Source organism: Elaeis guineensis, chromosome 8, assembly GCF_000442705.2.
Source record: "Elaeis guineensis isolate ETL-2024a chromosome 8, EG11, whole genome shotgun sequence".
Lineage (NCBI taxonomy): Eukaryota > Viridiplantae > Streptophyta > Magnoliopsida > Arecales > Arecaceae > Elaeis > Elaeis guineensis.
The window spans coordinates 4,389,500-4,448,090 of record NC_026000.2 but is presented as its reverse complement, the minus strand read 5'-3'; the positions used below and the strand labels follow the sequence as shown (position 1 = coordinate 4,448,090).

The 58,591-nt window shown below is 41.6% G+C and overlaps 4 protein-coding genes, 1 long non-coding RNA gene and 1 pseudogene across 5 annotated transcripts; 3 read left to right on the top strand and 3 right to left on the bottom strand.

Annotated features, from left to right (window-relative positions):
- Nucleotides 1–4,056: 4,056 nt before the first annotated feature.
- LOC140859706 (aspartate aminotransferase, chloroplastic-like) lies at nt 4,057–5,422 on the bottom strand (annotated as a pseudogene).
- Nucleotides 5,423–5,759: 337 nt separating this feature from the next.
- Nucleotides 5,760–9,809, top strand: LOC105050695 (uncharacterized). Its single transcript, XM_010930811.3, has 8 exons — nt 5,760–6,169; nt 6,402–6,510; nt 6,675–6,819; nt 7,166–7,217; nt 7,312–7,458; nt 7,567–7,678; nt 8,876–9,002; nt 9,128–9,809. Exons 1-8 carry the CDS (start codon nt 5,915–5,917, stop codon nt 9,594–9,596), a joined length of 1,416 nt encoding a protein of 471 aa, XP_010929113.2. The 5' UTR covers nt 5,760–5,914; the 3' UTR covers nt 9,597–9,809.
- Nucleotides 9,810–11,617: 1,808 nt separating this feature from the next.
- On the top strand, nt 11,618–17,287 carry LOC105050696 (proteasome subunit beta type-3). The gene is made up of 7 exons (XM_010930812.2): nt 11,618–11,709; nt 11,826–12,007; nt 12,149–12,256; nt 12,566–12,655; nt 15,299–15,383; nt 15,962–16,056; nt 16,934–17,287. The coding sequence occupies exons 1-7, from the start codon at nt 11,704–11,706 to the stop codon at nt 16,980–16,982; spliced, it is 615 nt and encodes a 204-aa protein (XP_010929114.1). The 5' UTR covers nt 11,618–11,703; the 3' UTR covers nt 16,983–17,287.
- A 1,047-nt stretch (nt 17,288–18,334) lies between these two features.
- LOC105050697 (plasma membrane ATPase 4) lies at nt 18,335–24,455 on the bottom strand. Its single transcript, XM_010930813.3, is given in 14 exon segments — nt 18,335–18,740; nt 18,865–19,046; nt 19,146–19,328; nt 19,540–19,713; nt 19,819–20,024; nt 20,027–20,332; nt 21,761–22,172; nt 22,258–22,380; nt 22,495–22,614; nt 22,718–23,359; nt 23,475–23,612; nt 23,717–23,815; nt 23,957–24,076; nt 24,201–24,455. Coding segments are annotated over 14 exon segments (2,850 nt in total). The 5' UTR covers nt 24,249–24,455; the 3' UTR covers nt 18,335–18,643.
- Nucleotides 24,456–29,033: 4,578 nt separating this feature from the next.
- Nucleotides 29,034–29,719, bottom strand: LOC105050698 (large ribosomal subunit protein eL39). Its single transcript, XR_833062.4, has 3 exons — nt 29,591–29,719; nt 29,367–29,470; nt 29,034–29,255 (listed from the first exon to the last, which is right to left on the bottom strand). It is a non-coding gene; the product is annotated as a large ribosomal subunit protein eL39 (long non-coding RNA).
- A 10,240-nt stretch (nt 29,720–39,959) lies between these two features.
- LOC105050699 (ethylene-responsive transcription factor ERF003) lies at nt 39,960–40,894 on the top strand. The gene is made up of 2 exons (XM_010930814.4): nt 39,960–40,147; nt 40,292–40,894. The coding sequence occupies exons 1-2, from the start codon at nt 40,065–40,067 to the stop codon at nt 40,770–40,772; spliced, it is 564 nt and encodes a 187-aa protein (XP_010929116.1). The 5' UTR covers nt 39,960–40,064; the 3' UTR covers nt 40,773–40,894.
- The last annotated feature ends 17,697 nt before the right edge of the window (nt 40,895–58,591 follow it).

Genomic DNA, 58,591 nt, shown 5'->3' with positions numbered 1-58,591 from the left:
TTTATCCATATTCATATCTATTTTTTTTTAATGGATATGGATACGGATACAGATACAGATATAAATATTAGTTGGATGCTCAAAAATTTTTATCCACATCTAGATAGATTTGGGTACAAATCTATGTATTCTAGTGGTTCTATTGTCCAAGCAATCATCATTTAATCTTACTAAACGATGGTCTTGATAGTGATTCCATCTATTCTACTATATAACCCAAACCTTCAATGCCTGCATTGTTGAAACACCGTGCTCCCCATCGATTCATATGCATATCTGTTGAGATTTGATGTCTCGAGATTCAATCCATATTTAGCCCACAGTGAGGTCTAAGACGACGAACGGAGTCCAACGAGTCAAGAACAGCTCAAATAGAATCTAGATGGTGAAGATACGTGCGAAAGAAGATCAGAGAAGTGGCATGTGCACGAGACGGCGATGGACCGATGACGGCCGACGGTGGCGCGGTCGGGCCCAATGGAGAAGCGTGCACATGGCCCAACGCACAGGCAGGCCCAACGTAGGCGTGCACACGGGCCGGCCCAGCACACGCAGGCACCCAAGCCCATGTTCCTGCACGGTCCACCATGGACCGTGGGATGTTGGGCGGTCCATGGGGCCGCGTGGACCGAACACGAGGTCCATGCACAGTCCAGGAGAGTTTTTGCATGATCCGACGGTTTAGATCGCAGTCGATCACGATCGGATGGCTGAAACTCAATCCAAACGTGATCAGACATCATCAAAGGTTGTTTTGCATGATCGAACGGCTCTGGTGGAGCCGTTACGATCGAACGGTCACAAATGGTTCTAGGATTAATTGGGACTCTGTATTCCTACTGAAACAGTATTTTTGAGATTCTGAGCCTATATAGCTCCGATTGATGAGCCATTTGTTGCATTGGAGAGTTGGTGACGTCCTAGAGGTGCAGAAAGGCTTCAAGAGAGATTTCAGAGAGCTTTTGTAAGGATTTTAGGATTTTTCAATGAGAAACTTTTATAAAAGATAGAGTGGTGAGTTCTCTTGTATTGATTTTGTTTGATTCTCTCATACTGAAGCTTACACGCCCATAGAGGTAGGCTTGAGGCCGATCCATGTATTTATATTGTATTTCTTATTTTATTTCTTCTTTCTTCCTGCTGCACCATATGATACGGATCCTACACAATAATTGGTATCAGAGTCAGGTTGTGCCAGAGCGTAAGTTGCAGCGATGGTGGTCGAGATAGAAGATGAGAAGACAAGCACAATTGAGATGGAGATCAACAGATTTGATGGAAAAAGCAATTCTATTTATGGCAGGCAAGGATGAAGGACGTGCTCATCTAGCAAGGATTGATAGATGCTCTCTTGTGCGAGGAGAAGCCGACTACTATAAAAGTACAGGATTGGAGGCGGCTCTAGATGCAAGTAGTGAGTACGATCCACTTGTACCTAATGGATGAGGTGGTGATCAATGTACTTGACGAGACTTTCCAACGATGCTGTGGTCGAAGCTCGAGGAGTTGTACATGATGAAGTCTCTCACCAATACCTCTTCCTCTAAAAATAATTCTACCAGCTGTGAATGATTGAAGGACAAAGCGTGCAGGAGCATCTCAGCCACTTTCAGAAGATTCTCACGACCTTCTCAGCATTGACGAAAAAATTGAGGAGAAGACCAGGATGTTGGTTTTGCTAGCATCGCTTCTCCTTCATATGAGTCCTTGGTGACTGCTCTTCTAATGGAGAAGAGCACCATCAAGATGGACGAGGTCACCGTAGTGATTCTCCAGAATGAAGTTCTCAGGAGGGAGAATCCAGCTTCGAGCTCAGGTGGCGGCAGCTCAGCTTTGGTGATTTCTGAAGGAGCAGGAGGCGGCAGACAGAGCGCAGGAGATCGCGACGAGGGCGGTTCAAGTCCAGGATAAGAGACTTGAGCAAGATCAGATGTTATCGGTGTGATGAGTTGGGACATCTAGTCAGAAATTGCCTTAACTTAGAGATCGAACAAGGGCACTGCAGCGATGGTCAGTAGCGAGTTAGAGGATGATGTCCTAGAGATATCTGACCGTTATCTACTTCTTTCTAGTATGAATTTTAGATTCTGCATGCATTTATCATGTATGTTGGAGAGAGGAGCAGTTTGACTTCCTAGAGAGCAGTGAGGGCACTGTTTATCTATCGGATGGATCGAGTTGTGTGATCAAAGGCATCGGGACGGTCAGCAGGAGGAGATATGATGGTGCAGTGAGGAGATTGGAGGAGGTCCGATATATATCCGATTTTAGGTGAAATCTTATCTCACTGAGCAGACTGGATTTGAGAGGCTACAGGACGGTAGTTGATAGAGAAATCCTGAAGGTGTTGCATGGTGATAGGGTTATTCTAGAGGAGAACAAGAGGACGAGAGGAATTACTACCTGATGGGGAGCTTAGTGCGAGGTGGAGCTTCAAGAGCCAGGAGGAGCCCAAAGCGAGGTGGAGCTCCAGGTGGAGGTGGATCAGGCACTAGACGGAAAACTGGGAGAATGAGAAGGGATGTCGCAGAGTGAAGTTCCTATTGCCGCAGGAGACTTTCTGAGCAGATTTTTAGTCAGAGTGAACACAGCCATGACGGAGATGGGATCAAGCAGTCTGGCTCGACTCCCACATTTGTCCATCTATAAGACAGCAGGCATGCCCAGGGCGAGGGGGTGAGATGGATCATAGGCTCTAGAGATAGGTGGAGGCTGAATATTGAGTTGAGGTGGAGATTGTTGAGATTTGATATCTCAAGATTCATCCATATTGAGCCCACAACGAGATTCAAGACAATAAATGGAGTCCAATGAGTCCAAAAATAGTCCAAACGGAGTTAAGACGGTGAAGATACGTGCGAAAGAAGATCAAAAAGGTGGCACGGTGCGCGCGTGCCGACCCAGCGCGCGGGCCCCAGGCCCAGCGCATGCAGGCGCCCAATCCTAGTGCACGCGGGACCTAGGCCCAGCACCCCTGCATGGTCCACCGTGGACCATAGGGTGTTGGGCGGTCCATGGGGCCGTGCGGACCGAACATGCGGTCCATGCGCGATCCAAGGGAGTTTTTGCGCAATCTGACGATCTAGATGTAGCCGATCGCGATCGGATGGCTGGAACTCAATCTGAACATGATCGAGCATGATCAAAAGCTGTTTTGTTCGATCAAATAGCTCTGGTGCGAGCCGATCACGATCAGACGGCTATAGATGGTTCTAGGGTTGATTGGGATTCTGTATTCCTACTGAAACAGTATTTTTGAGATTCTGAAGTCTATATAACTCCAATTGATGAGCCGTTTATTGTATTGGAGAGCTGGTGACGTCCTGGAGGTGTAGAAAGGTTTCAAGAGAGGTTTCAGAGAGTTTTTGTGAGATTTTTGAGATTTTTTAATGAGAGACTCTTGTACAAAGTTGAGTGGTGAGTTCTTCTTGTATTGGTTTTATTTTATTCTCTCATAGTGAAGCCTGCATGCCTGATAGAAATAAGCTTGAGACCGATCTACATATTTATATTATATTTTTTATTTTTTATTTTTTTTACTATATTGTGTGGTACCGGATTCTGTACAAGAATACCATGTGTCACACTCAGTTTCTCTAATATCCACAGATCAGGCACTTGCATAGACATTCATGACTGATGTATTTTGTTAAGATAATTGATAGCATGATTGGTTGAAACTTGCAAGCGTCCATCCCTTTATGTTTCACTGTGCAGTCTTTGGAGTCCTGTGCCAACGCATGTTTGCCGCATGCATCTCTCGCCACATTATCTCAGCCATTTATCCATTTGATCCGACCACACATACATATGGAATCACATCATCTTTTCTTTCCGAGCATTAAAATTCATAAAATCCATAAACCTGTCATCAATAATCCTAAATCTTCTCTAATCAGAAACCGCATATCCATATCTTACAAAGTTTACTATGGAAACTTAGAGACCTTTCATAATTATTCACCAAAAATAAGGCATGGGTAGACTCTCATGGCTATAAGACAAATATGGAATGTGTTTTAATTAATTGGTTGGAATTGAACTATTTTATTCTCATCACAGGCTGCAAATGGATGAACTAATTTTGGCGTACTCAAACTTAGAGAGAGACAATCCAGCCAAAGTATCCTTCCATCCTTGGTCATGTATATGTGTTCGTCATGCGGTCACTCTGGTAAGACAGAAATACATAATATAAGAAAAACTTACAAACGATATGACCCTGCGTATTCTGATCTGCAGTGCCAGGAGAATTTGCAAACTGAAAATGGTACAGAACTCCATTTTTTATAGCCAATCATGCACAAACCATACCTCTCAACCGGAAGTACTAAACATTCACAATGTTATTTAGATATCAGTTCAGTTCAAATCTACCTGTGCTTGGTTTAAGCCAGTGAAAGAGAACATGCCATCTGTTTGAGAATGAAAGACCAATCTCTTCCACCATTATCTTTCTGCAAGTGGTGGTCAAGGAGTCTCTGCCTCACATTACCCAGCCATTATTTCCATCTCTTGTTTCCATTCATTGAAGAGAGTTGAATCTCCAACAACACTGGCAACTAATCTAGCACAGGATGATTTACATCACTTCAGCTAGCCTTTTCGGCTGCTGCTTCACCCTGATCGTGAGAAGAATGCTTAAATATTGCATCAACCAACAACCAAAGTATATAATAAGCCTCGGACAGAACAAACCCAACTCATTGTTATCATGCAAGTTTGATATGTTGTATGTTGCTGCAGCATCTGAGGATGAACAAATAATGTTAATAGGTCCAATTCTTTCTGCATATAATTTTATTGTAGGTCTGAGCAACCAGAAGCTCCAAACCACGTTCAACAAACAACCTAACAGGGTATGCATCTGCATCAAGGCTTCCACTGGCAAAGCCCTGCAGCATACCAATGTCAGGCACAAATTTTCAAAAGAGAACAGTAATTTATATAGAAGCTGCTTTGCCTGGCATGCAACATCAAAGAAAGGAATTATGGTTCTTCTCTTCAATGACACTAGCAATTTCCTTCCACCGTTCAGGAGTTGGGTCGATTCCAACTGGGTTGTGAACACAGCCATGCAATGAAACAAAAGAACCATCTGGTGTAGCCTAGAAAAGCAAATATTAAATAAACTGGGTCTAGAATATTAAGAGCAATAGTTAATTATTTCAACTTTTGGAAGTAAGAATTTTACTTCTAGGATCATAAATTCAGTTTTACAAAGCGATGAAATCACTAAACACAGCTTCTTCTTCTTCTTCTTTTTTTTTCCGGAAAAAGTAAATTAATTTTTGAAAAAAAAATCTTATCAGGCTGCTTCACAACAATTCAGACCTCTTCTCACGGAATTATTACTGAAAACTGGCTGGTACAGATGAAAGTGGAAGGCTGGAACTTGAGAACCAGCACAAACTTGAAACATTCAAAGGTTCCCAAACTTGAGAAAATATGATTCTGAGATACTCCAATTCTATCCCTCAACAGAGAGAGAGAGAGAGAGAGAGAGAGAGAGAGAGACTCCAATTCTAAAATTAAAAAAAAAGGTGAAAATGGCATCTGAGAAGAACTACCTCCAGAGGTATAGCACGTAGACTTAGGAGTTATCAGTGACAAGAAAAATATGGGAAGAAAATGACTGACGAATACAATATCCAAACAATATCAAAGTTTGACATTATGACTTTGGTTTAGCAATAGTATTTATGGTGCATGACACATCGATACCTGAGTGGAACCGACCACCAAGAAACCTTTTCCGTTCGAATCAGCCACGTGAGTTACACATGACTACTATTATCACATCAACTTGGGGAAGGGCGACAGAACCGGGCAACCAGCAGAGGCCAAAGGCTCTCTCATCGGCGCGGGCTCCAGCAGAAAAACAGTCGAACACCTAGTGGGCTTGCCGCTTCTCATGCCGCCGGCGCTCCACCTTCGCCCTGGCCTCCATCGCCTACCAACCGATTTCCCTGACCCCAACTCCACTGGAAGAAGATGCCTCCAAAGAGCTTGGGTTACACAAAGAAGAAGCTACGCGAACGCCTCTTCTCCTCTCCTCTCGTCTTCTTCTCTCCTTCAACGCTCTTCCCATAGAAGCAAGTGTCCTTTGAGGTATGCGGTCCTCGGCGCTGGCTTCGCTGGACTATCGGTGGTTTGGCATCTTCTAAAGGTCCGGTATCTTCTTTTGCTCATGACAAATGGAAAGCCTTAGAATCGGTAGAAGGTTATGCGAATGTCTGTTAACTTTAATAAACTGGCATAGCTGTTAAAAAGTTGCAAAATGGTTACTTACCTTACCTTCTTGAAGCGAGGCCTGGCAAAATTTTGAGGCTACCCCCTCTTCCTAATCCAGAGTATATACGTGCATTTTTCACTTATCAGTTTATGTTGAATGGGCGCAGCATGGTCCGAAGGAGTCTCCTATGCGCATAGATATTTATGACGAAGTTGGGATAGGGGCCGGTGCATCTGGCGTTTCTGGAGGACTCCTTCATCCTTACTCTCCTAAAGGTCTGCCCGAAGTTGGTGATGATGCTTCTCTAAATTTTTATTTTTTTTCTGAAACTCTGTGTTTCTTAATCAGCATCAAGCGTGATTTTTTTAATCTGTCGAGTTTAGGTTGGAGCATTTGAAGCTGATACTGTTTTATTGTATTTTGTTACTGGTAATTGCAGCTAAGCTTCTATGGGGAGGCGCTGAATGCTGGAAAGAGTGTTTGGAACTGTTAGCTGTTGCTGAAAAAACGATGCAAGCAGGAACCTCAAATAGGATAATGCAAGATTCATCATGCACATCTGATGGAACGATGATCTGGAGAAGGTAACGGTCTCTTCTTTAAAGCTTTTCTTTTTGATTTTGGTGAACCATCTGTAGAATTGGGTTTAAGTATGAATGATATATTGGTATTGTATTATAACCAATGTTTGTTCTACCGTGTATTTAGTTGTTCAGAGATGCAAGGATTGGACAAATGTTTAGAAATTTGGCAATACATGGTTTGCATGAAATAGTAGGCGCAGGGTTTAGTGTCCTGATTACTTTAATTTTTGAGCTAATCAGTTATTCTCGATGCTGTTTTTCACCATCTCATAACTTCTACAGATGCTCAAATGCTTTAGCTTCCTAGACCTTTGCAGCCAATGCCTGTTTTATTGTTGCATTTCAGGGGAATATTAAGGCCTGCAACATCAGAGAAGAGTATGAAGATTTTGAAAGAGGTATATTCAGTCAACCTTACAGACAACATCTAGTCTTTTAGCTTTACTATTTGTTCATGCGTTCTGATTATTTGCTTGCCTGTCAAGTGATTAGAATGCCCAAAATTGCCTTGAGGGTTGCAGTCTAGAAGTTCTAGATAGGAATGCTGCTCAGTGTCTTATACCTGATTTATGTGTGCCATTCAACTTTGCTGTTTATATGCCCCTAGCTATGAACATCCATCCCAAGAGATATCTTGAGGTCTGCATATTCTCTCCTTCTTCTGTTCTTTATAAGTTTACAATTTTTTATTCTTATTTTGTTACACATGTTAATATGATTTTTCTTTTTTTTTTTTTGGTAAAATAGGCACTGTTTTTAGCATGCCATCATCTAGCGGATGTGGAGTCTATATCAAGTTCTGAAGAAAGAGAGATAAATCTGTTCAAGGAACCCATCAGTAGTCTCCATGGACTATCAGGTGATTTTCTGCACTACTTTCTGATTTTTTTCTGTGTCAATGTACCTTTCGTCAATATCATGCCATAATTACCACCATATATGTAGGCATGCTTGGTACATCGAAGACACAAGATGCATGAAGGATGATCAGTCAAGTTATATGGTCAATGACCATCGTTCAACATAATGTATTTATGCCCGAAGAATGTTTAGTAACTTCTTTATTACTTATTTAAGCTTAGAACAGTTAAATATGGAAATTCCTTTTGATTTTATGAGTTACTTAATGCAACCAGTACTGGTTTCCCATCAGCATGAGTTGCTTATTTGCTGTGTATGTTGGGGACTGGGGTTCATTCTAGAGTCCAGGTGTGGAAATTTTTTCAGTTGTTCTGTCTTACTTATGACGCATTCTAATATTGCAAAATTTCAGTGACTTAAACCTTAGCTTGAAAATTGGCTTGCAGAAAATGCAACAATCCATGTGTATTTCCCTTCATGCTATAAGTTTTGCAGACTTAAAGGCCCATGGTCTGATTGATGTTGTTTAAAGCCATTTTGATTTCCTTTATATTGGCTAGTCATTGCATAACTTTCGGACCACAAATTTGTGGATCACAGCCAGTTGCATCTTAAAGACAAATGCAGAACATGTGGTAATTCCATTTCTTCAAGGTTTTTCTCATCATCTACGTGAACCTTTTGCATCTGAATTTATTATTATTTATTAGAGTCGTCATTTAAGCAACATATCATAAAATATGCTTTCAATCTCAAACTCCATTTTCAGTCTGCACTTTGACAGATTTCTGATTGTCTTCCAATTTTTGACCTGCATGGAAATTGGTTAGCAGATTTGTTTGGCTATAGTCATCTGCAGCATCTTTCTGTAGGCTATGGAAACAATAATTGGTGATTCTGATGATCTGCATGCACCAAAATTTTTGTTGCTGTGTGTGATACCCTCTCTATGCTTAAAACTCAGATAATTTGTAAAAATCAACTTATATTCAAATGCATTAAGTTGAATGATCATGTAAATAAACTTCTTATCAGATTGTGGTGCCATTGAAGTGTCATTTGAATTTTTCTGGCCTTAATGTCATTTGTGGCTATAAAATTGGTAGAGTCCAGAAAATGCTGTAATTTGTGTGTTAATCAACTATTCAAGGCCTTGTCTCTGAATAAGGTTATGACTGCAAATGAAAATATGCAGAGGAATATGATGCAGTGATCATCTGCCTTGGTGCTAAAGTGGACATGCTTCCAGAGCTCTCAGGAAAGCTCCCTCTGAGGACATGCAGAGGTGTTGTTGCAGAGCTCCAATTGCCTGCTAATATGGGGTATGACCATCTATCTTCATAGATGTACTGGTTTCTACTTACGGTATGTGCCGTATACTGCAGTCAAACTCATCTATTCACTCATTTTTCCTCTTTGGCTTTCCTGTTTCGAAATTCTATTGCAGAGGAGAATATGGTGACAAGAGCCCCTCCATATTATCTGATGCATGGCTTGCCTTTCAAGGGCCACGGCGTGTGTTTATGGGGTCAACATGGGAGTGGAGGTCTAAGAATTATGCATCAAGTGTCTCTGAAGAAGAAGCTTCAAGAGCAATGGAAGAACTTTTCCCGAAGGCTTCTGCTGTGTATCCAGCTTTAAAGAAATGGACATTTGTTGGAGCAAGGGGAGGTCTGAGGGCCATGCCGCCATTGACTCCTCATGGATCACTACCACTTTTGGGTTGCATGGATGACGTCATTGAAACAAGGGGCAGGTGTATGTATTGGGTAGTTGGAGGCCTTGGCTCTAGGGGGCTTCTTTACCATGGTTTGGTAGGGAAATTGACAGCCCAAGCCGTGATCTCTTCCGATGAAAAAGTTCTCCCTCTGGAATTCACTTCATGGAAGAAGATGGCTTCAAAAGTAACTACTTAGTGATGTTTTTGGAATGCACGGGATAACTTAAGAAAGGTCCCTAAATTCCAAGTTTTCTTAGGATGAATCTTTATTGCGTGCATCATCTGATAAATCTTTGCTTTTTTTCCCCCTAAGTGATGGTACTTCAATTAACAATATTTATCTGCAGAGTTGGTTATGCTTAATGTTGATGCGAATGAAGCTTAGAATATACAATTGGTGTTTGAATCAGTTGACCGGCTCAGTTTGGAGCAAAGTTTCAAATGCTTCTAGATTGTGGTATTTTCACTGGATTATTGCAAGGGTTTGATAATTTTGCAAATATACGAAGGTTTATAGTTGGATTTTAGGATTGGGAGGTTCGGTGTCATTATCAGAGCTGTTCTTGATGATTAGCAGGCAATAGTTTGTTGTGGGAGTAATGCCGTGAGGGGAACCTAGTAATTTATGAGGACAGCAATTCATGAGCCCCAGTCCAAAGTGTTAGTTCTGAAGAGGCAACAGGGATATGGGTTTACCAGACTGTCTCTCAACCATGGTGCTTGCTGTGGTTCTCTGTACATTATTGGCCACATAAATTTGAGAAGCAGATTTTTTTTTTAAAGGTCTGTGTAGATGGTTGGACCTAAAATTCTATAAGATTCATGATTTAATCACCAAAAATATAGAATTATAGATTGGACTAAATCTGTTTTACAACCATCAGGGTTATCTTTTGAGTGGGTTGGGCTAAATTCTACAGAGAAAATAAAATTATCTATTAAGGTTATTTTTTCTCCTATGAAATTCGGATCAGTCCACTCAAAATATGCTCCTCAATATTTATAAAATAAGTCTAGTCCAGTGTATAATTTATATTTTTAGTAGTTGAACTACGAATTGTTTAAAATTTTGAATCCATATATCCAAATAGACTTAAAAAGGGTAAAAGAATTGGGGACCAATTTGGTCAATGTCATGGCCCCTGTCAACACTACAATAATATCTCCTCGGATGATTCAGATTGTGTTTGATAATGTGGATTGCTTACACGATGCTAAGCACATCTACTGCGGCAGAAAACATTTTTATGTTTAGCTTGGATTCATTATTTTATATTTTTATTTCCTCAAGGAATGAAGCTTGTGTTTTGCACAAATGTAAATTAGTGATATATAATATAAACATGATGATGGAAATAAAGAATTAGAAATATAATTTTTAATAGTAGTACGTTGTTCCAGAGTAGAACCTCAATAACTCATCCGATATACCATCGCCGGTATCAGGAAGACTGCAAGCTGACAAAGCCCATCCTTTTCTTTCATCCAGATACGAATCATGCAAAATTCTTCGCGCACGCAAGTGCGGGCACAAACAGTATAGAAAATTTTACATAGAATTTAGTGTCTGTAGATCGATTTTTTCGTTTAAAAATTTTGTATGACGAAAATATCTTATTCTTTAAAAAATTATGACATATGTTTATATTATGACATTCTGCATTCATAATATGTACTGATGTCATAAAATTTTTTAAAAAATATGAGTATTTTTATCATTAAAATTTTCAAATAAAAAAATCGATCAGCACATATTAAATACATATTAAAAAATAATTGGATAAAAATGTTCCTTTATATTGTGATAGCTTAAGTCTATTATGACATCATGCACTATATTACGTCATAGGATATTATAATTTTTTTCAAAAAATAAAAATATTTTTATTATATAAATTTTTAAATAAAAAAATTGATTTATAAATATTAAATATATATTAAAAAATAATAATGTATAGATCAATCGATCGAGGTAATGCACTCGACGTTGGATTTTTCGTATTGCCGGCGGCGCACAAAGAATTTCTCGCCTAACACAACAGAAGTCGTTGTGTTATAATTTCGCGGTGCACAAAGAATTCGACATCTGGCCATGAAGTCTTACAGGTTGGCCCGAGCCATTCGACATCCGGCCCAGCCCGGCCTGGTCTAACACAACAGAACTCGTTGTCGCTCTTTTTTTTTTTTTTTTACTCCTTCATTCCTGCTCTCCTCCAAGTGTACCCCCCTTTTTTTTTTATTTTCTATCTGCCCCTGCTCCTCCATCCCGCACATACGTCGCCGGCTTCTTCTTTCCTCGGCCGATGTCGGTACGTCCTGCTTCAAGAAGCCCCAATCTAAGTCTTTTTTCCCTTCTCGCTGCAATCAAATCAAATTTTAGGGCGATTCTTTCTTTGTTCTTCTTTTTTTCCCTTTTAATATATAGATCTTCGAGTACAATGGGAGCGCCCTTGTGGCAATGGTGGGCAAGAACTGCTTCGCGATCGCGAGCGACCGGCGCCTCGGCGTTCAACTCCAGACCATCGCCACCGACTTCCAGAGGATCTTCAAGATCCACGATAAGCTCTATATTGGCCTCTCCGGCCTCGCCACCGACGTCCAAACCCTGTGAGCACCCCCCCCCCCCCCCCCCCCCCTCCCCCACAAAAAAAAAAGGAAAAACCCTAGCCATCACCCCCCTTCTTGGCTTGATTTGAAGATTTAATTTTAGCTCTTCTTCTTGTTTTTCGCTGTTTTCTGGGGTTTCAGGTACCAGCGGCTTGCCTTCCGCCACAAGCTCTATCAGCTGCGAGAGGAGAGGGATATGAAGCCCGAGACCTTCGCCAGCCTCGTCTCCGCTCTTCTTTATGAAAAAAGGTTTCATCTTTCGTTCTTCCCTATTTCTGCCTCACAATTTGAATTATTGATTCGGCAACCTGTCGAGAAACCACCCTCTCATTTTTAAGAAGTTAGACTGATACCTCTGGAATTTTCCTTTATGCTTGATAAATGTTGCCTCAATGATATTATTTGCGTGCCAGCACTTTTTTAAGTACTTGATTGTGCAATGGATTGTTCATATAATTGTTTCAGGAAATCATGGCCCTTATTTGGGTTTTTATTTGTTTTATTATACTTGGTCTTTTAGCTAGATGATATGGCATAATGATTTTGATGTTTTTGTAGGTTTGGTCCATACTTTTGCCAGCCAGTAATCGCTGGATTAGGAGATGACAATGTGCCATTTATTTGTACTATGGATTGCCTCGGTGCCAAGTATGTTTTCTTTTCACCTTTTATATTAGTTAGACATGGGAGTTTTGTGTTATTTCTTCTTTACAATGGCTGCTGATTTAGCTGCATCTCTCAATATTCTGTGTGGAAGTGTTGCATATTTTGCAGATGATCATTGAACTTATAATCACCATATTCATGGGAACAGTAGATGCAAAAGTTCTCAGAAACTTTTTCATAAAAGTGTTTCATGCTTTACATATATCTCATGTATATTGATTTATCTATCTTTATGAGAGTGATAAGGGGCCAATGGTGTATCTCAATTTGCTGATGACTGATGGTCCACTACGTCACAATGAACATGCATATATAGCTTTAACTCATATCCTTCAAAGAGAACCAGAACCTTAGCAGTAATTGAATCATACTATGACAATGTGTTGGACGAAGATCAAAATTTATTTGCTTATATGAGTTTGAAATGAATACAGTTAGCATTTCAGGGAGCGGTAAATATGCTGTCATATGCCCAATCAATATAAGCATGCTTGATGGTTGAAACTTATATTGAGGGACATACCTTATTTTCCACATGATGGTTTAGTCATGAAAATATGCAATTAAGAGTAAGTGCTGTTACATGAATCATCTACTATATCAATAGAAGCGTAGAGCAGTTAGATATAGAAGTTTGGATTTCAACAACATGGGCCCATCAAAGGATCAACATTTTTGTCCTTTAATGACTTGAGCAAATAAATGGATTCAGAGTGTAATACAGTGCAATTAAGCAAACGGCATATGCTTATTTTGGCAGGCAAGCTTATAAGTCCTTTATAAATGATTGGGCAGTCATTCTTAAAGTCATAAATGTAGAAGGTTCTCTAAATGTTTTTGCTGCCAGAGTTGCCAAAGTTTCTTGTTCTCAATCCAACTTGTATTGTGTCCATGTTATCACACATATCCTAAACCTAATGTAGTGCAATATATCAGAAGAAATTTATAGCTAAGAAACTCAAGAACATTGAGTGATAGAACATATAGGCAAAAAATGTGGCTATTCACATTACCTTTGTCATTGTGCATTTGAATTGGGTTATTCCCAATTGATGCGAATTAAGCAATCCTTAAGTGGGAGCATAAGGTCAAAGTATTTAGTATCTATAAATTTTACTATCGCATATCCAAATGTCTTGTGGAAATTTCTTATCTTCTTTCTTTTACCATATGTCTGCTCAGTCTCATTATGACATCTGAAGAATTTGATCCTTTGGAACAAATGATCAGAATAGCATGACTTGTGGATAGATTGAGCTTTATTGGTCAAACCATGCTGACAGTTGCACGCATAAAATATCCAACGTAAAGTGTGGAATACATATAAACTCATGGCATTGCTGGATAGTGAGCATTCAGATTTCAAAGGATGGATTGCATTAGTTGATTTTAAATTGGGGATGTGATTTTGCTTTCACATTGAGGCTGGCTTTGATATTTGCTCACAGAGCATGCCATAGAGAGTGTTGAATTAGTAGTTTAGGATTCTTGGGCTTAGAACATGTAACTGGAATATTCTGGAATGATCAGTTGTGTGACTTGTGTCTGCATCTATTGCTAGGCCTAAATGCGTAAAAGTACAATGTGTACTGCCTGGATTTAGTGGGGAGCATTATGATCATTACTCAAGGTTTTCCAGTCTTGGCAACTCCTGTTCAGCCTGGTCATGTGTGTGCTCATGGTGACTTGTGAATAATTGTTATGGTACTATGAATGTGTGGTTCTTGGGGGCATGGTGACTCTGAAGAAGTTGTGGTGAGACTGGTGGCTACTGCATACATGGACCTGAAGCAACAGTTGTCCTTCGGTGAACTATAATCAGATAATCAGATATTTAACAAGGTTCAGTCATTTATCATTGTGTTGGAAGATGAACATGTGGGAAGACCAACAACTCTTCCAGCAAAGCAGATGGATATCAAAAACTAAAGGTTAATTCGCAACCTCTCATATTTGATACAACTTTTCTTAATGCCAACAAAAAACTACCTGGGTGAACTTACTTTTATTATGAGGAGACTGATAGCATACATGCTGGATACCCTGTGACGAGAAAAGAAGTTTGGTGAATGCAAACTCTTGGGTTTCGAGGATGTTTATTCTGTGTTTTCTTTAAGGGTTTAAATTTAGATTAAACCATATACTTGTCTGACAATATGGTAATTTAAACGAATATGAAAATCTCATCATTTTCTTGGGTAGCTGATACCCTAGGGTGATAATTTTGGTTGAAGCAGGTTAAGGTAGATGGACTTATCTGATTTGAGGAGTATGTATGCTTCTTGACTTTTGTTCAATCATCGCATCATATGCTAGTATGGCTTAGAGGGAAATTCGAGAAAGCTATATGGATGGCTTTTTTTATGATTTGCACAGGCAAATGAATTAAGATCAGCTAGAATGCATTAAGAAGACATCCTATGCACAAGAAGGTAAATTCCATTAGAACTGCACCATATCATCTGCAGGCTGATGTCCCATATCTTGTCATTTGCGAAATCATTTTGAAATTCAATTAATGTTACTAATCTCCAACTGTCTGGCATGTCTTAGCATTTTTTTTGTATACTTCTTGTAATTGTTTTGTGTTCATGCTCATCATGTTATTATTAATCTTGCATGCAGGGAGCTTGCTAAAGACTTTGTTGTTTCTGGTACAGCCTCAGAGTCTCTTTATGGTGCTTGTGAATCCATGTACAAGCCTAACATGGTTAGTATTTTGTAGGGTTTCCTTAGATTGAGTGCGTAATATCACATGCTGTCTTGTCCCTTCCTTGATTTGGTTCCATCTATATAGAAAGTTTCCAGTCAAACATATATGACAGAAAGGATACATATTATGCATCGTGATATCAACGCTTGCAATAATGAGGTTTTGGTGTCTATCCCAATGATGGAAAAGCTCTATCTGCTCACACTTGTGCATTCGCCTTGAGCAACAGTTGGTGCTTGACATTTTGGATGTTGAGCTTCATAGTGAACGAAGTTAAAGTGTGCATGTCCAATCAGTATGAATACTAACTTCAACAAGCTGAAAGCTGGAAAAAAATATGCAAAATGCTAATTTTCATGCTAACTTTACGAGAAACAAACATCAATCATGCAAAGTTGAAAATCAAGACTCTCAAGCCATTTAGTGTGTACTACTGAATTGCATAGGAAGAAACCACATAAGGCGCTGCCTCGTTCTTTTTTCATTTTTGTTCTTTATTGGCAATGACTGCACCTTGTAGGTTACTTTTGCTCCCATATTACCTATGTTAACAAAAGTTTTTTTCTTGTTATTAGGAACCAGAGGAATTATTTGAGACAATCTCACAAGCACTGTTGTCTTCCATTGATCGTGATTGTTTGAGTGGTTGGGGAGGACATGTTTTTGTGGTGTAAGTTCATTTATCTGTTGCTATCTGTTGCAGTTTTTTAACCTCCTGATTTTGGCTAAAGCTATCTTTTTTGTTAAAGATAATATAAATATGTGCAATCAAAAGAGAGAGAGAGTGTGGCTTTAGGCACTGCAGGCATGATCTAAAATTATTTCCTCAACTTTCCTCTATTGCGTACCAGTCTGCTAAGTCAACAGAGGAACCATGAAATACAGTTTTTTCAACCCATTATATCATTAAGAACCACCCTTGCTCCCTCAATACCTTATTTTCCTTTTTCAGGATGCATATGTCTCCAAAATTCTCATATTTCTTCCAACTCCGGGATAAAATTAAGTAAAACTGCACCAGAATTTATTAAGAAATCATCAGTAAGATTTATTACAAATATTTATTGTGTTTTCTGTGTGGGCATCTTCAGTTTACGAGATCCTTATTAACTATTAGAGGTAACATCCATTGCCTATCAAGTGACTGAAATCTTAGAATGCTTGGCTTTTGTTAATCTCCAAATTTTCAGCTTTTATTATCTTGATCAGGATGATTATCAGTGATAAGCTTGTCCTTTTCTATCTCTATGTGACAACATGAATCGCTCCCATTTCTTTCTGCTTCGTAATTCAAAGAAATTAATTTCTTGGAAGAGTGCTGGACAGAAACCTATAGTTAATCTGTCAAGAATTTAAAAATATAATTGTAAATTTCAATATCTTTTCTTGGTAGGCCCTAAATGCCTTTGATACATCTCTTGATGACATATCAGCATCACAAGATGTGCATTTTGTTGGGACAATGATAGAAGTACGGTGTGTTGGGCCAATGATAGAGATCTCAAAGTCATGGTTTACTAAAGTCTGGCATTTCTTCGTTTCTGCAGGACTCCAACCGAAGTGCAAGAACGAACATTGAAGGGTCGAATGGACTAATTCAATGTGAACTGAATACTGGTTATATTTTCTCTCAAAGCTGCTTTTTTAAGCCTCCAATTGCACAACTGACAGTTGATTTCCATCGAGACTGTATTTTATTAGACTGTTTTAGTTAAACTTGAGAATTAATTTTCACCCTTATAGTGTGGTTATATTAGAATTCAGCATGAAATTTGGTTATGGATTGTCCTGAGTCTCGACTTTGATTGGCTCGGTTAGTTCGTGGAGCTTCAGAAACATGTAAAATTCAGGGAGCAGGATTTGTCACATGTTATTTATCAAGTTCCGCATATTCCTCTTTCTTCTCCCTTTTTCACTGGAATGACAGTTGTGTTCCATAACAGATGACCTCTTGACAAGATGCCAAAGAGAGGAAATCAATGACATTCACAAATCACAAAACCTTCAGCTCTGCTTGCAACCCTACTTATCAACTGCCTTTGTCTTCTTGTGGCACGAGCTTGCCGGTGATAAAACCATAATTGATTTCACAATGCAAGATTTGGACAATATAAATGTGGATAAATTGATCATTTTTGAGGTGGACAAGTTGATCGTTTATTGATATGTGTACTCTTCATCAAGACTGCACTAAAAAGGCTTCAGGAGGAATGATCCTGCCGTGCCAGAATGAAATGCAAATCGACACTTTCCATCCAATTCGGATATTCATAACACGTAGGTTTCATGATCAATCTTTAGACTGCTTCCATATATGTTCCTTCAATATGGAAGCACAAATCTTTAACTCTCCCTCGAATTAAAAGCCTTTAACTTGATCAAATGAGATTTGATCATAAAATGTGCAAATAAGATTTTGTTTGATAAATTGATCCGGCTGCACAAATCTTCTGGACAGTTGTATAACGTACCCCTTTTTCTTCAGAAAAACCCAACCATTCTGTTTGCACCAAATTCCCAGCGTACTGCAGAGATAAGCTGATCACCAACCCAATCAAACTTCTGAAGTTTTTCCTCCTCCATCCATTCCATAAATCGTGCAGTGTTGCCGGCCAACCTTTAAACCTCAATTGTAACTCGATGACTGCATACTTTTTGCAGAAAGGTATCTCATGAATAGATGATTAATTGATTAGTTTTTGGCACCACATAAAAGGCAGTCCACACTCACATTCCATCCCATTTTGGTCAGAACATCTCCCGTATGCAGGCTATTTCTAACCAAAGAAAAACTTTCGCCTTCTGCGATGTTGCTGCCTTCCAAATGATATTAGCAATTTAGCATACAGACGTTTAAGACCACCGAATTTGATAAAGTTGAGTGAGAATCAACCGAAAACAAACCACTTTGAGATAGTTCTATCACGGCACATCCGAAAACAAAACTGTAGCCAAAATTTCTTGTATTAGAGCAACAAGTGACAAGAATAGGAAAGGAGACAACGAGGAATGAAGAAGCGGGACAAGCGAAGGCGTATCATAAGAAATACTATTCAATATAAAATTATTTCAGGATAGCCTCGGCAAGTCTCTCTCCGATTGCCTTCTGTTGAGAGATCTAAAGCTAAGTTTGTGTCCATTGAATTATTTAAAAATACCACAATCCTCTCCGCAAAGGTGACGTAGCGAAAAATTGTAATTAAAACATCGTCCCTCCATCCCCGGCCTCTCAATTGGCACATTGCTTTGTTCCTCCTCTAAACCGTGTAGTGTTGCTGGATGGTCTCGATGTCCAGTCCCTTGAGCTTGACAACAGAGTCCACATGCCCCTTGAGCGTGTGCAGCTCCCTGAGCCTGCGACGAACCATTGATTCCATCCATCAATGTCATGCACATAATTGTTTCCAAGAATTTTACCCAAGTAGATATCTCCCGTTACTACCAATTCAATCTAGCGTGCTTGTGCTTATTAATTCACCTGGCAACCTCCGCGCGCCTCTTGGCCTGCTCGGCGATCTCAGACAGCTCCTTGTAGCTGCTCTTGTCGTTGAAGAAGCCCGAGGTGTCCGGGGACTGGAGGCCATGCAGGGTGCGCTGAGCCATGGCCCATTGTGCCTCCCTCTCGCCCTTCCCGTAATCCTTTTTTGAGGTGAAGGCCGTCTGGGAAGCGATTCAACAGCAATGAGGGTTAGTTCCAATGGAGAATACGAGTCAGGAAAAAAAAAAAAAAAAAGGATCGATAGAAGAGAAGAATTCCACTTTGTTCTGGATGACGTTGTCCCAGGCCTTGCCACTCAAAGCATAGCGGGTGATGAACTTGAGGATGTCGAGAGGGATGTAGGTTATAACACTGTAGACCCAGATGAATGCAGCCCATCCCCATCCAATGCCCTGTATCCTGGCAAAGCCCCATGATGCGTAGACGGCGATGACCGTAGCCACCTGATCATAAGAAGGCAAGAATGCGGTCAGTAAGGAACAATGCCGATTTTTGTTTTCTTTTTTCCTTTTTTTTTTTTTGTTTTTCAGCAACTTGTCAACAAATGTCGAGATCATAGTAACATGCAGTAGAATTGAGGAAGAAATGTAATGTTTTATTGCATAAAATTGTTATGAGAGAGTGCTTTTGGTGAGGTAAAGAGATGAAGCTCACCAGCTGGGCAGCAATGAAGGCAATGACTAGTAAGAGACCAGGGCGCTCGACGAAGGACCAGCTCCTGGACCGGGTGACGAAGATGAGAGCCTGGCTGATAATACTCACCTGGAGGTAGAGAGCTGCCGTGAGCTCATCACTGTTGTCCCTGATCGACTTCAATCCGAACGTTTGCTGCATTGACGGAGAACAGAACAGATTAATTATAATCGTTTCGCTGCATGACAAGGATCATAGTCCGGTAGTTTGTGGAATTTGGTCTAAATTGCTGGCACTCACCGGGACAATGTCGTAATCGTGGGCAATCCAGAAGAACACAACAGTCATGACCGCCATGTAGGCACCGAGGACTGCTCCAGTGGCAAAGATCTCCTTGAGCTTCCATGAGTCGGGGACAGGGGAAGGCTTGACACGATCCTTGGAGATGGTCATGATGGTGCCGTCGTTGAGAATGGCAATGACCAGGACCATGAAAGGGGAGAATCGAAGCGCCAGATGAGGGCGATGAGCATGAAGCCGAGCACGATGCGGATGGTGATGGACACGGCGTAGATGGTGTAATTCTTCATGCGCTGGAAGATGGCACGGCTTGTCAGTACGGCGCTCACGATCACACTCAACCCGGGCTCCGTCAGCACAATGTCTGATGCGCTGCGGGCTGCATCGGTCGCATCGGCCACCGCAATACCGATGTCGGCCTTCTTCAGTGCAGGGGCGTCGTTGACACCATCTCCGGTCATACCGCAGATGTGCTTCCTCTCCTGCAGCCTCTTGACAATCTCATACTTGTGCTCTGCATTTTCCCACAAAACGAAAACATCAAATTAGAATCAAAATCATGTTCACTGCGGGGATATGTACCTCAGACCTCGGCTCCAAGCGAACTACGAAAGATGGGTGTTCATGAGATATATGCGTATACGATAAAATGAAGATCATCAGATATACCTGGATTATCCTCGACCGACCTATTTCAGATCATCCGAGATCAACATGCACTTTACAATCTCTATAACCTCGGCTTGGGACGATCTACCATAGTTTATTTACAGTCGAGCTATATTCTCCTCACAGATCCGTCTCTCTTTCTCAAATTGAAAAGTCTAGATAGAATAAAATTCTCCACGATCGATTCTCTCATAAAAGAAAAATATCTTATCCGAATCAATCGTGTGAAAAATTCGAAAGATTATCAGCACTCTAAGAAGGATACAACTCCAATCCTCCTCTATAAATAAAAAGGCTCTGAAAATCTGAAAGTAAGTTCTCCACTCTTCGCTCTCTCCTCTCATTATTCTTCATCTCCTAATTTGAGCGTTGGAGGATTTTATTGGAGAATATCCCAATGAGGACTTCTTGCAGGTGTTCAGACGGTGCTCCAACAGCAAATCCACTTCGGCCATATCAATCTCAGCAATCGACCTCAGACAGGAAGATCAGGAGCAATATTCACTATCACCATCCAAGCCTTCTTCCATTTATAAAGGAATTAGCCACAATGCATGACTCTATGTCAGATGGCCCGATTAAAGGATCGAGAAGACAATCATGATTGTCCATACATAAAGCTCAAGTCAATCCTCCAAAGATTTGCTAGCAGGGTGTTTAATTTGCAACCAAAATCGGAATCCAAATAGAAATCGAAGAGGGTGCTTAGTTGGGGGAATGGATATTTGGAATGGAAATCAAAATAGATGATTCCCATTCTAGCTGCTTGATTAGGGTGGAAGAGTCTCATTCTGATTCCAATTCCAAAATGGAATGAGAATAGTCCAATCTATTTAAAACTCAATCCCCACTCTCATCTATGGATTTAAGTTTTCATTCCGATTTCGATTTAGTCATGAACCAAATACTTCAAAAATTTGGTCATTCTGATTCATATTTCAATCAATTTCATTTCAATTCCGATCACGAACCAAGCATCTTAATGGATTAGAATCGAAATTAGAATGGGCAAATCTTCCAAAACATTTGATTCATGACTAGAATAAGAACCGAAACGAAAATTTGAATTCTTAGAGGAGAGTAGAGATTGAGCTTCAAATAGATTAAATCATTCCTATTCTACTCCAAAAAGAACCCCTTTCAACTAAATAATCGAAATAAGAACACCTATTTTCATTCCAATTCATATCCTAACTTCTTCAACCAAATACCCACTTGATTTCTAGCAGAGGCAGAACTAGATAATAGGATCTATCATGAACGACATTATTACCAGGGAAGACTCCAGCAAAACCGTCGGCCTTCTCAATGAGCTCATCAATGGGGAGGCCTGTGATTTCGGTGTTCTTATCTCCGAGAAGGGTGGAGGAGGGGTACATGTTGGTGCCCATGCCAAGCCTGCGCCCAGTTTCCTTGGCAATGGCGAGCTGGTCGCCGGTGATCATCTTGACGTTGACGCCGAGGTTGAGGGCACGGCGGATGGTCTCGGCACTGTCGTGCCTTGGGGGGTCGAAGAGGGGCAGAAGACCCATGAATTGCCACGGCCCACCAGCGCTATCCTTGTCAGCCTCAGGCACCTCCTGCCTTGCAACACCAAGAGATCGCAGACCACGGTCGGCAAACTTGTCGATCATGTCGTGGACCTTGTTCTTGGCATCCTCTTTTAGGTTGCAGAGATCAATGATCTGAAAAAGTGGTGATCCAGATAATTCAATGAACAGGTTCTGTCGGTATAGTTTGTGTGATTAAGAATAGCATTCATCCGTTAACCTGCTCCGGGGCGCCCTTGCTTGCCCTGTGCCATCTGCCATCGGAGTCGATGTAGGTGATCGCAGTGCGCTTGTCGACAGGATTGAAGGGCAGGAAGTGGACCTCCTGGATTCCAGCTCGAGCCTAGATGCATAAAGATCATGAACATGAATTCCTGGTAGGCCTTCTTTTACAAGGATCAACTTCTAGCCTAGCATTGCTAAATATGACATCGGGCTTGAAACAACCGTCGATTACCTCCTTGGGGTCAGCCAGCATTGCAACAACGGAAGCATCAATAGCGTCCTGGTTCTCGACCCTGGAAGCTCTTGCAGCATACAGGACCACCGTGTCCCTGTCCATGTCCTTGACGAACACCTGCAATGACCGATATAAATGCCCCAGTTATGACGAACATTATTCAATCAAAACTAGTCCATAAATAATCGGAGGTATATATAATGGTGCATGTAATGTATACCTCGATCAAGTTCTTGTCGACGTTGAGCTTGTTGAGGGTGAGGGTGCCCGTCTTGTCGCTGCAAAGCACGTCCATGCCGGCCATTTCCTCAATGGCGGTCATCCTCTTGGTGATGGCCCCCTGCTCCGAGAGCCGGTGGGAGCCGATGGCCATGGTGACAGAAAGCACGGTGGGCATGGCAATGGGGATACCACCGATGAGGAGCACCAGGAGGTTGTCGATGCCATCCCTGTACCTGCGGTGCTGGATCGGGTACATGATGAGGATCTCGATGAGCATGCCGACGCCGATCGAGCAAATGCAGAAGTTGCCGATGGCAGTGAGAACCTTCTGAAAGTGTCCGACATTGTTGGTGCTGTCGACGAGGTGAGCGGCCTTGCCGAAGAAGGTGTGGACGCCGGTGGCAATGACGATGGCCTCGATCTCACCCTGCTTGCAGGTGGAGCCCGAGAAGACCTCGTCGCCCGGGTTCTTGGTCACGGGGAGGGACTCGCCGGTGAGGGCAGACTGGTCGATCTTGAGGGGATCTCCTTCCAGGAGGCGGGCATCGGCCGGGACGATGTCACCGAGCTTGATGCTGATGATATCACCCGGGACGAGGATAGCAGCCTCCTGCTCGGACCACTTGCCGTCCCTCAACACCTGCCGCCATTTCGGCCATCCATTTGAGCATGAAGCAAAGCCAGAGAAATTTTGTGCATGGTTTTGAAACTAAATCAGAATCGGCACGCAAACTGGTGAATGCAAGATAGAAGACCTTGGTCTTGGGGGCAAGGCCGGCCATGAGGGCGGCTGCGGCGTTCCCGGCGTTGTTCTCCTCGATGAAACTGATGGTGGAGTTGATGATCAGGAGGACGACAATACCGACGAAGTCTTGCCAATCTGGAGGTTTACCCTGTTGCATGATTTTGATTCATCATCATCATTTTTGTTGTCGTCATTATTTTGAAAGAAATCCTGGTAAGTATAAATAAATCAGTGCGAGGAAGAATCTCTTACTCCGCCGTTGGCTAACACGATGGCCATGATGGCGGCGATCTCCATGACCCAGGAGAGCGGGTTCCACATGAACCCCAGGAATTTGAGCAGCTTGCTCTCCTGTCAGCATTCCAAAACAAAGAGACGTTAGCTAATATGCCTAGTAATATTTAAATATGAAGTGGAGAGAGAAAAAGACAGACAGAGAGAGAGATTGCAGAAAATTTAGTTAGGAAAGTGTGTATATATATATATGTGTACCTTCTTCTCCTCGAGCTTGTTGGGGCCAAATATCTGGAGACGCTGCTCCCCGTCGGCTGAGGTGAGCCCCTCCCTGCTGCATTTCAGCTGCTCGAAGACCTCATCAACCGGGATGTTCTCCTGAACGAAACAAAAGAAGAAACAGTTTTAAAAATAAAACATACATATATATATAGTAGCAATTTTGATTCTTGAAGATAAGATTATGGGAGAATAGATGAGGAGAAGTATAGTAGTATATTACGAGATCAACAGTCTCGTTCTTGATCTGCTCTAGCGAGATGTCCGCCATTTTTTACGTTTTAATTGGGCTTTTTTATGGTGACTAGAGCGAGAAAGGGAGCTCCAATTGTACAGAAGAAGAGAAAGGGAGAAGGAGAGGGACGGATGTCCGTCTCTCCTCCTCTCTTTAAGCTCTCTTTTGGAAACCTCCCTCCCTTCTAGCAGGCCTTCATCGACAGGGGAAGAACAAAACTTTTAAACAGAAGACAGAAAATGGCCTGGAGCTCCCTTCCTTTTTATAGCATATAAAACAAGACAATGTAAGGAGGGTCTAGAGAGAGAGAGAGAGGGGGGGCCAGCGCCTGGGGGCTGTCCGGGTAAACCGGTCACTGGATTCGCGGACCGTCGCTTGGAAGGGAGCCGGTTTGACCGGTGACGTGTCGGTCTTTGCGGGGCTTGGAGTGGGCACCGGACTAGCCGGTCCCAACGGGTGGACCCCGGACGGAGAGTTCGTTATGTGTCCAGGGCGAGGGGAGGGGAATCCATTCCTTTTGTTTTGGGTGTGTTGTTTTTATTCCTTTCTGTTGTCACCCGGTTTCTAACCTCGCACAAGATAACCTTTCAGGAGTAGTGGGGCCAAAGTAGGATGGTGGTGCATTTCTTGCTAAAATTTTATGCGCCGTGTTCCTCTGTTTTCTGAATGGAGTTTTGCGAAAACGACCTGAAATGAGATCATTCTGTTGCGTTCATTTTTTCCGTTTAGCTTAGGGGAGTAATGCTACGGATCTCCATTCAATGCAGGCAAACTCTTTTTCCTATTTCCCATGCCATGTGATAATAAGAGAATATACAAGTTAGTTGGTTATTTTTGATGAAAGGAAAAAAAAAAAATTATTGAGTCAGCAGTTGTGCGTCTTTAACAGGTGCTCCTAAACATTGTCCCTTTTTTTTTTTTTTTTTGGTAGCAAAGCATTTTCCCTTTTATTAAACGTAGACAGCTTCAAGTTTAAGTGGCACATGCTAAAAGATTCATCTAACTGGGTGTTCCACGCTAGATCTTGAGATTTCTCCCAGGACTCCCGTATGACTGTATTGGATTGCCCACACGTGTGTACTTAATTCAAAGAGAGTAAATTACGCGTAGGTATGTTGGTTGTCAGGACTGAAACACTAACAGCTAGCTATGATTCAAGAATGGCAAGCAGCATGACATCGCTACCATCCTTGCTGTAACAAACTCCTTCCCATCAGCAATACCAGAGTGTCAATGGTTGGCGGCCATGATGGTGGTGGTCTTGACTCAAACTTCCGGTCACCTGTCTCGTTCCAAACACCAGATAGCTTTGGAACCCAAACCTTTGCTGCTACTTACGGATTAAGTGGCTTTAGGTATGTCGTTAGATATGATCATGCCCATATAGTTATTTAACCAAAAAAAAAAAACACAACAACAACAACAAAAGGTTCATTCATAAAAAGTCTATAGGCCTTAAAACCATTTAAATCTTAGCAATTTACACGAGTTTGGGCCTCTCCTTTGACATACCGTGGAGTCTGGATTCAGCACCCCAACATCCATGCAGGCATTTAGACGGAGCTAGGGCTACGAGAAACAAAATATATTCTAAATGAATGATGAAAGTTACCGATGGCTTCCATCCGGGTTTGATTATTAATTTGGTTAGCTTATAACTTTTGTTTAAGATTGATTTTAAATTCAAACGCCAATCATCAGAGCCACAAGTCCCTGCACTTATTTTAGCTCCGCATCCAACTTTGGGCTATGGCTCTTTTGTTTTCTGGGTTAATATGCAACTTGGGCAATCCCAGCAAGAGCATCTCAACATTGTCGTGATAATTTGAACAAGACCTGTAAAAACATTAATTATAGATCAATCGACATCAATCATATCCATTTCCATAGTTGAAATTGCAAAACCTTGGGATCTTATTGAATTTTCTGCAAGAATGTGAAATTGATGACCATTAGTATGCTCCATCAGTGCGGCCACGCTAAACAGGATGTTTCTGAACCAGACGAAATAACAATGTCCGTACATTTACATTGACCTAAAGCATCAGTCGCTGCCTCAAACAAATCCACTAGGGAAGCAAGACAGGCAAGGCGAAAAATAGAGTAATAGCTAACATGGACAATTTTACGGCTTCTCTAGGGCAGAAGCTAACACAGGCAATTTAAATTTAAATTTTGCTAGCATGGGCATTTTTCCAACTTACTTTACCGCAAGCAAAGCTATGTGCTTTGCGAGCGAAAATAAATGCTTGATAGCCCGACATGCCAATCCAAAACAGCTTGCGATGTGAGAATTAGGTGGATCATTAACCAGACATAACCCACAACCGCTGCCCATCCTGTTTGGCAAGTCTGCTTGCAGTGCAATTTATAATAGATAAGTCCATCACACTGCAAGTTATAATAGATAATTCCACAAAAACAAAGTTTGCAACTCAGGATAATAATACTTCATGGATGTATCATATCACAAATGGTGAAATCAGAAGAAGATGAGTGCCCAAGATAAGAGCAACAGCCAAATCAGGTGTTCATTATAAATACTGTGATTTCGATAAGAAAGCAAGCCCCCATATTGAAAGATGGATACTGGAATGTAGAATTAATTCGTTAAAGTGAGAAGCATGCCTTGAGAAAGTAACAAGGAAACTGAGACATGCTCGAAGTATTATGAAGTCCAGAAAAAGATTGCTGTAGTTGGATTTATTTTTCCCATACCCTAGAAATATTATTACAGAGGAACAAGTGAAGAAACCAGGACCAAACTAACCTGTTTATTGGCAGAGACAGGTGTGATGACGAAAAATTGAACTTTTCCCCTCTTAACAATAAGTTAATACGGTGTAAGTGCATGGTTATATATATGTATACATATATACTGAAAAATATTATGTATAATTGACCATATCACGTCAATAATGATTCAATGACAACTTTAACAAACAAATATGTTAAAATCAAGTGCTGTAAGCAACTTGAATTATACTGACTGATGATGCTTCATGCAACAAGCACATGATACATGGTACACAAAGCAGCAACTACCAGCTGATTGATAATTATCACTATCAGGTTACTTCCATTATGGCATTTCTTGGTTCAATCCCTATATTCTTTCTCCATCCACAGAGGTACTAATGGAGGAAATAAAAGAATGGAACTTATCATGGAAAAAAAAAGGTACTTCAACCAACAAAAAAAGGAAGTTGGACTCTGTTATTCAAGCAGGCTAATGCTTGAAATAAAACCAAATGGAAAATTTTGGACAAAAGACTAAGTGATCATAGATTTAAGCTTTGACATAGGTAAAATGATATTGATAAGAAATTGGTTAGCTTCAGAATAATTGCATAGGAAGTTTTGTTAATACAGTATGTAAGCAGATTATTGATTCGAGTCTTCTTTTGCATATATTATTGAAGCTGAAAGGAACACCCATGGAACTTAAGTTTTAGGCCTTGAGGATCACACTACATCATTGTTGGTTGAATTTCACCCTTTAGTCAAAAACTGGAGGCCACTTCAACAACCAAGTTATAGGAAACTAAGTCTTAACATGTTTTCTCATCCTTCACCTCAGCCTTCCATCATCTTAGGCCTGACACCAATAAAAGGTGCTTTCAATCCTCAGCACAAATATAAAAGCAAAAACAGTTTTTTATTAGTGTGACTGAACTAGTCCTCAGTTATTATTAATATCTACTGTGCCTCTCATAAATTTAGCATGCCTGCCATTAGTCAACTCTTTTATACGTGGCTACACCCTCTCCAATGTCAACCATTTGGATATATAAGATATTCCTAACCTTACCATAGACTTGAGGATCTTCACTAAGGGAAAGCAACAGTTTGTGATAGGAGGGAAAAAAAAATTGGGATCATCGACTTCTCCATCTGTCGATCAAGAGTTCCTTCCTAAACTCATTTCCATATTATTTGCAAGCCTATGATAACAAAGAAAGCTATTTCAGCATACTCCCACAAGAAATTGTAGTTAAAGCCATCTTTCGAATAGCTTTCTGACATAACATTCCACATACTCTGACCTTCCTCACCTTATAAATTTGAGTCTTGCACATTAAATGTCAATAATTTCAAGTAAGGATTCAAAATATTCTCCATAGCATAATTCTGATAATACACAAACCAAATTCTCTGCCCGAACACTAGTTGTTAATTCAATCTTAACAAGTAGAAGAGATAAAGGCTACAGTGTGGCAGGTCGTTAGGAGCTCGTAAAATGAGCAGCTTTACCATATCCTCTCTTACTCTCCAAAAAAATTTTCATCTGGCACAAGATTTTAAGTAAAAAATTTTCCACATTGTCACTAATCTTATTTATATCATTTTTCTTTTCAATTTTGCCTTTTTTTGCATTTTCAATGCATGGAACTTTTCTAACCACTTGAACAATTTCTATCATTAATGTAGCTGCTTCCATGCATTTCTTATGCATTCACAGCACTGTAAACTTTTGCTTCTCTGTCATATATTTCTTCTGACCCCCAAGTCAGCCAATATTAGGACTTGACACTAGTCAGTCTGCTCAATCAACAACTTTTCAAATTTTCTTCATCATCTTGACCGTTAACATGTCTAGTTTTCGTCTCCCTTTCTTAGTAATTTTCGTTACTAATTTTAATCACTAATTTGTTTGCCAAATACTTCCTAGGCTTCACCCTCACCCTCTTTTGACAGATGATAGGGCACTTTAAATTCTGATCTCTCTCAATTAGCCAAACAAATAATAACACATCTCTCAGTAAAATAAAAACATGCAACAAAAACCACCAGGCAAAATAAAACGGATAGAGTACCGAATATAGAACTAAGGTTTTAATTCATGGCATCAACATAACCAATTAAACCATCATAGAAATCAATAGCCGTAACTCCAAAACATCGCACTGAATAGAAACAGAGTATAATTAAGAGCCATAACATATAAAATGAAAACTACTATAGAAAGAAAGGCCAGCCACCTAGGGCATTTCTCAAAACCCTAGCTTCGTGCGGCGCCAGTGCCTGCGCTTGGCGTTGTACCTGATCATTATTAATAGGAAAAAAAAAAATCACCATCTTAGAGATCAGAGCGTGGAGAGAGCGATGAAGATCCAATAAAGAAGGCCAAAATATAGAAGGAAGAGCGAGCACCTGATGGTGTTATCGGTCCTCATGCGGATCCAGTGGGGGATGGGGCGGTTCTGCCTCATCTTCTTCGCCAGCTTCTTCTTGATCCTGAAGGTCTTGTGCGACGGCTATGAGAAAAACAAGAAAAAGAGAAAAGAGAGATGAGATCCGAGCTTTCGAAACCCTAATCGGAGCTTTTGAAACCTATAATAGAATGAGCGAACGGAGAAAGATAGATAGAGACGTACCATTTTCTTTGCTGCTGGCTTGGAGCTCGGGGACCGCGGCGAAAAACCAATAAAGCTCGAGAAACCCTAGCGGCGCGCGTTTGGAACCCTTTTATCCGGCACGACCGGCTTCTAGTGCGAGTCCACCGCAAAGAATCTATTCGTTGTATATACGGAACGGAGAAGCGCATACAAGTTTGTGTACGTCGTGCATTTGGAGCAAGATCACAGCCGTTCAATTGGGTTCCAAATGGCCCGGCCTGCGAATTGCCAATCATTTGTCCAACCTGCCCAACCCAAACTTTCCCTCGCTGGTTAGTCTATTCCTTCCTTAAACGAATCCTTTAATTAAGATTCAGACAACTGAATTCAGATTCGAGGGCTCAAACGAATAAGAGCAGGTTGGATCCGACTCTCATTAAACGATTTTATGGTTTGAGGTCGTCTCACTCCTTACCCATAACTCATGCATCAAGATACATAAGAAAACAGCTTTCTATGTCTGTGCTCTTAGTATCATACATGCTGCTGCATTGGACGAGGGTTTAATGAGAATTGGACTTGGCTGGCATGCGAACCAAGATTTCTTGAATAAATTGGGAGATCAAACCTTGTCGAGTAAAATACTTCTGTAGCATTTATGAAGAAGAGATGTAGTTATTTATAGGCTTGTTAATCTATTGGAATTAGAGCTAGTGTGAGGATTGCATTCGCTCTGTCTTGAGTATGGACCTTTATTTGCAGCCTCTGGGAATAAAGAGGTCATATAAATTGTCATTTATCATCTCAACAAGCAAAAAGGTCCATCATGTTTCAGACTTTCGGATCATCCAACATGTAATCAACAAGACAACGTCTAGCACAAGATGCCCGGGACTTGCATGGCATGGGTCTCAACCGATAGCGCAGTCTGAGGCTGGAAGCACACCTAGCAGTGTTATGTTGGATGATTGAGAGGTCCAACTTGCCCTAAATATAAGCCAGGTCAAATTTTGGTAATGTGCCAGTAGGACAGGCGTACATCTTGCTTGCCGAGGCCATAAATAGGTCAAACCTAGCCTGCACCTTATATCTGCTCAAACCCAGAATAGCCTCGGGCGGAAAAATTATTGATTAGAACGTACTTTTTGCATCAGTCAATAATAAATCAGCATATTATTTATTTTTTTAAAAAAATATACTGTATACAAATTTGATTGAAAATTTTAAATAAAAAAATATTTTATAGTTAATTATGATTGGACAGTTGATAATTTTTTTTGAATAAAAAAATTTAATTTTTTTAGATAATATACTGGCTTCTTATTGATTGGTGCAAGATACACGTAGTAAAATCATTCTAATCAATAATATCTCCTCATGACAAGCTTAAATAAGCCTGAGACTGGTCAAACAGTCATCACATAGGCCCAATGTCCGTCCTAGCCCATTTGCTGGTAACCTTGAGTTCATTTCAGCAGCCATTTACCGATCACAGAGAAGGGACCATTTGAATTTAACCAGATTAAAAAACATGGACGTCACCACGATGTAAAGCCGATTTACACTTCGATGAGCCAGAAAGTGAAGTGTGTTATCCAGTCTGGAGGAGACAAGATAGTTAATAATACAGATTTATAGTGACATATAACGCCGATAAAAGTTAGTCACTGGCTTACACATTTGTTATTGCTAATTATACAACCCACCAGGCCCAACTCTAAACAGATCCGATCTGCAAACGGCCCATGTCTTCTAGCCCACGACCGTTTTCTGTGGCCCAAAACCAGTTAGACTGTGCTACCTGTTGGCCTAGCGGGCTAACCAGCCAAGTGAGTCTGACCTGCCTTGTTCTCGATCAAACGGTTCCACTTGGGCATCCGTAGGAGAGATTATATCCTACACTATGTGCATACATGGCAGTACATCATGTCAATCATAGCCATTCGTTCTATGATGGTGTACCGAGATGAGCGCTTGATAATTGAGATTCACAGAAATAAACGGATGTGATATTGGTGTGGAGCACCGTCATGTAGCACACGTGTAGGATATAATTTTCCGTATATAGGCAGTTATTGTTGACGCTGGTCCTTATTTTTCCGAAAAGAGGCTAAGAGTTGGCATGGGAACCCGTATTATTATTATATGAAATCATTATTCTTATAATTGACAAAATCCTTTCCAACTTGTTGCATGTTCATGCAATTATCCGAATGTATGAGTGATATTATGCCCCATAACCTCGGCGCGAACTAACTTAATGATTTTGACAAGAACATACATTCCACCTGCATGCATGTGTTATGTATACCACAAGAAAGGGCCAAAAAGATTGGAGTATATGATGCATTACGTGAATGTATGTAGATGTTCCCAGCTACATGGCTGTGAAGATTTAGCGTAGGTCCGAAGGAGGGCAGTGGGCATCAATATCTGAAATCAAGGACAGTGCGGGTTTAGCAAAGAACTCCGTATACTTTTTTTTCCTCCTTGATCTCATGCTAACGAAGTCCACTAATGGGTCCCATCCTAATAAGGTGTAGGAGTCCCAAGCTACACTAGATGTAGTCTCAAAATGTTGGGCCACATTTTTGGAGAGCAGAGGGGTCTGGTGCCAGAACCACGGTGGTAGTGGTAGCTAGAAGTGGAGAGCAGAGGGGTGGTTGGGGGGTGTTCTTGTGATCCAAACATCAAATAGGTTTAAGTCAGGCTCAGGACAGCTCAACCCAAAGTCCAAACAGGCCCTTGGAGACTACTTAGTGCAAAGTTTCAGCGTGACAAGACCTGAAACATATTTCCACCTAACCTAAAAGGCTGAACCTGACGTTGGGAAAGCAGCCTATATAAGCTGGCAAACGATATCAGCAGCGTTAACCATCATGAACAACGTTAGTGAAAGAAATGTTTCTTTGATTTTTCACAGGCTTCAACCACACACAAGAGTCCAAAGTCCATCAGTATCTGTAGCCTGATAAATTAGTATTTATTAGGTGGACCAGGTTCATCATGAATCTAGGATGAAATTAATCACTCAATTTTTCCTTCTCTTTCTTCTTTTTTATATATAATAACAACACGACCTAGCATGATTACATCAATAATTTCTCATTTATCTTAGGGCCATAAATAGCTTTAAGTTGTTAGCCCATTTGGATTATTTTCGATTAAAATTTAGACATGGATAAAATTTATTTCAACCCCAGAAATCATGTCTTGCTCTTATAAAGGAAGCAACCAAGTTTAGTGCAATGTTGGTAAATATGGCTAGAATCTAAAATCCCTATGGACAAGGTTAGGCATAAGATCCAATGTTAGGTAGGTCCTGCTTGTAGACGGGACTTTTCTGTGAAGCTTGGGTTTGCCATTTGAAATATGTATTTATAATGGGGTCGGCTGCACTTAACCTACACATAAGCCAAATAAAAATACCAAATGCTCGGGATCACAAGTGGGTCAAGGTGGACATTGGTCCTGCTCGACTTGAATCTCTTTCAAGTTAGATTTAATCTAAAGTTTAGGTTCATATTTAATCAGAAGCTCTACTAATGATGATCAAGTTCATCTTTCAGTTTGGAATGTACTTTTCATGATGTCTGGTATTGAATCATAGTCTATATAGGTCTCAAATATTTTGAATTCTATGTTTATCTATTTGCACATATTTTTTTAATGATTATTGCACGATCTAATGGTTGATTCATGCTAAAGACATAACCCCCATCCCATCATGTCTTCTTGATTCCCCCATCCGTTGAAGCAAGCAATAATACATCACTCTCAAAGCAGCTGGCCAAACGCGGAAGAACATGGGGTCGAGTAACTTCATTTTCACCATGAACTCAATCTAAATACGCGTTTCTTTGAGAGGAGTTTACTATAATGCAATCGTCAGGGTGACGTAGATTGCTTTTGAGGATCCACCACCTTCTTCTCATTTCTATTCCAACACTTCACGTGCTTTTTCTCTTTTTTTCTCTCTTTTTTTTTTCTCTTTACTTGCTTGAAGTCTTTCATGCATGTTATTCCCAGTCCATCTCCCAGCCCATCAGTGCTTGCCACGGGGGATTGGGCCCACCATTTTGTCTTTTGGCGACAGGTTATAACATCACGTCCTAATCATAAAATGTCACCTCCAATCCCATCATCAAACAGGATCCCATGAAGTGCGGATCCATCATAGGGCCCACGGACAATCTTTGACTAGAAGAGAATGAAAGCTATCTTTATTCTTTTTTTTTTTTTTTTTTTTTTTTTTTGGTGACAGAGCTATCTTTATTCTTTAGTAAGTTAGTCTCAACAGGTAGGTCATGAAACCGCGTTGCTAACTTTTACTATGACCATCAATTGGTGGGGGCGTTTCATTGATGCCTAGGTTGCCAGTTTGGCTGTCTTTTTTCCGCCGAACACTTCATTCCACAAGCTTCCATCTATGATATGGGATTTGTTGGCTTACAACTTGCTATCATATTTTCTCCACAGGTTGGATTTGCCAGGGAGCCAAAATGTTCTGAAGCTCCTGCTGGATCCAAATTTGATGACCGCTGAATCTAATGTTTGTGTTCGAGCTTTCCATATGCAAAATTCTGGATCTGAACCCAAATATGAAGCAAAATGTTATGGGAGATGAGTTTTTAGAATCCATTGTCAATCTTGCATATCTATAATTTTAAAAATGACTATAATAATGATTTATTTATAGTTTATTTCTCTATGGTAATTCCAAGCGTGTAGCTGGTTGCTTAACGTGGAGATTCATTATCTGAGAAGTATCAGAGATATAAAAGAGATAATCATAGATGAACTTAGAATTACCATGAGCTAAAGCGATGTTGTTCGCACCTTGGTTCGTATGTCGCTATCTCTTAACAGGGGAGATGGGTCAAGTCTCTCATGCCCTTCACATTCATAGTATTTTTCTCTTTTATTTTAGTTTTTTTTTGGATTTCATCATTTTTGTACGATTTAAATTTCTTCTTTATCGAACGCTTTGTTTTACGTATTGCATTCATAAATGTAATTAATTAAGATTCTCTATTTGTTTGTTTATAGCAACTTGGAATTGTTGATGCAATATTCTCCATAGGTGGATGCACAGTGATCGGTGCAATGTTTGGAAAATGTTAATCAGGTCCAGAGCCAAAACTCGAATTCAATCCTATGAACTATAAGATCTAAATTCTTAGATCTCACACCACGTGTCCTTAAATGTCATCAAGTAAGTGTGATGCTCCTCATCCATTGCATCAATTCTAAATCTAAAATATTTTTTGCATTTGCAGTGTGATCTTTCGTATGCTGACAAATATTAGTACAACAAAGATGGGAACATCTTTGACGCCGACGAATTGGAAAATTGATGCAAACTTTAAAAAGAGGATGATTAAGAAATTTAAATTTCCTTTTCAATAAAAGATTTCCTCTGACAAATTTTTCTTTGATGTAGAAAGAAATATATAGGAGAAGTGCATCTTTAGTACCAATGAGTTCCATATCTTAGAAATAGATGACAAATATCAGTTAAAAATAAATTACGGTCAATATTAGTGATGAAAGTGGGAGCAACTTTGCGTCTGCTAACATGCTACAAGTAGGACGGGAGACATTTTCGAAGGATGCGTCTAGATTTTTTTTTCTTTCTTTATGATTTTTTTGATTATTTTTTAAAAATAAGTCTAAGTGCCCTCTTTGCTTTTATATTCGCCTGTTTTTCCACCTCCGGTTCTATTTAGAGGTTTCAAATTAAAATTTGAATAATGATAAATGAATAATATATATTTTATCAAATTTTATAAAAATATATATTATAGATAATCAATTTTGGATAGCAAATATCCGATCATCAAATTCTAAACCCTAACAAATTTTGATTTTAGGTCTCAAACTCCATATGATTTTTTCTAATGGACCTTAGTAGGGTTCAAAATAGACCGGATATTCAAAAAAATCCGGCTGCCATCCATAACCAAGTCCAAAGCTAATGAGCTCTTGAATTCACCTATACTCTTTAAAATCCAAATCTTTAGATCTCACTCCACATGTGCTTCAATGTGATCAAGTGAGGGTGATGCTTCTCATCCATTAGACCAATTCTGAATCTAAAATGCTATTTGCACTTAAAGTATAATCTTTGTTATGCTGACAAATATTGTTATAGTAAAGATTGGAACATCTTTGTCGCCGATAGAACAGAAAGTTGATGTAAACTTTAAAAAACAATAATTAATAAATTTGAATATTTTTTTCAATAATAGATTTCTCATGACAAATTTTTCTTTGATGTAGAAAGAAGTACATTAAGAGAGGTGCATTTTCGGTACTAATTGGTTCCCTAGCTCAAAACATGCTTGCCACATGACAAATATCAGCTAATGATAAATAAAAAAGTTAGTGTTAGCGATGAAAGAGAAAACAACTTTGCTCCTAATGATGAGCCTCCTCCCCATTATGGTCGTTTGTTTTTCCATCTTGAATCAAAAAATTCATACAATGTCACAGATGAGTGGGTCGCTAGGCGTCAAACCATGACGATGGCGTCACGAGATTGAATGAGAAAAATTATCGCAGTCCAAAAGATTAGAATAAAAGTAATGTCACATAATTTTATTGGTCTAAACGTATTTTTCTTTCAACAGTTTAAGCTTTTGGACTTCCAGTCCGTGATAACATGATGTGGCTAAAAGAATTAGAAAGGGAACTCATTCCGGCTGCCGTTTTCCAATTTCGCATTTATGCCAGGCGAGATGAGAAACTTGTAAACATACTTTTGAATTCCAAACTCCTCTCCCATGGGCAGTCTTGTTCTCTGGTTACAACGCCATCACGTGCTCTCCATCTTCGAGCCATTTTAGTATAGATAAATATTATAAAAAAATTGATTAAATTTTTTATTGATCAATTTATCCATATTTTCATATTTTTTAAAATAAATAAATTACTAATATTTATCCATAAAATTAAAAAAAAAATTATCATTCAGAGGTGACTAAATCATTTTTTCATCGATCAATAAAGTAGGTATTTAATACTGTACCTAAAATATCCATCCTCATTTTCAATGTTTCATCATTCAATGCTTAATAACTTAATCAAATCTAAAAAATATAAGAAATATCATAAAAAATATGGATAAATTTTACCAACTTATCTAAGAAAGTAGTAATGTAAAAAAATATGGATAACAAATTTCGAAACTATTTTTTATATATAAAAGAATATAGATAAATTATTTTTCTATCTAAATATTGTCTAAGAAATATTTACTCAGGATTCTTAGATAATTTTTTATCGGACTCTCAATATTTTTTGTGTAAAATTTGGCATTGAGCCCCAACTATGTTTCTGACAACTTGATGCCCAATAACATTTCATATTTTATCGGACACCATCTTAGTTTTTAAACGTGCCCATGGCCAATTTCTTAAAATGTTCGGCAATTATTGTGACTAGCACAAATCCAAGGCAGCACTTTTACATCTTTTAATTTCTTAAGAAAGGAACAAAAAAAAAAAAAAAAAAGAGAACAAATCTAAAGGCAACAACTCTTTTAGGTACATGCACCATCTTGTCGTCCGAATCGGGCGCATATGGAGATTGGTGAGATCGAATTTTAGGGTTTAGAGCTGACATTTGGAACCAAGAACCATCTTCGATCAAGAGTATGTGGGTCTAGGTTTATGATCCAAACTTGATCTTAGTTTTAATTCTAGGCCTTTGTCAAGTTAAAATTGGCTAGTGAACAAATCTACCTACTCTCGATCTAACTCTACGGTAATATAATTTTCCATTTCATATGACTAGGAATGGCACACCATGGGCATGGGCACGTTGGCATCTACCACAGATTGAAGCGTGGCTACACCATGAAGCGGGTGCTGGGGATCCATCAATAAGCGCAAGAAACAGTATCGTGGATGAGGTTGAGGCAGGGAGGCATCATATAGGATGGCCCAGGCCCCAGGATATCCTACCACTTGGGCAGATGCGAACAAAATGCATGGGGGAACCAATGACCGATGCAGTCAATGTTTTGAATTCATTGGTTAGGCAATTGGATGGAGGATAGATGGGCCAGAAACAGTAGCAGCAACCAGAAAAAAAAGATTTTTTCCTGTTATCTCTACTATGCAAAGTTTTGCATACTTTCGGCATATTTGGTTCATTGATGGAAATTAGTTGACTTTGTGGAATAGGAATGAGGGACTTCCACTCCAATTGTTTGGTTAAAGAGACCCATTCTGATTTCGATTTCAGACCTGAGAATATCTGATTCTATCTTTTTTTTTTTAATATTGAAATTTCATTCTAATTTCGATTTCGAATCCAATCATGTACTAAATACCTCGGAGGATATGATCGTTATGATTCCTATTTCAATCAATTTCAATTCCAATTCTAATTTTAATTTCCATGAACCAATCATATCCTAAAAGTAATAGGTGACTCACTTCTTATGTGGGACAATGGTTCATGGCCATTACCTTCCAAAACCATCAGCCCACCATCAGTCCTCTCCCAGATTATGCGGCGTATGCTCAGGTTTCACCCCCAGGCCGCGTGACACGCACCACGGCGATCCAAATTATTGTAACAAGTTGTAACAATTGCACTACATGCCAAAGTGGACGTTAGAGAACGATGCATTGCACATTGTTAAAGAAAACATACCACCTCCCATTCTCCAAAGTAAGAAGCAAGAAGAAAATCCTGGATAAGAAGCTTCCTTCTTTGAATGGAACCTGAAAAAGAGATGCCCATGGCTCGGTCAGGAGTTCGGGTAGATAACAGCCTCACTGTATTTTCTACCTGACACCCTTACCTTGCTCAAGAGGAATTCTTGCAGCTGTTTGCATTAACGAGCTTGATGTTGATTTTATTCGAAGCTAATAATGGTTTTAAATAATAGCACTATAACTATTATATCCACCGATTTTGATCATTCCATTTATATTATGAGATAAATAACATGGAAAAATAAAATATTCATTATTTTCATAATTTTACATTATTTCACGTCACAAAGCATTATAATATAAATAGCGGCCGTTATTTTCATTTGTATTTTTCATTAAATATCTCTTTTAAAAATTTTGTTATTTTATCTAATAAAAACACAAAGAAAGATAACAGCACTATTTTTTCATTTTCATCTTTTTTTTGTTATGACACCATTATAATCAACATTATTTTAATGATTATATCAATCTTAAAAAACTAATAATATTCTTTGAGATAAATGATGGCTAATTTAACCATTATAATGCTGAACAACGGTTTCAACGGATTGCCGGGGTAACGTGTATATGAATCCTCGGAAATGCACGCTCTAAACATCATTGTGAACTGTTCATGAACCCTTTTCTTGGCCGTTCATCCCTGTTGCAGGCCATCTGCTCTCATTACCCAGAGTCCTTTGTACTAATCTACAATGATGCCAATTTGGGCATTTCTAGGTGATACCTTAGATCCATGTTTTCAACTGGAAAGGCGCCTCGGCATGCACATATATTGCTGCGGTTTGCTTTCACATTGTCTACAATTGCTGCAACTTTTATGCTTAATTGAAACAGCATAACAATCATTTCGGATATGAGTTGTAAAGTAGCATGGTGGATCATTATAATTCGGCCGGCATTCGACTATATTTGAACATAAGGAGGAAGCCATTGATTAGACCATATTCTTCTAAGCAAATTAACAAGCTTCCCTAGTTGCTGGATAATCTCAATTTTGAGCATTAGTGGAGAATCAGCAAGTTCCTACCTCTGTAGGATGTCTTTGGGTTTGAATCACATTGAGCCTTGTTTACGAAACCATGAACTAATCGAACAAGAATAGAGCAGTTTGGCTTATATTTCTGTAGTTTTTAGGCATCTCAACAAATAGATGATGGTAATACATACTGCGAGACTCAAGAAGGGCATTGAGCCCAAGGTGCAAGTAGGGGAGTTAGTTGAGAAGCTACAGTTCAATAATTGGATGGCTGATGTGAGTTGGACATTATGCCTATAGCTATACAGGTCCTCTGATCAATGTTATTTATATGAGTGACCTAATGTGACTGTTTAGGGATCCCATCTAGTCTGAGATGGTAATTGGTTAGAGCTAGTTGCCATAGTCATTAGAGTGTTTCCCACCAATGAGGGAGCGAAAAATAATGGGGTGGGCAAATCCATATCTTCTACAAGTTAATCTTTTGTTAACTTTGACAAGTCCCAAGCTTAAATAAAGCAAAAACCAACCCCTACGCCTTGTGAAACCGCAAAATATGGTCCTGAAATCAATTTATAATGTCGATGAAGGAAGCAGGAATGACCAAACCTTGTGGGTCCCCATCCTAATTTGGATGCCAGCAGAGCTGAAAAGGGCCCAGCCTCTCAACAATCTACAAATCACCGCCCCAGCCCTCACAACACTCCCATCCTCTTCCCTTAAGAACAGAGCTCCCACACCTCCCCTGTTCCTCCTCCCCATCCCACTCCATTTGCCCATAAGAGAAACAGAGCAGCTTGTCATCATGGCTAGGCCTCAGAAGAGATATCGCGGCGTTCGCCAGAGGCACTGGGGCTCTTGGGTATCCGAAATCCGCCACCCTTTGTTGTAAGTCTCTGAATTCTTCTCCACAAATAAGTCTCACTCCCCACCTCTGTTCCAAACTTACCACCATTTAGCTCCTGTGCTCATCTCAATAGAAATAGCTAAAAACCTATATGTTTAATCTCTACTACCGCGAAATTTTTGCAGGAAGACGAGGATATGGCTTGGCACATTCGAAACAGCAGAGGATGCAGCCAGAGCGTACGATGAAGCAGCAAGATTAATGTGCGGGCCGAGGGCGAGGACCAACTTCCCTTTCAATCCCAATGCCTCCCCTTCATCAAACTCCAAGTTCCTATCGGCGGCTCTCACCGCGAAGCTACACCACTTCAACTTGGTGTCACTCCAAGCCACCCAGCCCACTGCTAAGGATGCACCACGAAGGTCTCCCCTATCGGTAAGCAGCAGGGCCACCAATAACCGGAAGTCAGATTCCATTGATAAGCACACGACGAAGAACCCGGTAGTAGCAATGGAAGAACAGATGGAGACCAAACGGGTTGTCAAAGAAGAGAATGACAGCAGGGAAATGCAGTTCACTGATCTGGAGGAGCATCACATAGAACAAATGATTGAGGAGCTGCTGGACTCTAACCTCTCTATGGAGCTCTGCTGTGCTGCTCTGTAGGCAGTCACGCCATTTTCTAATGTAACCTTTCTTATTTTCTATCTGGAGATTGACACAATTCCCACCTACTCAAGTACCTTGAAGCAATGATGTCATTGCCCAAGTCCTGTTTTTCTTTAGTACACTACCAGAGTAGTTGGTCTCACAATATATGTAGATGTACAGTGCTGTTTACACAATATATGCACCTTTCGTTCTAGTATAAATGGTGGTGAAGGGTATAAAATTGAGTGAACTTTAAGCTATCAGAATTCCCATTACAAAGTCAATAACAGAGTGACAGGATGTTGGATAGACTTTTGTGAGGCTGCCTGTTCGAAAGCTTTACTAATTAGTTGCATGGAAAATTGGTTTTTTTTTTTTTTTTTTTTTAATTGGTAAAAGAAGGAACCGTGATAAACTGCTGGTATTGTTCGATGGATTTGGAGAATAAAAGACATAACTAAGTTTAATTAGATGGAAACCACATTCCGGAAGCATGTGTACAGAGTTGGGAGATGGGGTATCGAGTTCAAACTAGCTTTCCATTCCGGTATGGGATTGCCCCCTACTAGAAGGCGTGAATAAAGGGGCAAAAGAATTGGAAAAAGGATGATCCAATTCAGACTAGTTCCTTTGCTTCTTTACTTTTTATACATGATTCCTTTTTCCTTTGGTGCTGTCCGTTTCCAGAGCATGGAATCTGGTGGGCTTTATATTTGAAGTTAATAACATATGGATAGCTCTGAAAAAGCTTTTGTGCACGAATTTCTTTAGGTGGGATAGAGAGGACCGGGGGCTAATTGATGGTGGTGGACTTTTTATGATTTAGAATGGGTTGGTGTAATAGGCAGTGGATCTTTGGGGTGCATCATGGCATGCGCCTCCACAGGACCTCCAATTCTAGCTGCCCTGCCAGATTTTGGAACGCGAGATAATGATGGAAAACAGCACTAATTATTGTAAAAAAAAAATTCTAGCTGCTTTCTACTATTACTAATACTGTTTTTATTGCTACTATTTTGAAGGCTGGAAGCTTGGAACTGCCTTTGAGAAGGGGTGGTAGGGTACTAGAGCTTTGACCCTAAACAAAAGTGCAAACTTTTGACCCGCCGACTGGTCTCCATATAAACACAAGCTAAAGCTGTAGAGCTTTACCTTAGCATGCTGAGAGATGGCCGAGATTGGTCTTGCACTTTGTCCTGAAAAGGTTGTGATATATGATCCATTTTTCCAGCCAAAGCCTGTTATTATTACTGAGGAAATTCTCACCCCTTGAAACCCCAGCAGAAGAAAGCAGCAGTACCAATGGATTCTGTGCATCTGCTTGCACTGTGAAGTTTAAAGACTATTAGTCTGTTTTCTTCCCTGTAGATATGTTCTATGAAAAATTTATGAACGTATAACATGTTTCTTAAATAGAAAAAAGCTTTAACAAAACTTCCACTTACGATTCACAAAGTTGCAAATTGGTAAATTAATATTACAGACTGGAAGAGGAATACTAAACTCCTTATTCAGGCAAGAGGACATGTTTTTATAGTAGCATTTCATGATATATTAGTGGTTTCTCACAATAGGCATGGACAAAACAGTTACAATAGCCATCTTCTAAGGTGGCAAGCTTATTTCTCCGTGAACTACCTTCAACCATACTCTTATCAATACCTATAATCATCCTCATCTTTTCCAATTACTTGAACAAGCCATCTTCTGATGGGCTTTGGCTCCATATGTGGACACATCGTTAGGTTTGCATTTGATCTTAGACCATTACCTTGATTTGGTTGGCTAATGCAAAAGGCGTACTGGATTCAATTAAGCAAGTGAGGCGGGTACGGCTCCACATCAAAGACCAAATACCTAGTTTGATCCAATCAGGTCCCGCAGGGACTTGGACTTGACCCACTGGCATCCCCACAAAAGCTATGACACGGTCAATAGTTTCAAATTTGATGTCGTGGTGTAGGGAGAACCAAGAGAATGGAATTGGCCTTCTTTATGAGCTTTTCCTACTCCCAAGAGATTTATAGGCCCATAAGATTTGCAAGACAGAAGCATGCTTTGTGTTCTGAGTCTCCCGTCATTTCTTCTCCATGCTTCCCTAATTCTATAAAGACTCTTTTCTGGCCATTCATGACCTTTTCAATTGATGCCTCATGATTTCAAATTGGCTTTTATTCATCACCCTCTCTTGAATGTTTGATAGCTCTGCTTTGCTTCTGTTCACCCACTCAAAACTCCTCATGATTGTAATCCATTAGATCACTTTCCGTACAACTGAAAAGGCTAAGGTAGAGCCTTGTTTTAACATTAAAACTCAAAATCTTGTCAAACTAACCTAATTAAATGGTTTTCAGCTAACAATCTTTACTAGCGTTCCATTTTTTTTTTTTTCCTTCTAATGACTTGGATTGCAGGCATGCAAAGGTGAAGTGGAGCAACTCTACCAAGACCAAATTTCACCAAAATGACAGGGGCATCTTTAATGGAGAAATGTGTACTCCTCATAAATCTGATTCCTTTCTTGACTAGGATGACACTCAACAGAAGAAAGCCATTACACAAAAGTTTACACACACGTCCACATACAAAAGTCAAAGAGAGCAGCTCAAGAGGTGGGGAAGGCAACAGCATCAAGGTTCTTGAAAGAACTTCAAAAAATGGTCTGAGGTCAACAGGAAATGATACATTCAAGGCTAGCTTCAAAAATGTGACCTGAATTCGTCCATCCTGATGAGAACTAGGAGAATGTAAGAGAGAATTGAAGGAGAAGTGGATGGAGAGGCAAGCTTTGTGGTATCTCATTTGAAAAGAACTAGCTTGTTGATTATTCTGGAATCCTAGTGGAAATCACTTTCCAGGGGAAGCAAATGGGTTAATTTGCCTTGTTGAAAAGAGTATGAATCATATGATCAATGTCTGCCACTCTTAAAAAGTGGTGAAGACATGCATGAAAATCTCCCCATGCGCCCTGGTAGCAGAAAGAAAAGTTATGGGTAGCAGCATTCATGCAGGTGAATATTAATATAACATATGGGCCTGATCTCTTGTTGATCTTCGCCCGGCCAAAATTTATTTTTTCTGCCCAAGCCAACCCATTTGTAGCTTTCCCCAGGATTTTAAGTTGAAGCTGTACATGTGAGAGGGATCCACGGCATCTTTCTACTGTACCATAAAACCTCTCGGGGATTCATGCCGTGGATGGTGGATACATCACGCACAAAAAAGCCTCTTTAGTACTTTGACAAGTTTAACGCATCCTAAGCGCGCGAAAATGCTGAATCATGGCACCTTGAATCTTTCTGTGTGAACCATCAGACTCCATGAATTATCCTCTATTTGATAGGAAAGATGAAAATAAGGAAGAATGAATAGAGAAGGAAAGATGAATGATAGAGAGAATAGATGGATTTTCTATTTTTCCTCGCATGTGTTTGGTGAAAAATGAATAATGGATAGGAAGAGTCAAAAAAAAAAAAATGGATGATATTTATATGATATTTTTTATTAAACTATCATTTGATAAAAATTATTATTATTAATTTATAACACCCAATTATACTAAAGAAGCGGAGCAATATATAAACTTACAATCTTTGTAATTTATAATTATATAAAAAATTAAATAAATATTTAATTTTAAATTAATTTAATTAAATCAATATCTTTACAAGTCAATTATATATGAATTAATTTGTCAATATATATTGATAAAATAAACAACTAATTATAATTAATTTATAATTTAATTAAAATAATTAATTAGTTTTATAGAAATAGTTAATTAAAAATAGTAAATATAAAAAATAGAAGATAATTCTAATTATTTACTTAAAATTATGAAAAATATGTACTAGAATTAAAATAATTAGTAACAAATTTAATATTATATGATTAATAGTAAAGATAAAATAAAAATATATATAAATAAAATTAACGAGATAGTAAAAAAGTATTATACTTTTGTTAAAAAATTAATGAGGGGTGATTTTGCTAATATAAAAATCTATCTCTCATATACTTAATCCATTCATCGTTGCATCCTCCCAAATTAGAAGAATGTAAATTGGTGGGCTAGAGTGAATGGACAATACTTTCTTTTCATTCATCCTTTTTAATATTTTTTTGAATCAAATGTTAAATAGAGCCATCCACCTTTCTAATCCTATCATCCTTCTTCTCGTGATCCCAACTAAATATAGAATTAGTGCCAACTTCTTAAGTTTCTACTCCATTTGATGGCCACCTAATGTAATACCAACATCCATATAAGTTTAGCTTTCCACGTATTCTTAAATGAAAGGCTTATAAGAATGAGGAGCTGACCATTTGAATCTCTTATTGCAGAAGATTAATATCATGTTACAATAGTCTCCTCGCACAAAGAAAAAAGGAAAGAAAAAAAAATTAAAATTACTTTGAGTTGGAAATTAGATCTTCTAGCTTCTTCTAAAACTATTTTTTTGTTTCTACCAAAAAAAACTATTTTTTTATGTTTATCAAATAGAAGCACTTTTCATATAATATTATCAAATAACAATAGCATATGTGATATTATCTAAAAAAACTTTTATGATTTTAAAGTAAAAAATATTTTCTAAAGAATATAAAAAATATTTTTATAAAGAATTTCGAAAAATAATGTTTAGAAAAAGCCAGACAGTCTAGTTTCTAGCTTCTTCTTTTCTTACAAGAGCAACGTTTTTTTTGAAGATGAAATTATCATACAAATTTAGTATATATATATATATATATATATATATATATTATAAAATTAAAAATAAAATATCATGAAAGGTAACAGACACAATGGCCATATCTACTCAATGCATTGTCAATGTAGTGGGCCATAGGCTAACATATAAGAGACAACCAATTTACTGTACCATTTGTCCTTCTGTATATGTGTAATTCTTTATGCACCATGTGCAGTATAGCAAAATTAACGTAGAGTGCACCATTCAATTATAGAAAATTAATAAGATAATTAATAATAGGATAGACATTTAATATCGCTCAGCTTTTTTTTTGTCAGATTGTTAATAACAAAAATACTTTTTCACTTCGTAGAATAAAAAAAAATAATATATTACTTCTTAATACCTTGTATAACTTCTTGTGAATATATATGATATCCTGAATAATACATGTTGGTGCAAAAATCGGCTTGCGCCGGAGAAGCTGGAGTTGGGGAAGTCGCGGTCACCGCCGGGACCTGCAAAGGAAGTCTAAACTGGAGGTGGGGTTGCTCCGGCAAGACCCTCCGACGTTCAAGTCAGTTCTCTGCCTCAACAAGAATGGAGCGTTCGAACGAAGAATTTAGCAGAGTTTTAAGATAAAAAGACGAGAGCTTATAGAATAACGTATCTGGGGTTTCCCTTTTATAGGCGGAGGGGGCAGCGGATTGACAGCGACGCCTGTAACCGTCTGGCAGACGGCTGTTCAGAGTCAGGCGGAATTTGCTGCGAAGAGTAGTGGAGTAGACCCGTAGCTATTGCTATGGCCTGCCACGTGGAGCTTGTTGCAGGTAGTGGAGCGGCGTCCGTTGCCGCTAATTGCCAGGGAGTAGTGGAGTCACGCAGCACCCGCAGCAGGGAGTGGAGCAGAATCATGGCCGTTGATACAGCCTGTCAGAGAGTAATGGGGTCGCGTAGGGTCCGCCGCAGGGAGTGGAGCAGAATCATGGCCGTTGATACAGCCTGTCAGAGAGTAATGGGGTCGCGTAGGGTCCGCCGCAGGGAGTGCAGCAGAATCATGGCTGTTGATACAGCCTGTCAGAGAGTGCAGATCCATCGGCTGAAGCTCGGCAGTGGTCGGAGCTGATGATGGAGTTCGGCTCCCGTGGGAGTCCGGGCGGAGTCCTCTGCAACTAAAGTCAGGTGGAAAGTCTGGCTCCCATGAGAGTCCGGAGGGATCTTACCGGCAATCGGAGTCAGCGACGGAGCCCGGCTCTTGTGGGAGTCCGGGCGGAGTCCTCCTTGCGGTTGAAGTTATCGTCGGAGTCCGGCTCCCGTAGGAGTCCGGACGAAGTCTGTCTGCAGTCGTTGGAGTCGAGGACGAAGCTCGGCTCCCGTAGAAGTCCGGGCGGAGCCTTCCTGCAATTAAAGTTAAAGGTGAGGTCCGGCTCTCGTAGGAGTCCGGACGGGGCTTACCAGCAGTTGATGTTGAAGACGGAGCCCGGCTCCCGTAGGAGTCCGGGCGGAGTCAACTTGAGGTCGGAGTTGTCGGCGGAGTCCGGCTCCCGTAGGAGTCCGAACGAAGTCTGTCTGCAGCTGTTGGAGTCGAGGACGAAGCCCGGCTCCCGTAGGAGTCTGGGTGGAGTCTTCCTGCAATCAAAGTTAAAGGCGAAGTCCGGCTCCCGTAGGAGTCCGGACGGGGCTTACCAGCAGTTGATGTTGAGGACGGAGCCCGGCTCCCGTAGGAGTCTGGGCGGAGTCAACTTGAGGTCGGAGTTGTCGGCGGAGTCCGGCTCCCGTAGGAGTCCGGACGAAGTCTGTCTGCAGCCGTTGGAGTCGAGGACGAAGCCCGGCTCCCGTAGGAGTCCGGACGGAGTCTTCCTGCAATCAAAGTTAAAGACGAAGTCCGGCTCCCGTAGGAGTCCGGATGGGACTTACCAGCAGTTGATGTTGAGGACGGAGCCCGGCTCCCGTAGGAGCCCGGGCGGAGTTTTCCTGGAGCTGATTCTGCTGAGGGCTTCGACTGTGGGTATCTCATACCCAACACCAGTCTTCCTACTTCCGAGTTCGAATTTTGAATGAAGGAAGTACAGAGAGATGGGCACAGCCGAAACCGTCCCCTCGAATCCTGCGCACCGCCGCTCCCAGATATTTTGGCATTAAATGTGTGCATATCGGAACTCTTTTTCTGGTTAAGGTGACCTGGAGAGTCTTTTCGGAACTCCCACCGAAATGCGATCCCAAGCATCGCGCTACGAAAATCTGCGAATGGTCAATCCTTGATAGCGGTGAGGGGGACATGCGGAACATGTGGCATGCATCAGTTGGCTCAGGTACGCCCACTGCCATAACTGCGCTAAGATTCGCTGGCTATTTAAACCCCCTACTCTCCCTTCGGGGTTTCATTCTGCCGAGAAGACGGCACCCTTCTTTCATCTGAGAGCCCAGCTACTCAGCTACTTCCCCCGCACCGGTCCTTGCCGTCTTCAGCCCCCAATTCTTCTCTAAGGGGTTCCCACGCCATGTCCTCTACCCCGGAGGCCATCCTTGAAGGGATGTCTCGGGCTTGAAGGAAGGCGAGGAGGAGAACAGTGGCCGGTGAGGATCCCCGTCGTTTCAAAGGGGGCTCAAGGAAGAATTCCTTCAACAACAAGGGTTTAATAACGGGGGCCGCTAGTAAAGTTATTCTGCCCGAGAACTTCGGAGTAGCAAGGCGGGGTGATACCGGTCAAGAGGGCAGAGCTGTCGTCGCAAGCTGTGGCGGGATCCTTGATGCCGTCGGGGCCGAGGGACCAGAAGCGGTCGGCGTCGACGGTGGGGCAGTGAAATTTATTGCGGGGATGGTGGAAGTAGCGCATGCCGACCTTGCTGGAGCATTTTGGGTGGCGGCTGTCGCGGAGCATTCGGAGATGGAGCATATCTTTGGCATCACCGTTGCCTCCAAGGCGACTCTGGCTCTTCTTGAAACAGGTCTTCGTCACTGCTGCCGTTGCCCTTACCGCCTCCGGGAATCTATCCCACCTTTTTCCCCCTAGGGTAGGGACTTCGGAGATGGAGCGAAGCGAGACGGGACGAGAGCCGATAGGTTCGTTACACGCACTGGAGAACGCGGCTGAGAAGGACAGAGACGGGAAGGTGTTCGCGAGGCTTGCAATGATGTATATCTTCTCTCTTTTTTTTTTTTTTTTTGACCCACCGGATCTTGTAACGCATATCTTATTAAATGAAAAGGAGATTTTGTTACCTTGTCTGCATCGAATAGTTGTCTGTCGAACTTCTTCATTTTCCTTTCCTCTTTCTTCCTCCTTTTCTTCTTTTCTTTTTCATGTCGTCCTAAGGTCATCGACGACCTCTTTTATTCGTGTAGGGTTGTTATTTGCCGAGCTCTTTTTCGATTTTTACGCCGTTCGAGGATGCCCGATTGTCATTCCGTCAATGGCCGCAGGTTCGCTTGGGGCCATTCGGGCCCGGGGTCCCTCCTAGGGCTTGAATTCGGGGATCCGAGCCTCTGTCACCCTAAGGGAGTTGTCTTATTTTGCGCCGAAAGCTTCCTTGAAAGCTGGGACTCCCATCGGGAGTCCCAATCCTTGCCGTGACAGGGTTTTTATACCTCGGGCGCTGTTTGTTTTCCAATCGTCACTGTTGCAATCCATTGCCTTCCTTTTTCGCTTGGAGTTTTTCTCCGCTGAAGCCGAGGCGAAGTTCGGCTCCCGTGGGAGTCCGAACGGAGAATCCCTCTTGAAGTTGGAGTTGTGGGCGGAGCCCGGCTCCCGTAGGAGTCCGGACGAAGTCTTCCTTGGCGTCGTGGATAGAGCCCGGCTCCCGTAGGAGTCAGGGCGAAGTCTTCCTGCAATCGAGGTCATAGGCGAAGTCCGGCTCGCGTAGGAGTCCGGACAAGGCTTACCGGCAGTCGAGGTTGGTGATGGAGCCCGGTTCCCGTAGGAGTCCGGGCGGAGTTGTCCTGTAGTCGATGTCGGTGATGGAGTCCGGCTCCGGTAGGAATCCGGACGGAACTGTCATGTAGTCGAAGTCGCTTAAGCTAGGGCAAGGTTTTCCTCTTGGGGGCGCATATGGGCGTTGCAGGGCCTCTCCCCCCATCCGGTCTAAATGGAACCGGGCCTTCGACCTTGCTCAAGTTAGGGCGAGGTTCTCCTCCTGTCCCTAACAGGGCTGTGGGGGCACATATGGACGTTGTAAGGCCTCTCCCCCCATCCGGTCTAAGTGGAACCGAGCCTTCGACTTTGCTCAAGTTAGGGCGAGGTTCTCCTCCTGTCCCTAACAGGGCTGTGGGGGCACATATGGGCGTTGTAAGGCCTCTCCCCCCATCCAGTCTAAGTGGAACCGGACCTTCGACTTTGCTCAAGTTAGGGCGAGGTTCTCCTCCTGTCCCTAACAGGGCTGTGGGGGCACATATGGGCGTTGTAAGGCCTCTCCCCCCATCCGGTCTAAGTGGAACCGGGCCTTCGACTTTGCTCAAGTTAGGGCGAGGTTCTCCTCCTGTCCCTAACAGGGCTGTGGGGGCACATATGGGCGTTGTAAGGCCTCTCCCCCCATTCGGTCTAAATGGAACCGGGCCTTCGACTTTATGAGGTTGCCCTTTTGCTTTTTATACAATTTGTTTGGATTGTCCAAAGACATATGGGTATGCGATTTTTGATTAAAACGAAGTTACTGGTAGTACATCCGTAAGTTTTCTGAGCTCCACGGTCGCGGGAGGTCGGCTCCTCCGAGCTCCTTAAGATAATAAGTTCCGGGCCGGACTACTTCTTTGACCTCATAAGGTCCCTCCCAGTTTGGGGCGAGTTTTCTCCGGTCCTGAGGTTGTGAGACAGCAGCTCGTCGAAGCACTAGATCTCCTGCCTTAAAGGCTTTGTTCTTGACCCGGGCGTTGTAATATTGAGCAACTTTCTGTCTGTAGACTGCCATTCGAACCTGAGCGATCTCCCATCTTTCTTCCAGTAGGTCGAGGTTGGCTCTAAGACTTTGTGAATTTTGGTGTTCGTCGAATGCCACGACTCGTGCCGATGGGAGTTTAAGCTCGATCGGGATGACGGCTTCCGTTCCGAAGGCTAAAGCAAAGGGGGTCTCTCCCGTGGATAACCTTTGGGTAGTTCGATACGCCCATAGCACATGATAAAGCTCGTCCGCCCAAGTTCCTTTTGCTTTTTCAAGCCTTGTCTTAATCCCCTGCAAAAGGGTTCTGTTAGTCACCTCAGCTTCGCCGTTCACCTGAGGATGGACTACTGATGTGAAGTTGTGGGAGATGTTTAGATCTTCACAGAATTCGACGAATCTTGCTCCCGCGAATTGTCGTCCATTATCAGTGATTAGGGTTCTAGGCAGACCGAACATGCATACAATTGACTTTCAGACGAAATCTTGTACTTTCGCTTCTGTGATTTTTGCCAGTGGTTCGGCTTCAACCCATTTGGTGAAATAGTTGATCGCTACAAGGAAAAACTTTCTTTGTCCGGATGTCATGGGAAAGGGGCCAAGGATGTCCATCCCCCATTGTGCAAAAGGCCATGGGGCACTCAAGGGTGTGAGCTCGATGGTGGGCTGTCTCTGGACGTTGGCGTATCTCTGGCATCGATCACACTTTTTAACATATTCAATCGAATCATGATGCATCGTTGGCCAGTAATATCCTTGGCGGAGTATCTTGTGGGATAAAGATCTAGCTCCCAAATGGTTTCCGCAAACTCCCTCATGTACTTCCCATAAGGCGTAGTCAGCTTCCGAGGACCGGAGGCATCTTAAGAGGGGCAAGGAGTATGATCTTTTGTACAATTTGCCCTCATGAAGGATATATCGGGAGGCTTGATTTCGGAGCTTCCGAGCCTCCTTCGCGTCCTGGGGGAGAACTCCATCTCTAAGATAGGTTATCAGCGGGTCGACCCAGCTGGGCTCGTGGTCGATCTCCATTACGGGCCGCGATTCTTCTGTACTCGGATGTTTTAGAACCTCAAAGAGGACACCTTTGGGCAATTCGACCGGAGCCGATGTCGCCAGCTTGGAGAGAAGATCGGCTCTGGTATTCTCCAGCCTTGAAATCTGCCTGATGTCTAAACTGCTAAAGGCGGGGGTAAGCTCCTTTACCTTCTCAAGATATTTGGCCATACTGTCCTCCCACGCTTCATAACTCCTGCTGACTTGTCCCACCACTAGTTGGGAGTCGCTGTGTACCCGGAGTTGACCTATTCCCAGCTCTTTGGCGATCCTTAATCCTGCGATCAGAGCTTCATATTCCGCTCCATTATTTGTTGCGGGAAACTCGAAACGCAGAGCGTACTCCGCGATGACTCCCTTCGAGCTGACCAAGATCAGGCCTGCACCCGTGCCTGCCATGTTGGAAGATCCGTCCATGTAGAGGGTCCAAAAGCAATCGGAGGGATTGGCTCCTTCGTTGGGGGAGTTCGGTTGAGACTTCAGGTCGTCAACTTTGTTTGCTCAGGTTCGGCCTCCTCTGGGATGGTGCACTCTACTATGAAATCTGCCAATATTTGGGCCTTCACTGCTGGTCTAGGTCTATAGTCGATGTCGAATTCTGTGAGCTCGATCGCCCATTTTGCCATTCTTCCGGAGGCGTCAGCCCGGTGCAAAATCGCCTTGATTGGTTGATCGGTGAGTAGCGTCACGGTGTGCCCTTGAAAGTAGGGTCGGAGCCTCCGAGCTGCAACCAACAAGGCGTAGGTTAGTTTTTCTAATTTGGTGTACCTGATCTCGGCGTCCCTCAGCGCGCGGCTAATGTAGTAGACTGGTCGCTGGACTTTCGTTTCTTCTTTGACAAGGACGGCCGCAAGGGCCATGGAAGAGACCGCCAAGTATAAAAATAGTTCCTCCCCAGGTTCAGGCTTTGCCTGCAGCGGGGGTGAGCTAAGGTAGTTTTTTAATTCTTCGAACGTCTATTGGCATTCAGAGGTCCAACAGAAGTTCTTCGGCTGCTTGAGGGTTTGAAAGAAGGGCAAACATCGTTCAGCCGACCTCGCGACAAAGCGATTAAGAGCCACTATCCTCCCTGTGAGGCGCTGAACCTCCTTGATCGACTTTGGGGCGGTCATCTCTTGGATGGCGCGAATTTTCTCTAGATTGGCCTCAATCTCGCGTCCTGATACCATGAAGCCCAGGAACTTTCCGGAGGTTACCCCAAAAGCGTATTTAGTTGGGTTCAGCTTCATTCTATACTTTCGAAGAGCGCCAAAGGTTTCCTCGAGGTCGGCGACATGATTTCTGGAAGACTTGCTTTTTACAAGCATATCGTCCACGTAGACCTCCATGTTTCGGCCGATCTGCTCTTTGAAGATTTTGTTCACCAGCCGTTGGTAGGTTGCACCCGCATTCTTGAGGCCGAATGGCATGACCCTGTAGCAGTAAAGACCGCGATTAGTGATGAAAGCTATCTTTTCTTCATCTTCCGATGACATTCTAATTTGATTATAGCCGGAGAACGCGTCCATAAAAGTGAGGAGCTCATGGCCTGAGGTAGCGTCCACCAGTTGGTCGATTCTGAGAAGGGGGTAGCTGTCCTTTGGACAAGCCTTATTCAGCTTTTTGAAGTCTATACACATCCTCCACTTGCCGTTTGCTTTCTTGACCAAAACAATATTGGAAATCCAATCAGGATAATTGACTTCCTTAATGAATCCGGCCTTGAGAAGCTTATCCACTTCCTCGGCTATCGCCTTCTGCCTCTCAGGGACATGACTCCGGATTTTTTCTTTTGTCGGTCGATGCTTCGGATCGACTGCCAGATGATGCTCCATGACTTCCGTGTCAATCCCCGGCATGTCCGTCGGAACCCAAGCGAAAACGTCCGCATTCCTTCGGAGAAAATCAAAAAGACGCGTCCGCACCTCCTCCCCCAGGTTGGAGCCAATCAACACCACATGCTTCGCGTTCCCATCATTTAGGGGAACTGGTACCAGATCTTCGATTGGGCCGCCCCTTTCTTCGGTGAGGTCGTCGCGAGCATCCAATCCATCGACGGGATAGGGGTCAGCCCGGTCGCTTCTTTGCAAGGCGATGTTGTAGCAATGTCTGGCCAGGGCTTGGTCTCCCCGGACCTCTCCGATCCCCTGGTTGCTGGGGAACTTCAATTTCAAATGGTAGGTTGAAACGATAGCTCTGAGAGCATTGAGGCTGGGTCGGCCAAGGATTGCATTATAGGCGGATGGCGCCTTTACCACCAAGAAATTCACCAGAGCCCTGGACTGCTTTGGATACTGGCCCGCGGCCACAGTCAAAGCTATCATTTCCTCCGTCGGAATGGCGTCACCGGTAAACCCTATCAAGGGAGAGCAAATCGGTCTCAGATGACCGCCAAGAGTGGACATTCTTGAAAAGGCATCGTAGAACAAGATGTCGGCCGAACTTCCGTTGTCGACGAGAATGCGACGGACGTCGTAATTTGCTATATTCAAGGAAACTACGACCGCGTCGTTACGAGGGAATTGGACTCCCTGGGTGTCTTCTTCGGTAAAGGTTATGGGTTCTTCAACTTTTTGCCGCTTGAGGGATGCAGCTGGTATGTTGGTCGCCTCCCGCCAGAATTCCCCCGAGATGGTATTGACGGAATCCGACAGAGGCCGGTCATCCGGCCACTCCTCATCGGCGACCATAGCCAGAGGTAGTTGTGCAAAGGCCTCGTGAGAAGGCATCAGACGAGCGAAGGAGGAGTGGGTTCCAGAAAAAGATGGCCGAAAGTGGATCCATTGAGCGCTCCTTTAAGAACAAGGGTACTGCGAAGACACAACCTTCCTCTAGCGTCAATCCTGTTGGTGCAAAAATCTGCTTGCGCCAGAGAAGCTGGAGTTGGGGAAGTCGCGGTCGCCGCCAGGACCTGCAAAAGAAGTCTAAACCGGAGGTGGGGTTGCTCCGACAAGACCCTCCGACGCTCAAGTCAGTTCTCTGCCTCAACAAGAATGGAGCGCTCGAACGGAGAATTTAGCAGAGTTTTTAGATAAAAAGATGAGAGCTTATAGAATAACGTATCTGGGGTTTCCCTTTTATAGACGGAGGGGCAGCGGATTGACAGCGACGCCTGTAACCGTCTGGCAGACGGCTGTCCAGAGTCAGGCGAAATTTGCTGCGAAGAGTAGTGGAGTAGACTCGTGGCTATTGCTATGGCCTGCCACGTGGAGCCTGTTGTAGGTAGTGGAGCGGTGTCCGTTGCCGCTAATTGCCAGGGAGTAGTGGAGTCACGTAGCACCCATCGCAGGGAGTGGAGCAGAATCATGGCCGTTGATACAGCCTGTCAGAGAGTAAATAGGGTCGCGTAGGATCCGCCGCAGGGAGTGGAGCAGAATCATGGCCGTTGATACAGCCTGTCAGAGAGTAATGGGGTCGCGTAGGATCCGTCGCAGGGAGTGGAGCAGAATCATGACTGTTGATATAGCCTGTCAGAGAGTGCAGATCCATCGGCTGAAGCTCGACAGTGGTCGGAGCTGATGACGGAGTTCGGCTCCCGTGGGAGTCCGGGCGGAGTCCCTCTGCAACTAAAGTCAGGTGAAAAGTCCGGCTCCCGTGGAGTCCGGATGGATCTTACCGGCAATCGGAGTCAACGACGGAGCCCGGCTCTTGTGGGAGTCCGGACGGAGTCCTCCTTGCGGTTGAAGTTGTCGTCGGAGTCCGGCTCCCGTAGGAGTCCGGACGAAGTCTGTCTGCAGTCGTTGGAGTCGAGGACGAAGCTCGGCTCCCGTAGAAGTCCGGGCGGAGCCTTCCTGCAATTAAAGTAAAGGCGAGGTCCGGCTCCCGTAGGAGTCTGGATGGAGCTTACCAGCAGTTGATGTTGAGGACGGAGCCCGACTCCGTAGGAGTTCGGGCGGAGTCAACTTGAGGTTGGAAGTTGTCGGCGGAGTCCGGCTCCCGTAGGAGTCCGGACGAAGTCTGTCTGCAGCCGTTGGAGTCGAGGACGAAGCCCGGCTCCCGTAGGAGTCTGGACGGGCTTACCAGCAGTTAGAGTTAAAGACGAAGTCCGGCTCCCGTAGGAGTCCGGACGGGGCTTACCAGCAGTTGATGTTGAGGACGGAGCCCGGCTCCCGTAGGAGTCCGGGCGGAGTCAACTTGAGGTCGGAGTTGTCGGTGGAGTCCAGCTCCCGTAGGAGTCCGGACGAAGTCTGTCTGCAGCCGTTGGAGTCGAGGATGAAGCCCGGCTCCCGTAGGAGTCCGGACGGGGCTTACCAGTAGTTGATGTAGAGGATGGAGCCCGGCTCCCGTAGGAGCCCGGGCGGAGTTTTTCTGGAGCTGATTCTGCTGAGGGCTTCGGCTGTGGGTATCTCATACCCAACATGTGTCATTAGCGATCCTAGAAGCTCCTCCAAGGGTAAAACATTCAGATCTTTGGCTTCTTAGATTGCGGTCACTTTGGCCTCCCACGTCTTTGGTAAAGACCTAAGAATCTTTCTCACAAGATCACTGTTAGAGTAAGACTTACCAAGACTTTTTAGATCATTAATAATATCCGTAAAATGAGTAAATATTTCAGTTATTGATTCTTCATGCTCCATTTTAAAGAGTTCATATTTATGCACAAGCATGTTAATTTTTGATTCCTTAACTTGATTAGTTTCTTCATGTGTTACTTCTAATCTATCCCATATTTCCTTAGCCGACATGCTAGTTGAAATACGATTAAATTTATTAGCATCTAAAGCATAATATAAATATTCATGGCTTTGGCATTGAGTTGAGCCATTTCTTGTCAATCTCATCCCATTCTCTTTCAGGTTTGGTTGATTCTACACCATCAATTATCTTAATGGGTATGTGTGGTCCATTAACTATGATACTCCACATATCATAGTCAAGTGCTTGGATAAAGATTTTCATCCGAACTTTTCAATAGGTGTAGTTTAATCCATTGAAAAGTGGAGGTCGGTTTATGGACTGCCCCTCGACTAGTGAAGCACCAACTTGAGTTGCCATAGATCTTTGGCTCTTTGATGGTTAAATAAAAAAAAAACTAGAGCATTGAGCTCTGATACCACTTGTTGCCCAACTATACAACCCAAGAGGGGGGGGTGAATTGGGTTTTTAAAATTTTAAAGTTAATTTAGAACTACAATGATTAAGTAATACTAAGCAAGTTATATGTAGTTAGTGATTTAAGCAAGGTGTAGCAATAAGATACAAGAATGTAAGAAAGTAAATAAATTTAGGAAGAGAGCAAGTAAGCACACCACAAACAATCAAAATTTATAGTGGTTCGGTGCCAACCTTGCATCTACATCCACTCCTCAAGCTCCTATTTGAAAATTCAAATCTACTAAATCGTATTCAACAAGAATACAATGTCGGTACCTCCGACTCTAGCTATCTCAAGCTAGAACACTTATTTTTTGGGTACAAACCAACCCAATATAATCTGATTTAAGATTCGGATCAATCTTTTTAAGTTTTGAAATCCTTCCAAACTAAAGATCAAGACAAAACAGAGTATATAAGTTAATCACATGAAAATATAAATTTAGCTCCTAATGAGCAAATAAAACTTTAAATACACTTTACACAACATGAAGGAAGCTTTTTTGATTTCTCTCAAGGTAGTTGAAGACTTGAATGAGCTCTTGAGGGTTGGTGAACTTGAATTGAAAGCTTCTTTTGCTTGAAGAGGTCTTTTTGCTTAGGGCTGAAATGAATGCTTGAAAAATCTTGCTTTTTACCTCCTTTAAGTACCTTTATATCTTCAATGGATGCTAGAGATAAATTTAGGCTAAAAAAAAGCCGTTGAACATCATTAAAAGAGCATTAAATACTGTCAAAAAGAGCTGAAAACTAGCCGTTACGAAAGTTTTCGTCATAAGGGTCAACTCATGGGTTGACCTCTGCATAGGGGTCGACTCATGGGGTCCTCTATGGCATAGAACAGAAACTAACTATTCTGCAACTTTGGCTTGCACAATAACAAAGGTTGACTCATGGGTTCGTCCCTTTGGATGTGCCAGCCAGAAATGGCATGCCATTCAACCCCTTTTGACAGGAGTCGACCTAGGGATCGACCCAATTCTTTAAACTTGAATTTCTCTCAACATATCTATCCAAAAAGTATGAAATTATCTCCAATAGATCACAAATCTTCTATTTTTGCTCTTGAGGCTTTCGAATCAGAACTTGATAAAATTATAATTTTGTCCCTGAAATACAATAAATCTTTTTTCAAGCCAAAATCATTAGTAATCTCCTCAAATATTTTGTAATCATCAAAATCAATTCAAGGAGCAATAGAATTTATTTTATTTTCTGTATGAAAAATTAGATTAGATATAATTTTTATCATAAAAAATTAGAAAGAAAAGTTCTTCTTAAAGGTGCAAAAAGAAGAAAGAAAGATTTTCTCTTGTGCATGAAAGAATTGAGAAGAAAGGGTTCTTCTCTTGTTCTCTATCATAGAGATCTGATGTGTGCATCTAGGAAGAAAAGGAGAGGGCTTCCTTATTCTTCATCTTCTTTATTGTTCTCTTAGATCAGCCAATAGCATGGTGTCTTCGCAAGCTAGCATGTTCGGCAAGATCGATCAGCACAAGGGCTTCGTGTGGATATCCGTAGAGATCGAACGTGTGTGCGACTGCTGAGCATCATGAAGAACCAACTACCACAGACTTCAGATGCAGTGATCTGCTACCCACACTCAGGGATAGAGTTTTGAACTCAATTCATATTTAGATATGATCTAAATATAATTCAGATATGATCTGATTTAATATAGATGTGATCTATGTTTGCTATATTTTAGATTCTAAATTTATATACATACATATTAGTTTATGTCATAGATTCTATATGATATTTTAGATTTGATCTATACATACATTAGATTAAATTATTTAATCTTTGTATATTTTATTGTAAAATTTTAAAAATGCATATACAAAACCATCATGCTTAAAATAAGTCTTTTGCCTTTCCATATTTCATATGGAGTAATAGTGACAGACTTAGATGGTACTCTATTTAAAACATCAGTAATTTTGAGAGCATATCCCCAAAATGAAATAGGAAGGATCGTAAAGTATATTATGGACTGCACCATATCCAATAAGGTACGATTTCTTTTTTCGGCTATACTATTTAACTGTGGTGTGTAAGGAGGGGTCCATTCAGAGAGAATATCATTTTTCTTCAAATAATCAAGAAACTCACTGGGTAACTCTTCTACTTCTCGAT

Coding starts and splice junctions, on each gene's coding strand:
- LOC105050695 (XM_010930811.3), top strand. CDS start 5,915: ATGCCGCCGGCGCTCCACCTTCGCCCTGGCCTCCATCGCCTACCAACC. Junction 7,679..8,875: donor TAGTCTCCATGGACTATCAG/GTGATTTTCTGC, acceptor GAAAATATGCAG/AGGAATATGATGCAGTGATC. Junction 9,003..9,127: donor CAATTGCCTGCTAATATGGG/GTATGACCATCT, acceptor ATTCTATTGCAG/AGGAGAATATGGTGACAAGA.
- LOC105050696 (XM_010930812.2), top strand. Junction 12,008..12,148: donor GCCACCGACGTCCAAACCCT/GTGAGCACCCCC, acceptor CTGGGGTTTCAG/GTACCAGCGGCTTGCCTTCC. Junction 15,384..15,961: donor CCATGTACAAGCCTAACATG/GTTAGTATTTTG, acceptor TCTTGTTATTAG/GAACCAGAGGAATTATTTGA.
- LOC105050699 (XM_010930814.4), top strand. CDS start 40,065: ATGGCTAGGCCTCAGAAGAGATATCGCGGCGTTCGCCAGAGGCACTGG. Junction 40,148..40,291: donor GAAATCCGCCACCCTTTGTT/GTAAGTCTCTGA, acceptor AAATTTTTGCAG/GAAGACGAGGATATGGCTTG.